At 37.1% G+C, this 61270-nt stretch overlaps 6 protein-coding genes, 2 long non-coding RNA genes, 1 other non-coding gene and 2 pseudogenes across 18 annotated transcripts; 6 read left to right on the forward strand and 5 right to left on the reverse strand.

Annotated features, from left to right (window-relative positions):
- Nucleotides 1-1312: 1312 nt before the first annotated feature.
- Nucleotides 1313-3687, reverse strand: LOC103447533 (uncharacterized). 7 transcript variants are annotated; one of them, XR_001791367.3, is made up of 4 exons: nucleotides 3499-3668; nucleotides 3055-3083; nucleotides 2143-2941; nucleotides 1313-2051 (listed from the first exon to the last, which is right to left on the reverse strand). It is a non-coding gene; the product is annotated as an uncharacterized lncRNA (long non-coding RNA). The 7 variants fall into 7 exon arrangements; XR_001791370.3 differs by having other exon boundaries at nucleotides 2143-2559; nucleotides 2637-2694; nucleotides 2878-3657; XR_003766681.2 differs by having other exon boundaries at nucleotides 2143-3083.
- Nucleotides 3688-10353: 6666 nt separating this feature from the next.
- LOC139189411 (uncharacterized) lies at nucleotides 10354-11836 on the forward strand. The gene is made up of 3 exons (XM_070808359.1): nucleotides 10354-10938; nucleotides 11071-11401; nucleotides 11727-11836. The coding sequence occupies exons 1-3, from the start codon at nucleotides 10354-10356 to the stop codon at nucleotides 11834-11836; spliced, it is 1026 nt and encodes a 341-aa protein (XP_070664460.1).
- Nucleotides 11837-18011: 6175 nt separating this feature from the next.
- Nucleotides 18012-23027, forward strand: LOC114819483 (patatin-like protein 2). Its single transcript, XM_029088363.2, has 7 exons — nucleotides 18012-18420; nucleotides 20200-20399; nucleotides 21210-21447; nucleotides 21599-21745; nucleotides 21883-22188; nucleotides 22294-22472; nucleotides 22557-23027. The coding sequence occupies exons 1-7, from the start codon at nucleotides 18085-18087 to the stop codon at nucleotides 22603-22605; spliced, it is 1455 nt and encodes a 484-aa protein (XP_028944196.2). The 5' UTR covers nucleotides 18012-18084; the 3' UTR covers nucleotides 22606-23027.
- A 2201-nt stretch (nucleotides 23028-25228) lies between these two features.
- Nucleotides 25229-27493, forward strand: LOC103422729 (uncharacterized). The gene is made up of 4 exons (XM_029088364.2): nucleotides 25229-25675; nucleotides 25975-26078; nucleotides 26917-27046; nucleotides 27168-27493. Exons 1-4 carry the CDS (start codon nucleotides 25547-25549, stop codon nucleotides 27204-27206), a joined length of 402 nt encoding a protein of 133 aa, XP_028944197.1. The 5' UTR covers nucleotides 25229-25546; the 3' UTR covers nucleotides 27207-27493.
- Nucleotides 27494-27589: 96 nt separating this feature from the next.
- On the reverse strand, nucleotides 27590-30629 carry LOC103422730 (PGR5-like protein 1B, chloroplastic). The gene is made up of 7 exons (XM_008360793.4): nucleotides 30260-30629; nucleotides 30082-30144; nucleotides 29859-29945; nucleotides 28987-29215; nucleotides 28737-28810; nucleotides 28540-28638; nucleotides 27590-27956 (listed from the first exon to the last, which is right to left on the reverse strand). The coding sequence occupies exons 1-7, from the start codon at nucleotides 30479-30481 to the stop codon at nucleotides 27864-27866; spliced, it is 867 nt and encodes a 288-aa protein (XP_008359015.1). The 5' UTR covers nucleotides 30482-30629; the 3' UTR covers nucleotides 27590-27863.
- An 80-nt stretch (nucleotides 30630-30709) lies between these two features.
- TRNAG-UCC (transfer RNA glycine (anticodon UCC)) lies at nucleotides 30710-30781 on the reverse strand. Its single transcript has one exon. It is a non-coding gene; the product is annotated as a tRNA-Gly (tRNA).
- A 665-nt stretch (nucleotides 30782-31446) lies between these two features.
- Nucleotides 31447-33397, reverse strand: LOC103422823 (probable xyloglucan galactosyltransferase GT11; annotated as a pseudogene).
- A 7508-nt stretch (nucleotides 33398-40905) lies between these two features.
- Nucleotides 40906-55544, forward strand: LOC103422732 (RHOMBOID-like protein 1). 2 transcript variants are annotated; one of them, XM_070807493.1, is made up of 8 exons: nucleotides 40906-41094; nucleotides 42059-42562; nucleotides 43576-43739; nucleotides 44393-44556; nucleotides 44649-44908; nucleotides 45326-45452; nucleotides 45725-45855; nucleotides 55422-55544. In XM_070807493.1, the coding sequence occupies exons 2-7, from the start codon at nucleotides 42240-42242 to the stop codon at nucleotides 45845-45847; spliced, it is 1161 nt and encodes a 386-aa protein (XP_070663594.1). In that variant the 5' UTR covers nucleotides 40906-41094; nucleotides 42059-42239; the 3' UTR covers nucleotides 45848-45855; nucleotides 55422-55544. The 2 variants fall into 2 exon arrangements, with proteins under 2 accessions (XP_070663594.1, XP_028944198.1); XM_029088365.2 differs by lacking the exon at nucleotides 55422-55544 and having other exon boundaries at nucleotides 45725-46086.
- On the reverse strand, nucleotides 47726-49614 carry LOC103424109 (uncharacterized). Of its 3 annotated transcripts, none has more exons than XR_011573343.1 (4): nucleotides 49294-49598; nucleotides 48899-48974; nucleotides 48100-48813; nucleotides 47726-47982 (listed from the first exon to the last, which is right to left on the reverse strand). It is a non-coding gene; the product is annotated as an uncharacterized lncRNA (long non-coding RNA). The 3 variants fall into 3 exon arrangements; XR_011573342.1 differs by lacking the exon at nucleotides 47726-47982 and having other exon boundaries at nucleotides 48020-48491; nucleotides 48742-48813; nucleotides 49294-49614; XR_003766682.2 differs by lacking the exon at nucleotides 47726-47982 and having other exon boundaries at nucleotides 48020-48813; nucleotides 49294-49607.
- LOC114819484 (RHOMBOID-like protein 1) lies at nucleotides 53010-57506 on the forward strand (annotated as a pseudogene).
- Nucleotides 57292-60325, forward strand: LOC103447690 (LRR receptor-like serine/threonine-protein kinase EFR). Its single transcript, XM_029089311.2, has 2 exons — nucleotides 57292-59842; nucleotides 59958-60325. The coding sequence occupies exons 1-2, from the start codon at nucleotides 57292-57294 to the stop codon at nucleotides 60323-60325; spliced, it is 2919 nt and encodes a 972-aa protein (XP_028945144.2).
- The last annotated feature ends 945 nt before the right edge of the window (nucleotides 60326-61270 follow it).

Here is a 61270-nt window from a genome sequence, read left to right on the forward strand (position 1 = left end):
AGTTAGGGCTTCCACTTTCCAAATCAGGAAGAAACAATAGAAAAAACACTACCTCACAAGTGAACTTGTATCGTAATTGAAGAGCTGATACAAAGGCCATATTGTCTCTTAAAACAAACTTAATTGTGGGACCATGATGTGGATGCGAATTTCTTCCTCCTTGATATTGGACAAAATTGCACCTACAAAATAAATAACACATTTGGTTATGGCCATAAGCCTCACGCGCCCACGATGAATGGGGGGGGCTTTGGCCGAAGAACTTCCGATGCCAAAGTTAGAATTTAGAGAGAAAGAGTGTTTAGAGAATTTTGGGATTTTTGCAAGAGTGTTGGAATAGCTTTTCGGTGAGAATGGGTGCTTATTTATAGGGTTAGGCTTTGCCCAATTTTCCCAAGGTGTGGCTGGCCACTAATTGGTTTTGGTGGTTATAGTTTTGGCTTAATTAGCCAATTTATTGGCCAATTAAGTATAAAAGAAACAAATAGGAGGTTACAAAATTGAATAGTTGTGTAAATAGGGTAATAAAATGGAGAAAAGTATGAAAAGCTAGGGAGCAAGGGGGTGGCCGGTCAATCACTAGTTTTGGGATTGAGTGAGATATATGTTGTGGGTATTTGGATGTTTTAATTGATGTTTAATGGATTAATTGGGTAATTAATCTATTAATTAACCAATTAATATAATTTTGGAATAAATATTTTGGAGGTTACGGGATTTGATGAGATGAATATTGAATTGTTACCTTTTTGGAGCATTTTTGAGCTGCTCGCGTGTAGAAATCCTGGTGTGTCTCAAGGGTAGTTTGGTCATCTTTTACTAAAAAATCCACGTGTCGCCTTGTGATTATTTTTGGCTCCACACATGGTTTTTCAAAACCGAACTAAGGCTGATCCGGGTACTATTACCTCAGAAGTCTGGTCATGAACTTAACAGCTTTGCCAGGAGCTGGATCAGACAGAGTAGCAGTGCCACCGTCACCTTGTTCTGGGGCAATAGACAGAGTCCAAACAACTCCATTGGATGACCAAACTTGTTCCAGAAGACACGAGATCTAATCCGGATATAGACACAATTAGATTCCTAAGTCTTGGAGTTCCTACAATCTAGATATCCTCTAGGATTCTCTCGGCTTATAACGATCTAGGGTTCGTCTCTGGTAACCTACGATGCATGGACACGGACAGGGATACGGAGATACGACACGGGAACACATCAAATTTCTAAAAACGAAGACACAATACGTTAGGAATACAGCAATTAAAAATATAAATAAATAAATATATCTAAAACATTAAAAATAAGCATTAAATTTATTACTCAATTTCAAATTTATTTCAATAAACTCCAAACAGTTAGAAAGATAGTAGATCCAACAAGCAATTAGTCTTCAAACTTGAAAAATTAAAAAAAAAAAAACATCCAAACGAAAATTAAAAAAAAAAAAGTTTCATTCAACTTCCACATTCACGATGTCTCCTACAGTAACCAAAGAAGCCTCCAATGACGGCTCATCAAGTGAAAGGTTAGCAATTTCAAGCATTCCGACACTTTCTTCACCCAAGTTTTCAAAGCCATCTCCTCCAACATCCCCCAATTGAGTAATACTTTCTTTGTAGGTTGAGCTATTCCTTAATAGAAGACGAAAATTATTATGTACAAATACCAAATCCTTGGCTCTTTGTGGTGTAATCTTGTTCCTTCTTAGAGAGTGAACAAAACTATAAGTGCTCCAATTTCTTTCACAACAAGAGGAGGAACAAGGTTGTCCAAGTAGCTTCAATGCTATGGATTCGAGACTAGGTGTAGAAGCTCCATGGACAATCCACAACATCACTGGTTCCAAATGAAACCTATCATTCATAGAATCAATAGCTCCAAAGTCATTTAAGCACATAGAGAAAGCGTCATACTCCACATTGATATTTCTTCTAATTTCTTCATTGGAAAAGTATCTCTCAAAACACTTTTTCCTTTCAGTTGTAAGCTCAACATCTCAGTGTGGAGCAAGATGACTAAGGTCTTCTTGGAGCCATTCTGAAATATAATACCTAAAATAAAAGAAATAGCACTTTAAAAATATACTCATAAAGCTAAAGATTGGTCTAGAAGAATTAATAAGGAAATTAGCAAAATCATTACCTTGGATTTAATGAATGCTCCAAACAATGAAGTGATGTGCTACTTTTAGTCCATCACTCCAATAAAATGCGATACACTGCATCAAAAAAGCTGTTTTTTTCATGTAATGCCTTGCGCTCATTCCTGTAGATAGTCCTTTTCAATTATAGCATCCCACCACTCATTCACCAAGTGAAGATAAGGTTTATCTATGTCAGCCATTCTAATAACCTCATATATTGGAGCAGTAAAGAAAAGAATATAATCAATCTTCTCTCAAAAATATTCATCCAATATATTTTGCTTCACCATCATTGCTTTAACCAAATCTTCTTCTTCGTACAAAGCCCAATTAGTGCTAATCACCGTTTGTTGTAAACCTTCCTTTACTTCCTTAAATATTCTAAGCATCACAGATTCACAAGTATGGAAGCAAATCTGAAAAATTTAAAAATTTGGACAGCTCATAATTGAATAAGAAAAAAAAGAAAGGAAAAAAAGTGGAGAAAACAAACCTTGTTTCGGCAATGGAGAGCAACTTTAGTTTGCAACTAGAAATTATGCCCCGCGTTGCTGTGGGATTAAAAATTGTATAGATATTATGTTTATAAAGATTCCAAAGCATTAAATCACATTCTATTTAATAAACCAAATACAATATACAAACAAAGCTATTCAATTTAGATTGATTTACATTATAAAAATTTCATTCAAAAAACTAAAAGGGCACAAATAAAAAAAAATTGAAAAACCAACGCTTTTCAAACACCATCCACCTCCTCTTCTAACGTCCGATTAGATTAACAGGAACCAAAATAATCTGAAATTATAACGAACCTCATTAACTAAATCAACCCAGGAAAAAAAACATATTCACACTCCCACATGTATAACGCAATACACACATTTATAATATATTCTTAAATGACAAACCTTCATGCCTTTGTGGATCTGCAACCGAGCTTGGAAAAGAACAGCACAAAAAACCGATTTTAATGATGAGGAAATGTCAGGATACGAATGAGAGTTGAAATCAGAAAAACTAAATTTCAATTTATGTACAAATCTCAAATCACAAAAGTCACAAATTTGAAGAAAATAAAACCACCCAGATATACAACCCAAAAAACTAAGCAGAAAAACCTAACTTTTGTGTGTACGAAATACCCAGATGTACAACCCAAAAAACTAACCAGAAAACCCTAACTTTTTTGTGTAAGAAATTCCTTTAAATCAAACCAAAAAATTGAACATGATTATCCTTTAGAAACCGGCACATTCGGCGATATATCGGAATTTTGAGGCGTTGGCTCTAGCGCCGATATATCGGTCGCCAAAAGAGAGTTAAATTTCGGAAATTCTGGAAAAAAAATTCACCTAGGGTCGGAATGAGTCTGGGTTGCAGAGCCACCACAGAGCCTCGCGAAGAACGACGTGAAAATTGAAACCCTCCTGTTGTGTTTACTCCCTCGGCTCCTTTTTGTTTCTGCCTTTTTTAACGAATCGGGAGATTCATGAATGCTTTATTTTCCTTGTCTTTTGACACGTGGCATAATTTACACCCTCAATAAGAGATTCAGAAGACGTGAAAATCACCTCCCTAAACAGAACCAAGCTATTAATACGATCACTCTTTGGTATATCTAAAAATTATTAACCAAGGATATATGTGCATGGGTATTTTAGTCATATTTTGTATAAGTTAGCTAGGCGGTTAAGGTGTTTAGATGTCTTAGTTATTAAGTTTTGACAGCTGTAAGTTTGTTTGGTTAGCTTCTTTAAATAGGTATATATATTACTGAAAATGTAAGCAATTGTATTCATTCAGTAAATACAACATTTGCAATACATCGCTTTCTCTCTCTACTCTCATATTCATTGTTCTTTGTTCTTGCTCTTCGATGGAGATTTTATGGCTTAATCTGCCATAATTATCATGGTATCAAGAGCCGAGGTTCAGTAAACCGGTGAAGAGGATCCTGGTTAGCTCATCAGGCTTACGGTTTTTCAGAGGCGTATCTTGATCTGTTCAGATTGGGATCTTTGATCGTTGTTGCGATATCAGGGCACGAAGCTGAGTTCTAGGGCACGAAGCCTATAATTGTTTGAGTTTATCAATTTGCAAAGTATTGATTGTTTCTTGAGCACGAAGCTCCTTGATTACTGGTGATTGATTTGAGCACGAAGCTCCTTGTTGTTTCTTGATTGTTGCTGATTTCTAGGGCACGAAGCCTATAATTGTTTGATTTTATCAATTTGCACAGCATTGGTTGTTTCTTGAGCACGCAGCTCCTTGATTACTGATTTGAGCACGAGATTTGAGCACGAAGCTCTTTGTTGCTTCTTGATTGTTGCGGTTGATTTTGTAGTTGAAATTACTGTGTTCTTCCAGTTTTGGAGTAATGGCGATGAATATGGTGAAGGTTGAAAGTCTACTTGGAATGTTAACCATTAGACTTCAGGAGGATAATTTTGTGAAGTGGTCCTTTCAGTTTAGATCTGTTCTTGAAGGAAATGATTTGTTTGATCATTTTGATGGTACCTCTGTCTGTCCACCAAAGTTTGTCTTTACTGAAGACGGTGGTATCACTACTGAAGTTACAGCAGCTTATAAAGAGTGGATTAAAAGAGATAGGGCTCTTGTGAGTCTATTGCTTGCTACTTTGGGAGATGAAGCAGTTGAATATGTTGTTGGTTGTAGAACTGCACATGAAGCTTGGATGAATTTGCAAGATCGGTATGCTACTGTTTCGAGAGCAAGAGTGAATCATCTCAAGACTGAGTTACTGACAATTAAGAAAGGTTCGGATAGTGTTGAGAAATACATGTTGCGAATCAAGGTTCTTAAGGATCAACTTCTTGCTGCTGGAGAAGTTGTTTCTGAAAATGATCTTATTGTTGCTGCTTTGGCTGGATTGCCAGCAGAATTTAACATGATCCGTACTGTGATTGTGGCTCGTGAAACTCCTATTTCTCTTAAAGAGTTTCGAGCTCAATTATTGGCCGCTGAGAGGACTGCTGAAGATTCACAATCTACACTGAATTTTCCTATGTCAGGCATGTATTGCCATGGTGAATCTTCAAATGCTAATTCATCACAGAGTCAAAGATTGGCTCAACAATTTTCTGGTGGTTATGGTTTTGTCAGTGGTGCTAATGCTAATTCTCAGAATAATACTCAAAGGTCAACTGGGGCACTTGTGTCTCAGGCGTATCTTCCTCAGTTTCATCAACAAAATAATGCAAATTCTCATAATAACAGGAGCTATCAGAATTATGGAGGTACCAATGGAAGGTTTAACAACAGGCCTAGGTATAATGGGAACAATAATGGCAGGTTCTCAGGGAATTCAAATTTCTTTCCTGGGAGCACAAATAATAATGGAAGCGCTAATTTTGGATCTAAAGGTGGTTCAACTTGGCAGAATTGGAATGGCAATACTGGTTCCAAAACAACACTGATTCCTGAATGTCAGATTTGTAATAAACGAGGCCATACTGCTCCTAATTGTTACTCAAGGTATGATGCAAGTTCCAGTTCCGCTCCTCCAGTTATGGCATGTCAAATTTGTGGAAAGAAAGGCCATACTGCTCTCAACTGCTATCACAGAGGCAATTATGCATACCAAGGTGATCAACCATCTCCTTCTTTGGCTGCACTTACTGCCCAAGCTCAGCAGAATTTCGTGTCTTCTTCACAGCCAAATTGGGTGTTAGATACAGGAGCTACTCACCATATGACTGTTGACCTTGATAATTTGACACTTGTGACACCTTTTGAGGGCAATGACAAGATTACAGTTGGCAATGGAGAGGGACTTCCCGTTGCTAACACTGGTTTGGGTTCTCTTTTAACCTCTTCTAAATCTTTAACTCTTCAAATGGTGTTACATGTTCCACAGTTAGCAGCTAGTTTATTATCAGTTTATAGACTATGCAAGGATAATCATTGTTATGTTATACTTGATGAATTTGGTTTTTGGGTGCAGGACAAGGCAACCAAGAAAATCCTCATGAAAGGAAGGAGTAGTAGTAGTGGCTTGTATTACATTCCTCAGCAGCATTTCTACAAATATTCTCAGCTAATGAATAATACACCTCAAGCTTTGTTGGGGCAACTTGTTAAGACATCTATCTGGCATCATAGACTTGGGCATCCCACCAATGAGGTTCAACTAAAAATGCTTCAAGACTCTCAGATTTCTGTTTCTTTAGATAAATGTCCTCAGTTGTGCTCAGCTTGTATTAGGGGTAAGATGTCTAGACAACCATTTCCTTCAAAGTGTAATAAGTCAAGTATTCCTTTTGAAAAAGTGCATACTGATGTCTGGGGACCTTCACCTACTGTTTCAGTGGAAGGTTACCGATATTATGTAATTTTTGTTGATGAATGCACAAGGTTTACTTGGATCTTCCCACTTGTTAATAAGTCTGATGTGTACACTGTATTTGTGAAATTTCATGCCTTTATTGTGAATCATTTCAATACAAATATTAAGGCTTTACAATCTGACGGAGGAGGAGAGTACATGAGTAAAGTGTTTAAGACCTTCTTGGATACCAATGGCATTTTGCATCTTGTTTCTTGTCCATATACACCTCAACAGAATGGTCTTGCTGAGAGGAAAAATAGACATATTGTTGAAACTACTGTGACATTACTGAGTGCAGCTTATTTACCTCAACAGTTCTGGTTTCATGCGTGTAGTCATGCAGTATTCTTGATAAATAGAATGCCTAGTCAGAATTTAGAAATGATATCACCCTATATGAAGTTGTTTGGACAATCACCTTCTTTAGGGTCATTAAAGGTCTTTGGTTCTGCAGTCTTTCCTTATTTGAGACCTTATAATGTCAATAAGCTACAAGCACGAAGTGATGAATGTGTATTTTTGGGATATTCAGTAGGTTACAAAGGAGTATTGTGTTTTCATATACCTACAAAAAGGTTATTGTTGTCTCGGCATGTCATTCATGATGAACATGTATTTCCTTTTAAGACATCTCAATCCATACATGTTCCTCAATCTGTGTCTACTTCCACTACACAAAGAGAGTTACCTAGAGTTGTTTCTGTTGCATTGTCACATGAATCTGAGCAACATGGGGTGAATGATGTGGTCAATAATCCAGACATGGAGCTGCATTCTGTTTCTTCTCAGTTTTCTGGTACAGCATCAGGTTCAGGATTGTTACCATTACAAGCTACTACTCTACATCCAACTCCTTCCTCTCCAAGGTTGCCTGTCCATATCCCTTCCCAAATTCAGGTAACTTCTAACTCTGAAGATCTATCTCCAAATGATTGTTCTACATCTGACAATATGGTTGATATTTCATCTGTTTCTCCTGATGTTGTGGCTGGTACATCTTCAGTTTCTCTTCATGATGTAAATGATCCTGTGATTCATACTGATGTAATTAATGTGCCTTCTGAGCATAATATGATTACAAGGTTAAAAAGTGGAGTTTTACAAAGAAAAGATTATTCTGGTTATTGTGCTTCTGTATCCATGCCTCCAGGTTCTTCTTTATCATCTGATGATGATATTGTGTTTAGTGGTTTTACTGCTATATTGGATATTCATGAGTCTTCAGAACCAACTCATTACAAGCAAGCTGTTACCTCTGTGCACTGGAGAAATGCAATGCAAGAAGAATTTGAAGCTTTGCAGAAACAAGGTACTTGGGAATTAGTACCAGTTCCACAAAATAGAAATGTTATAGGCAGCAAGTGGGTGTACAAGCTTAAGAAGGATCAAGATGGAAAGGTGTCTCGATACAAGGCAAGGCTTGTAGCTCAAGGTTTTAGCCAAGAACATGGTCTGGACTATGACGAAACATTTAGTCCAGTGGTTAGACACACAACAGTAAGGCTAGTATTGTCACTTGCAGCAATGAACAAATGGGATTTAAGGCAATTAGATGTGAAGAATGCATTTCTTCATGGAGAATTACAAGAAGAGGTGTTTATGAAACAACCTCAAGGTTTTCAAGATTCTCTATATCCTACTCATGTCTGCAAGTTACTTAAGTCTCTATATGGACTTAAACAGGCTCCCTGAGCATGGAATGCCAAGTTTACAAGCTATTTACCTACTTTGGGGTTTCAATCTTCTCATTCTGATCCTAGTTTGTTTGTGAAGATCAGTGGTTCTCATGTAGTGATCTTGCTATTGTATGTTGATGATATTATCATCACAGGGTCTTCTTCCAAGTTAATACAGCAAGTCATTGATGATTTAGCCAGTGTATTTGATATGAAAGACATGGGGAGATTAACCTATTTTTTGGGTTTGCAGATTGCCTACCGAGACAATGGCGACATTTTCATTAATCAGTCTAAATATGTTACTGATCTTCTCAATAAGGCTGGAATGATGCATTGTAGACCCTGTTCAACTCCGAGCAAGCCACACACTCAGTTATTGAAGGATGAAGGACAACCAATGGCTGATCCAACAGTGTACCGAAGTATGGTTGGTGCATTATAGTATCTGACCTTCACTAGGCCTGATATTGCCTATGCAGTCAATTATGCATGCCAATTTATGACAACTCCAACTGAAGAACATTTTTGTTTGATTAAAAGAATTCTTCGATATCTTAAAGGTACATTGCAGTGTGGATTGACTTATTCTGCTCAGGGAAAAATGGAATTGCTTGCTTATAGTGATGCCGACTGGGCTGCTGATATAAATACCAGAAGGTCCACCACAGGATACATTGTCTTTATTGGTTCCAATCCTGTATCATGGCAGTCCAAGAAACAAGGAAGTGTGTCTCGCAGCTCTACTGAGGCAGAGTATAAGGCATTAGCTAATGCTGCTGCAGATGTAGCTTGGGTTAGATCAGTTCTCAAAGATCTTCATGTTTTTCTTCCATCTGCACCGTTGTTACATTGTGATAATCTTTCAACGTTAGCCTTATGTTCTAATCCAGTTTTTCATACTCGGATTAAACACTTGGATACTGATTTTCATTTTGTTCGTGAAAGGGTCCAAAAGGGAGATCTAGAGGTTCAATATATTCCTACAGAAGCTCAGGTTGCAGATGTCTTGACCAAAGGTTTACACAGTCCTTTGTTTGTTCATCATTGTACCAATCTCAGACTGGGATATCCCAGTTAAGATTGAGGGGGAGTATTAACCAAGGATATATGTGCATGGGTATTTTAGTCATATTTTGTATAAGTTAGCTAGGCGGTTAAGGTGTTTAGATGTCTTAGTTATTAAGTTTTGACAGCTGTAGCTGTCTTAGTTATTAAGTTTTGACAGCTGTAAGTTTGTTTGGTTAGCTTCTTTAAATAGGTATATATATTACTGAAAATGTAAGCAATTGTATTCATTCAGTAAATACAACATTTGCAATACATCGCTTTCTCTCTCTACTCTCATATTCATTGTTCTTTGTTCTTGCTCTTCGATGGAGATTTTATGGCTTAATCTGCCATAATTATCAAAAATTTCATTACAATTTTATTCCAAGTCATAGACTACCTCTTTGGTAACTAGTGGAGTGCTATCCAAGGCACCCTTACCCTTGTCTTGCAAGTAATAAGCATTTCTTTGTTCGAATAATTTAAATTAAGAGATCTATATAACAACTGTTTAGCCTTAAATTAAATGTCCAAACTTTTAAATAAATCTAAATTGGTAGGACAATGATGATTGTAAATAACTACACACGCGAACACAAACGCACACACAAACTGTTTCGCCAGCTTATTAAAACACTACCTCAAGTTAACTTGTACAGTAATTCAAGAGCTGATACAAAGACCACATTGTCTCTTTAAACTAAGCTAATCATTGTTAAAAGTGCTCAAATTGACAGAACAACCTGGACAGAAGGAATGTTATCATGGATAAAACATTCCTTGACAGCTAGGTTAGCATGTGAAGCTGTATCATTGTTCTGGACAGCAAGGACACATGCATCGTGGACAGCAAGGTCACTGCATGTGTATTCTGACTGCTGCATCGTGGACAGCAAGAACACCACTTCCAGTGCCTTTGTTTATTGCATGTGTGTGTAATAAATGTATATAAACTTTGCTGCAATTGTAGCAGAACATCAATTCAAAAACATATATTGGATCCAAGTTTAATATGGTATCGGAGCGGTTCTAATCCTTGCTCTGCTCTGCCTTCATTCTTCCGCTGCCATAACCATCGTAGCCCCCCTTCATAACCACTACATATATCTCCCACAAACACCACTGTCAACACCATGACAGAATCAACCCAACATACCAAACCTGATGAGGAATTCTCAGACCCATACACCATACACCACTCAAATCATACGGGGCTTATCTTGGTTTCCAAAACACTTGACGGAAACCACTGGGGGCAATGGAGCCGTGCCATGTGCATGGGTCTCAGCGCAAAGAACAAGATTGGGTTCATTGATGGAACCATCAAAACTCCACCACTCTTGGACACAAAGTATACAGCTTGGAAAAGATGCAACGACATGGTCACACTGTGGCTTGTGAACTCAGTTCACTCGGACATAGCCAGCAGCATCATGTACACCGAAACTGCTGCTGCAGTTTGGAACGATATCAAGGACAGGTTCTCACAAAGCAGTGACTCAAGGATCTACCAAATTCGACAAGAAATTGTCAAGAATCGTCAAGAGCAACTTTCAATTTCTGCCTATTACACCAAGATGAAGGCCTTGTGGGACGAGTTAGTGTCCTACCATGATCCACTCGTTTGCACTTGTGCAGGTTTGAAGGGGCTTGCTGAACGGGAAGAGAAAGAAAGAGTCATGCAATTTCTGATGGGACTGAACGACTCTTACTCAACTGTACGAGGCTCGGTTCTGTTGATGAGCCCACTTCCTGACACACGCCGAGTTCATGGTCTTATTCTCTAACATGAATGACAAATAGATGTGGTCAATCGACGCGATATGGGAACAAACTCCCATGCAATGTAGGTTCAACAAGCTTCAGCGTCGCAATTGACTAACAACAAGCACTTCAACACATCTTCACGTAAGTCACTTAAATGCACTTACTGTGATGGAGATGGACACTTAATGGACCGCTGCTACTACATCATTGGGTTCTCAGTAGGCCACAAATGGCATGGCAGGAACATGAAACCCAAAAACAAAAGGACAGTAGCCAACAATGCCGAGATCATCACCTCCGCATTCACCAACAACTCGGCCGAATCTGTCGGTCCCATGTTCACTGCCGAGGAGTACAATCAGATTATTGTCATGCTCTGCAATGGTAATAGACAACCATTTGCAAATGCAACAGGTATTTTTTTTCACCTAAATGCAACATAGCACAAACAGATCCACACTCGACTATATATTGGATTGTTGATAGCGGAGCAACCAACCATATATCGCATTCACCACCAACACACAGCATCATTGATGCTCATCATGAGTACGTTGGCTTACCAAATGGGGAGCAAGCAGAAATCAAACATATTGGTTCCATGAGATTGTCACATGATCTCTCTCTTGATAAAGTTCTTCACGTACCAAAGTTCCGCGTCAATTTATTATCTGTTAGTAAATTGACAAGAGCTTTGCATTGTAAAGTGACATTCTATTCCAATTTTTGTGTTGTGCAGGACATGGACACGAAGAGGGTGATTGGCCTGGGCAAGCATGTGGATGGGCTTTACTATCTTACACCAAGACAAAACCCCCATCTCGCCAACCACATTCATCATACCAATAGCTTCTGGCATAGGCGACTTGGACACCCATCATCCGCACCTTCCCTTTCGTTAGCCAAAAATAATGTTGAAATAATGTTTGATTCCACACACATTTGTGAAATTTGCCTTTTAGGCAAGCAAACTCGTCTACCATTTCATAATAGTGAAATCAAATCTTCTGCATCTTTCGACTTAATTCATTGTGACATTTGGGAACCTCACAAAGATCAAACACACACTGGAGCACGATATTTTCTTACTATTGTGGATGATTTCACTCGTTTCACCTGGGTACACCTTATGAATTTCAAATCTGACACACAAACGATATTGAAATCATTTTTCTCTTAGGTCAAAACACAATTCCAATGTGCCATTAAAGCTCTTCGTGCAGATAATGGTGGAGAATTCCTTTCCCTACGTCCTTACCTAGACTCATGTGGCACCTCATTCCAACATTCTTGCCCTTACACACCACAACAAAACGGAGTGGTCAAACGTAAACATAGGCACCTTCTGAATGTTGGTCGTGCTCTTAGGTTTCAAGCTAACTTACCTTTACAATTTTGGGGAGAAAGTATTCAAACCGCCTGTTATCTAATCAATGGTTTACCTACACCCTTACTTTCCCATAAATCTCCATATGAATTTTTGCATAACACACCACCAACTTACACCCACTTACGAATTTTTGGATGCCTAAGCTATGCCACCAATCTCACACCCACCAACAAGTTTGACATCCGTGCTCGTTGTTGTGTTTTCTTTGGTTATCCTCTTGGCCAAAAGGGTTATAAGGTATATGATCTAGCCACACGTAGATTTTTCATCTCATGTGATGTCGTCTTTCATGAGCACATTTTTCCTTACAAATCCTCACCCACCATGGACCAAACTGACGAACATATTACTCCCATTATTCATCCCACACACGACACCACCTCATCATTAATCCCAAATCCCATGGTACTTAGCAGTGAAGTTGAGTCGTCTTTACCGACCAACCTTGAGCCTTCTCCACCCAACTCAAGCCTTCCCATATCACCTGCCACCACCGACACACCACATGAACTTGCCACTTACCACTTGCCGCAACATCATTCCCTCATTCCTCCACCATCTGCACCAACACCCCCTGACCCACCCCCATTACGTCACTCCACTCGTCCCACCAACCCACCTACTCACTTCAAAGATTATGTGGCTCATCATTCCACCTTGCTCACGCCATCGGAGGGCCTCTCTCTATCCATGTCCAGCACGCGATATCCACTGCATCGGTATGTTTCCTATTCCTCTTTATCTCTTGGACATCAGCGTTTTGTTTTTCATATTTCACGCTTGGTGGAGCCTACTACCTATGAGCAGGCTTGTCAAAACCCTTATTGGGTTGCAGCGATGAAGGCTGAACTCACCGCTCTACAGGAAAATTAAACCTGGAGTTTTGTCCCTCTTCCACCAGGACAACGACCCATTGGCTGCAAATGGGTTTACAAACTCAAGTACCAATCTGATGGCACCCTTGAATGTTACAAGGCACGTCTCGTTGCCAAAGGTTTCACTTAACGTGAAGGTATCGACTACAAAGAGACCTTCGCACCGGTAGCCAAACTCATTACTGTGCGTTGCCTCTTGACTGTGGTTGTTGTCCGCAATTGGCCCTTATATCAAATGGACGTTCAAAACGCCTTCCTTCATGGCGAACTTCAAGAGGCCGTCTACATGTTGCCTCCTCCGGGTTGTCATCGACAGGGGGAGAATGTCGTTTGTCGACTCCACAAATCTCTTTATGGTCTTAAACAGGCGTCCAGAAGTTGGTTTCGAGCATTCTCGAAAGCAATATGCATCATCGGTTTCTGCCAATCCAAGGTAGATTATTCTCTGTTCACTGAAGTCAAGGGTACTTCACTCACCATTATATTATTATATGTTGATGACATGGTGATTATAGGTAACAATGAGGCAGAAATCAAGAACCTAAAGGCCTTCCTCAGTAGCCAATTTCGAATTAAAGATCTTGGACCTTTGAAATATTTCCTTGGAGTTGAGGTTGCACGATCAAAATCTGGAGTCACAGTCTGCCAACGAAAATATACATTGGACATATTGGAGGAGGCTGGCCTTCTTAGAGCCAAACCCATGAAAGTCCCAATGGAGGCCGATTTGGTCCTAACCCTTAAGGTAGCACTTCACTACAGGAACCTGCGAGGTATAGGCGCTTGGTTGGAAAATTAATTTATTTGACCATCACAAGACCAGAAATAGCATACACTGTCAACACATTGAGTCAGTTCATGCAAGATCCACAACGATACCATCTCGATGCAGCGTATCGACTTCTTCGATACCTCAAAGGAGCACCTGGACAAGGCTTAATGTTTTCTTCCCAAAGTGAATTGCATTTAATCGGTTACTGTGATGCAGATTGGGCATGTTGCCTCATTACTCGTCGATCAGTTACTGGTTATTGTATCTTCCTTGGAAAGTCACTGGTGTCCTAGAAAAGCAAGAAACAAGTTACAATAGCTCGTTCCTCTGCTGAAGCGGAGTATCGATCTATAGCTGCAGCTACTTGTGAATTAAGTTGGCTGCGATATTTATTGGAAGATTTACGTGTTGAGCATTCCCAACTGGCAAGGTTATTTTGTGACAACCAAGTGGCTTTACACATAGCTGCAAATCATGTGTATCATGAACACACAAAGCATATTGAGATCGATTGCCACACTGTTCGTGAGAGGATTGAAAGGGGAGAAATTAAAACTTCCTATGTCAGAACAGGAGAACAAGTCGCAGACTTGTTTACTAAGCCACTTCGTGCGCCTATTTTTCAAACACATCTAGGCAAGTTGGGCGTCATTGACATTCACGCTCCGACTTGAGGGGAAGTGTTAAAAGTGCTCAAACTGACAGAACAACCTAGACAGAAGGAATGTTATCATGGATAAAACATTCCTTGACAGCTAGGTTAGCATGTGAAAATGTATCATTGTTCTGGACAGCAAGGACACATGCATCGTGGATAGCAAGGTCACTGCATGTGTATTTTGACTGCTGCATCATGGACAGCAAGAACACCACTTCCAGTGCCTTTGTTTATTGCATGTGTGTGTAATAAAATGTATATAAACTCTGCTACAATTTGCAGAACATCAATTCAAAAACATATATTGGATCCAAGTTTAATAATCATCCTAAAACCCTTCAAACTCACAATTACAAATCAAACCACGAAAATCGAAAACAGAACTCTCCATTCAGCAATTCACTCACAAAGTTGCATATCGATAACCCATAAAACCAAATACGTCACAGTCTTCGCATGCAAGATCAAAATGTCCCAGCTCAATCCAATCACGGAACCCAAATCAAAAAGTGATTAAGAGTATATCTACAGATTAAGCAAACAATCAGGATTTGACGACGCCACCGCCGCCATGATTCACCTCTAAAGGAAGATACTTTCAGGGGGAATATTGAATTACGAGGAAGAAAGGAAGGAAAAAAAAAAAAAAAAAAAAAAGCTATCCCGCCGACGGATCGGTGCATGGCGTTGCCGAACATGGAGAGGACAGAACTCATGGCTACGAAGAAGCCCTTGTTCTGATCCTTCTTTGGGCTACCCATCTCTCTCTCTAGATTCTGTGCGAATCGTTCAAACCCTAATTCGAAAATTGGAAGGATGAAGGAAAAAGAAGGGTACGAAAATCGTACGGAAATTTAAGAAACGAAGAACCCAGAAATTGGAGAGAGAGCGGGGGAAGATGGGGGTAGAATTGTAATTCCAGATTACAGCGAGGACCTGACGTATTTTCGGTTTAGTTGTTGCGCTCCGTTTTAGGAACGCGTGTGTTCTTCTCCTTAATGAGGTCATCCCATGAGTTGGAATGTTTGTTTTGGGAAATTGAGATTAGTAGCCTATTTCACGGATTGAGATACACTCCGAATTTTTTTGTCTGGAATTGAAAGTTGAGGGATTCAGATCATTTAATTTCAATTTTACGATCTTCATTAATCAATTAATCTTATTGGTCCGCTTCACAAAAATACAAAACTTGAACGGTTAACATCTTTTTTTCTTTCTTAACGATCTGAATCTCTCAATCTACAAACTCTAACCACAAAGATATAGATTAAAACTCATTCCTTTTCTTTACAAACACACCAATCCAAGTTAGCCACGTATTTTTTAATTGTTACAAAATACTCTTAGCTTATAGTCTATATGAATTCATATATTTTGCTTTAATTTATAATGAACTCCATATTATATTGATACTTATCAATGTACTGTTCTTACTGTCTTAAAAATATTATTAGTATTGTATCAATTTGTTGTCGTTATTGTATTAATATGTTGTCATTATCGTATCAATGAAGTTAGCGGTATTTGAGCAAAAAGGGTAGTGTAGATTAGTGTTTTAAACAGGGGTGCAAGGCAGTTTTTGGTTGGTAAGTTTGAGAGGGCTACTAATTTTCCAATGTTCTTTGTCATTTTTGTTTATGTTCATGGTTGGATTTCTATAAAGTATATTTCATCCATCAATTCACTACACGTCTGATAAAAGCAAACTTCTTAAAGAGATATATACTTCACTTCATCCATCCATCCACTACACGTATGGTAAAGGAAAGTTTCTTAAAGAGATGTATATTTTCCTTCATCCATCAACTACACGTCGAGATGTATACTTCGCTTCATCCATCAACTACACGTCTGATAAAGGAAAGCTTCATTCATCAACTACACGTCTGGTAAAGGAAAGCTTCTCAAAGAGATATATACTTCGCTTCATTCATCAACTACACGTCTGGTAAAGGAAAGCTTCTCAAAGAGATATATACTTCGCTTCACTAATTAAGTATAAAATTTAAGCTTTTAGATTGTAAGATTTCATAGTTAAGGATTGTATTAGAAAAGTGATCAAATGGAAGCTTAAACGTACAATTGGAGATAAACCCAATATAATCCTATAAGTGAATTATTACCATTTTTCATACATGAATCGTTAAGAAGCATTTCTTCAGACTGATGATTTGTGCCGTCATTTTTTCAGAGTGATGATTCTTCCTTCTTGCATTCGTCTTTCTGATTATTGCTATTTGACTGTGATGGCAACATTTTCTTGATGTGTGCTCTATTCATATTACACGAAAGATGGTGCAGTAGTAGGAGCATGACTGTATTGATATACGTGTTCATGATTCATTTTCTTTTTATTATGGGAGTTTTAAATAAACATTTCCGGTACTGTTCATTTTAATGAAAAATCACATTTTTACTTTAAAAAGTCAATTATGATATTATTCACTTACAACACATTTTTTGTCATTTTCGTTAGAATTCAAAGTTTTCAATTCATTTTCGTTAGTTTTCCTTTTTATTATATGCTATGTGCAGTTGGGGTAATTTGTATTCCTCAAAGGGACTCTATATCTATTGGGCATTGCAGCCATTCGTCTTTCTGATTATTGCTTTTGGACTTCGGTATATTTTTTAATATGACGGTCTTGTGGAGACTGAAGGATAAAGACATTAACGCTTTAAGCCAAGACAGAAGAAACATTCACCGAGTAAGTATTCATCCTTTAAAGATTGAAGATAACACTCAGTCACATACATCACCATGAATAATTATCATGGCAGAGATCGAACATGGCATCAGACGTAGCATTTGCGAATGTGTCCCTTGCAAATATAGCAATCTTGATCCATTTACCACGCTCACGTTGGACAAGAAGTGATTTATTTCATCACACAGACCTCTCTGAGTCCATACACAAATTTAGAAAAGGAAAAAAAAAACAATTTGGATCCATGGACTTGTAGGAACTAGTCCGTTTCAAACACGCTGGATTAGGTCCGGATCTAATTTTAATTTTCTATTACATGATCCGGTCTGTCCCGCTTTATTTTCAAATGGATCCGGTCCAATCCCTCCAATTGTATAGGCTCTGCCCGCTCCTAGTTATTAATGCTTTAACATGAAAAGAGAGATGCTTTCCTATTCGTTAATCATTGCATAATTAATGCCTTAATTGACACGTAAAGAGAGAGCCTATTCGTCAATCATTGCACAAATGCCTAAACGGATGATTGGAAATTTTCTCAAAGAGATTAAGGCTTAAATCATATAAAGGTTATTTTTAAAGGAAAGCTTCTCAAAGAGATGTACATACTTCGCTTCATCCATCCATCTACTACACATTTGATAATGTAAAGTTTTTCAAAGAGATATATATTTCGCTTCATCTCTCTATTCACTACATGTTTGATAAAAGAAAGTTTCTCAAAGAGATAAATACTTCACTTCATCCATCCATCCACCACATGTCTGATAATGGAAAGCTTCTCAAAGAGGTATATACTTTGCTTCATCTATCCACTACACGTCTGATTAGGGTTCTATTAAATGTTTTCTCCTTTCGTTCTCCTTATTATAAGGGTCATCATATACCATTGCTCCCAACTACATTAGTTTCTCAGACAACAATGGCAGCATTTAATCGTGGAAAATATACCACAATTCTCAGCATTGACGGAGGAGGAGTGAGAGGCATCATCCCGGCCACCATACTTGACTGTCTTGAATCCGAACTCCAGGTTATATATATTGTCTCTGTTCCCGCCTTTTATTCTTAGTTCTTCCTAACTTGAATATGTTCTTTAATTATGTACCAAATTGTTACCATTCTAAAATCTCCGTCTAGCATTGCCTAAGTGCTAGATGGTTGGGTATCTCCCCGATTAATTCCTAGGCATTTGAAACTGATAGACTTGATTAGGCGTTCGCCTAGCAGGCCTAGGCACCTGCCTAGGTCGCGACTCTCACTTACATAGAAAATTGATAACTTTTATTTTGCAATTTATTTTTTCAATAAATGTAAAAGACTTGTTGAATACTGGAATAAACGATCATTATATGCTTGCTTCTCATGTTCTCAATATATTTGAATACTTTATAATTTATATATCATTTATTTTGCAATTTATGTATCTTAATATAATTATGTGTCCCATTAAGTATAAATAGGCACTTATTTATAATATATAATAGGGTTAAACTCTGTTTACTACCTGAAGTTTTGTGGTTTTCTACATTTAGTACATCAAGTTTTTTTCGTCCCAGAGTCATACCTAAAATGTAAATTTTGGGACAGTCTCATACATCCGTTAATCAAACTGTTAAGTCTCCTGTTAACTGTGACGTGGCGTCCATGTGGACAATGACTGGGCGCCACGTGGAATTTTTTTTAGAGAAGGGATTTTAGTGAAAAAAAAATTCCCTGGCCAAATTTTTTTTTTCCCACAACCATGTACTTACAATTTGTTTCCCGCCAAAATTTTTTGAAATTTTTTTTCCTTCTTCTTCCTCAAGGGGACGAACTAGTTCCCCTTTTTTTTTTCTTTTTTTTTTTCCTTCTTCCTTCTTCTTCTTCTTCTTCTTCTTCTTCTTCTTCTTCTTCTGGGTTGCAGGGGATTGGGTTTTTGCACCGGGGGGGGGACAAACTAGGTTCGGTTTTTTTTTTTTTTTTTTTTCCTTCTTCTGGGTTGCAGGGGGTTGGGTTTTGGAGGGTGGACGAACTGGGTTCGGTTTTTTTTTGTTTTTTCTTCTTCTTCTTCTTCTTGTTGCAGGGGGTTGGGTTTTAGGGGGGGGGGTGGACGAACTGGATTCGGTTTTCTTTTTTTTCTTCTTACTCCTTCTCCTCCTCCTCCTCCTTCTTCTTCTTCTTCCTCGGGGGGACGAACTAGGTTCTTTTTTTTTTCTTCTTCTTTTTCTTCCGGGTTTTTTTTTTGTTTTTTTGGTTTTTTTTTCCTTCTTCTTCTTCTTCTGGGTTTTTTTTTGTTTTTTGTTTTGTACTTCCTTTTTCTTCTTCTTCCTGAGCGTGGAGTCGAAGATGGTGATGGGAGGGTGGGATTTGTTGAAGATGAAGAGGTGGGTGATGGGAGGGTGGGCACGAGTGGGATTTGGGGAAGGTGAAGGTTTTTTTTTTTTTTTTAAATATATATATATATTTTTTTATTATTTTTTTTTAATTTCCACGTGGATGACACGTGGCACCCAAGCATTGTTCACATGGGCGCCACGTCACAGTTAACGGGAGACTTAACAGTTTGACTAACGGATGTATGAGACTGTCCCAAAATTTACACTTTAGGTACAACTTTGAGACGAAAAAAACTTGATGCACTAAATGTTGAAAACCACGAAACATGAGGGTAGTAAACAGTCTTTTGCCCTATATAATCTATTTGCTTAAATCTGCTAACCGCCTGGATGCTAGGCCCCACCTTGCTGCCTGATTAGCGCCTAACATTTTTTAGAACCTTGATTGTTACTGATATTGTTCCTCGCATCTGTGTGCATGAAAATTTCAAAAGAAACTGGATGGTGAAGATGCAAGGATTGCAGACTACTTCGACTTCATTGCCGGAACCAGCACGGGAGGCCTTATCACAGCCATGCTCACCAAACCAGATGAAAAAAACAAACCTCTTTTTGCAGCAAATAAAATCGTTGAATTTTTTGTTGAAGAGGCTCCAAAATTCTTCCCTCCACCAAATCCTGTGGAGGAGCCAAGGTACGTATATATTGTTGGAGTAATAATAGAAAATGTGGAAATAGTACAAGAATTCCAATGATAATAATATAAAGAGAATGACAACATTGATTGTGTACAAGATTAATATAAACAATTAGGGAGAAAGTAAGAAAAACAGACGAACATGGAGATTGAAGCTTGCATAAATGCAATGTTTTAAAGACATAATTTCGCCTCTACTCTTGTGCTTGTAGTTCGTTAGACATCCGTCTCTCAGGATTCAACAATCTATAATATGAAATCGAATCACCGTAATCTTCAGCTCGCCTAGACATGGTCGAGGTGCGCCTTAGGGCGTTTTGAGGCGACTGAAAACCTTGCTTGAAATATTATGGGGGCCCTCAAAGTCGAAGGCTTGGGCCTCTGAGGCTCTGCCTTCTTTTTTTTTTTTCTTTTTTTGTTCAGTTGCAACGGCGGCATCTTCATGAAGAAGATGATCGCAAAGTAGAAGACGAATGATTTTTCTTTAAGACTTGGGTAGAACAACATCATTTTGTCCAAATCTAATATTTATTTATTTATTTTTTAAATAACCCACAGTAGTCCCTAATTATTTAGGTCTCATAAGGCTTTGCCTCATGGCTCAAGGCTTTCGCCTAGGCGATGCTATCCATAAAACGCCACTGCTATGCTTTGCCTTTTACAACATTGCTCTTAAGACACGACTCAAAATTGAACAACAAAAAATAAGAGAAACAGAGCGGGAAACCCCTATTTCTCAAGAGGGTTTTCTCGTGGTAAATCTAGTACTTACTATTTATTTATTTTTTCCAAAATTAAACAACAAAGAATGAGAGAAACAGACGGCATATTCTTGAAGAATTTTAGAAAGTTGAAGAGGCTGGCAGGAAACTACTTGCAGGAGGGTTTTCTACGGCTTACGGGACCAAAGTTCGATGGTGTTTATCTGCGAAACAAGATCGTGCAGACCGTTGGAGAAACAAAGATTCGAGATACCTTAACCAACATTATCATTCCCAGTTGTGATATGAAGTACCTCCATCCGGTCGTCTTCTCCACTTTGAAGGTTCGATTAGTAATGGGTTTCGAAGCATTTTTGTATAACTAATATTCGAGTTTCTTTTATGGATAATATAGTCTACACTAGCCTAAGTCTACTATAATATGAGTTTATTTCTCTAGTATTAGTACTCGTTAACATATAAATCGTCATGCAGGCAAAACGAGACCACTCAAAGGATGTTCTGCTAAGAGATGTCTGCATTGCTACATCTGCAGCACCGTTCTATCTCCCTCCTCACAAATTTGAGCAGGGCACAATAAAATATGACCTAGTCGATGGTGGTGTTGCAGCCAACAATCCCGTACGTACTGCTGTACAATTTTAATACTTAATTTTGATGATCTTAATGATGGTGTATGCCATATATAAATTATAACAAATTGCATGAAGATTGCATTATATTCAACAAACATCTTACACTGTCACCAACGTTTCCAGACTTTGCTTGCAATCATTGAAAGTGCCAAGGAGAAGTCTGATAATAAAAGTGGGGCAGAGCGCCTGCATATTGATAGTAGTAAGCTTCTGGTTCTGTCCCTGGGAACTGGATCTGCAAAGAAGGGTGCGATGCTGGAAGTCGGAAATCGCGGCGAGTGGGGAATCTTGAAATGGTTGGTGAATCCAAAAAGCAGCAGTATCCCTTTAATTGATGTTCTTACGACTCCAAGTGTCAACATGGTTGAAGTATACCTGTCTGCTTTCTTCAATGTCTCCGGCTCTGATGACAATTATCTCCGGATCCAGGTTTATTTTTCGATTGTTTAACCATGTCCATGCATGCTTTACTTCAATGTCGTCTCCGGATCTGCAGGCACACACCTTCTTACTTGCTGGTTATCCGTGCTGCAGGAGGATGGCTTGAAACCTGATGAAATTGATATGACTGATTCAAGTCCTGAAAATCTCAAAAAACTTGTGAAGGCTGGGACTGACCTCCTTGAAAAAACTGTCAGTGCAATGAACCTCGACACTGGCTGGTATGATAAACCAACTGACATGACATGCAAATACAAAGACGCAATTGCAGGGTGAGTGCCCACAAGAATCATTATGATCCCTTTCATAACAAAAAAATGTGGGTGATATGTCTGTTTGTTTTATAATTTGTGCAGATTTGCCCAAAAACTGTCACGTGAAAAAAAGAGGCGAGCAAATACATGAAAATCGAACGTTCTGTTTTCGATAACCCTCTTAATTTGTGGTTTTATATCATAGTACTTGAAGATGACAGCAACGGAGTCTTGATGCTCGTCTCTTACCAAGAAAGAGAGAAAATTTCATCTTGGAACAAAAAATAAATTAAAACGTATGCCTACTAGTAAATAAATTCAGCCATTTAAGGACTCGCTGAACAAATTTGGTGTAAGTTTCTCTTAAATGTTTGTAATGTGTTGTTAATTCTCTTGTCTAGAAGAAAGTAATTGTTATTAGTACTCCAAAAATCTTATTCTACACTCTAAACTTTCTATATTAGGAAAGAAAAATACAATTATCACGAGTGTAGAGTGAGATTTTTGAAAAGTCAATAACATTTCCTTATATATGTCTCTACTAATTAATAAAACACTAATTGCCAACCAAAACCCTATGAAATTACCAGTTTAACCCTCTAATTAAAACAGAACATGAATAAGAAATATAGGGCAGAAATGTAATTTCACACCACCAAATTTTGCTTTTGTTTTTTTTTCAAAGTCTCACCTATATGTGATCATAACATATCTCTAATCATATAAAAAAAATTAAAAAAAATAACTTCCGACTCTCACATTCTCTATCACTCCCTTCCTCTCTCCTTCTATTTCAAAAAAAGTAAATTGTAGTTATGGTCCCTTAACTTTAACTCAATTGGAGCAATGGTCCCTTAACTAAAAATTCATTACTATTGGTCCCTCAACTCATCAAAATGTGCAGCTATTGTCCCTCAACTAAAAATCCATTATTATTGGTCTCTCAACTCATCAAAACGTGTAGCTATGGTCCCTCAACTAAAAATTCATTACCATTGGTCCCTCAACTTTAATTCAACTGGAGAAATGGTCCCTTAACTTTAACATAATTGTACCAATGGTCCTTCCAACATAACTCGTTTTGATAAAAAAAATTACGTAGTTGACGAAAATGACCATAATTACACACTTTAATGAGTTGAGGGACCCTAATTATATAAATGGTTATTCCAACATAACTTATTTTGACAAAATTTTGACGAAATTGATGAAAAAGACTATAACTGCACATTTTGATAAGTTGAGAGACCAATGGTAATGAATTTTTAGTTGAGGGATCATTACTCCAATTTGATTAAATTTGATGGACCATTGCTACAATTTACTAGGAATAAAATGAGCTTGTTTCTTCTCGTTCTTGACAAGTGCGATTCGTGACAGACATCACTGGTGGTTCTCGATCGGGTATCGAGTCTCGCTTGCTATGAATATATATATATATAATCCTTTATGTTAATTAGATCTAGTGATTGACATCAGAGTACGCGACGAACAAGATTACAAAATAATAAAAATATTATTAAATAACAAAAATGTCGAAACGATTACAAAATCCAAAAAGACTACATTGCGACTGATTTGTTTATCATACTAAACTACAAACTCTATTTATAGATAATCAAAACCTAAGAAACCCACAAGGCCTAAATCATAAACTAAAAAACAAAATCCAAATATTAAAATAAACTTATATATTAATATTTTTAACACTCCCACCAAACTCATGAAGGTACATGACATGAATTTAACAACTGACAATGTGGATACTTAAGATACTCAAAGAAATTTTGTCCTCGAAATTTGGAAGATCTTACTCCTTGTATACTTAAGAAACTCAAAGAAGAAAAGTTCCGAGTAAGTATGTGCTCTTACAAAAGTTTCGAGTAAGTATATCAAAGTGTAATATCTTACTCCTTTATCTCATAATTTCAATATCCTTTTGGTATCTACTTAATCACTACTGGATCGAGACTAAGATAATACCAAAGACTACGAATTTCCATACCTATCTCTAGCATACTTCACCTAGATACCTACATAGGACTATTTGATCCCAAATCTTATTCATACCAAAGAGTAAGATAATACCAACTATATTGGTCATTATATTTCATCAAATTAATTTCAACCCACACTAGATATTATTGAATCCTCAAATTGAAGAAGGGATGTGATTTTGTAAAAATAACAATAAATTAAGGGTGTTTGTTATACCAGATTATTTCGAATTGGACTAGTTTCAAGGACTAAAGTACCAGATTATTTCGAATTGGACTAGTTTCAAGGACTAAAGTGGCTTAGAATAGATAAAATTAGATTGACTTAGTGAAACGTTTGGTGCAGTATCAAATTAAGCTTGACTAGCTATTGTAAATATTACATTTTTTCCAAGTTTCAATGAAACTTGAAAAGTTTGAACTTTGATAAAATAATAATAATAATAATAAATGTATAATCTGAAAAAGTCTTAAAAATGGAAAACAATCATTGTGGGATTCTTTCTCTGAGGATTCTAAAAATTTTGTGATCGTGACCGTTCATCATATATCATACGATCAGAAATCATTTTAAATTTTAAAATTTTAAAATAAATATAAATAATATCTAACAAAAACTAACTGCACGATATACAATAAACGATTACGATCACCGAATTCCTAAGATCTCAAAAAGAATTCTGGCCGAATCCTTTTCCGAGAGGCGTCTGATTCTAGATTTTTCAAATTTTTTTATTTCAAATATACAACAATTTATATAATGACAACGGGTGTAAAAAGCCGTCTTCACTGAAAATTTTATAATGATTTGAAAGAAATCTGATGTCACGTGCAGTCCATAGCCCACACCCAAAAGTCCCAATCGCAATCTACAGCGAAGCTATTCCATTTTTCTATTCAATTATTCAATTTTATTTGCTTTTCAAATTTATTCACTTTCCTCTCTCTCTCTCTCTCTCTGTTCTCCGGCCAAATCCAAAAACCCTAACGAGCTCCGATCATCCCTCTGCAAGTTCGGCAGAAGGCCACTGAATTTTGTGAAGATTTTGGGTCGATTGTTATTGTTTTGGATAAAAATTTGTGATTTTTCGAAGCATGAAAGAAGGGAAATCAGTAAAATTGAACGGTCAACAGCAGCAGCCGCAGCCGCCGCAGCACCAGAACGGTCACTTGTCCCGGTTCAAATTCGCCAAGTTGTTGGATCCGGAAGCTTCCTGGGACAAGGTACTTCAACTTCCCGAGATAGTACGATATGTTTGGTTCCCGAGAAAGTATGATATGTTTGGTTGCCGAGAAAGTTTGATAGAAAACGAACTAGAAAACAGAAGTTTGAATCTTGGGTATCTATTGAAGCATCGGAATTTACAATGTGTTTCTGAAATTTTGGAATTGAAGGCCTATATTGAAACGGTCAAATTTATTGAGTGCAGAAAATTAATATAATTCTGCATTGGTTAATATTTCTCATGGCTAACTTGAATGATTTACTTTCTGTATGTGTGTGTGTGTGTGTGTGTGTGCAGGATCAATTGGGAGATGTCTTGCATTGGATTCGACAAGCAATGGCCCTCGCATGTGGGCTACTGTGGGGTGCAATACCATTGGTCGGAGGCATATGGTTCGTCATGTAAGTTGATGGTTGGACACCTTCTTAATTGCTGGTCATAGTTACCGTTTACGCTTAATCATCATATGTTTGTGTTGCTAATCAGTGATCAGCTCATTTAACTTGAGGATCATTAGGAACCCATCAAAGCAAATCTTGGCAAGGAATTTGCCCAAATATAACATTGTTTGCTTAGTGCTAAGAAATCAGTAGTAATGGGACTTAAAACTCGTTTGGGACTGCCCAATATTTGGATCATAAAACATATGAGTAAGTATGCTGAAACTTAGATTCTCTAGGTTGTCGGTGTTACTTTCAAGACTTCAGGAATCCTATTTGATCTTAGGGGTGTAGAACTTCAGCTTCTCGTCATTGCCTAGAATCTTAATGGCCTATATGAACGCTAGAGCATTATAATTTTAGAAAGTTTCTTTCCAAATCGACATATTAAATGAAGAGTTACCTTAGTGAGTTCAACTGTAAAGCTGGAGCATTCATCAAGTTGTTTCTGCAATATTGTAGTTCTCGGAAAGAGAGAATTACCTCAACTTTAGGGGGGACTTAGTGCAGACAGTTTTCAATTTACCGTACCAACTTGATAGGTTTACACAGGCATGTAATACTATTTAGATTCACACAGACAACTTATCTCTTAGTTTCAGGCCAAGGGAGAAGAACATATGCCTGAGTTGGATGTCCTTGCTTCCCACCTACGTGTTTGAGAAATATGATTTGATGGTTTTGAGTTTTCTCTTATGTATCATATGCTTCCACCATCTTAAGATAACAATTTTCTTTTTCTCCAAACTAGTGTCGTATATTTTCTTAATCTTTATGTGGTGGACTTTTTTTTTCACAGTTTTTTGGTAATATCAACTGGAATTATATATGGCTACTACGCAATGGTACTAAAGGTTGACGAAGAAGACTTCGGTGGCCATGGAGCTCTCCTCCAAGAGGGGCTTTTCGCTTCCATAACTCTTTTTCTGGTAGTTTTCAAACTTTTATCGCTTCTTTCCCCTTGAGACTACCTTCTCAAATAAATTGAGATCAATGCGTTTCTTTTAGTCTCTTACCTTTTTCTCATTTCCGTTTCTTTCTGTTTTACAGCTTGCCTGGATTCTAGTATACAGCTTGGGACACTTCTGATCGGCTATCTATTCAATATCGCCGTCATTTCCTCCCCGGTGGTGTTCAGTTATAGGACTTTGGTTACATGAAGAATGATAACCTTGGATACGATGAGAAGGTTTCATTAGTAGTCATTAAGTCAGTACTGTTTTCTCGTTTCTTTATGTTAAGCAACATTATGAGTTGGTGATTTGATGTTCCGGTCAATGTTCCTTCAAAAACGTCCACGCAATGTAGCAACGATGGCCTGCAGAACTGATGATCAAAATTGTTTTAGTAGCCTCTAATAAAATTACCTTCAAGCATTATTCTTGTGGATTTTGCTGACAATAATATGTGGTTGAGTAATTTTTAAGCATGACACCGCACAAAGTACCGACATTAGCGATGCAGATTGACAATTTGACAACATAACATGTCAGATTGTATTCGAATTAAACTTTTCCATAAAGTGACAATCATACAAGAATGCAATCGACGAAGCTCAACTGTCCAATGACCAACGACAATAACTTGTGGGAAATACATTTCCTTGACATGGTGGGATAGGACGACTCTATTCAGGTAAAATTGAGGTTTATTACATTATAATTTGGAAAAAGGAGGGCTTGAAAGAATTGTCCTACTGTATAGAAAGCTTCCAATATGCATTTGTTCTTGGGATTTCGAAGACATTTATTGCCGTCTTTGGAGTTCGCTTCTGCCTCCTCGCGAAACAAGATAGATACGGCCGTATACCCATCTTCTACCGAGTGGTGAAACAGATTTCTGCACAAAAATAACCTCCACTGTGAGCAAAAAAACATACTGAGTCATTTGATTCCATAAAATGGCATTGGAACATGTATATTTCCGAACTCCTATATCCATTCAGTGTTCAGAGAGCCTATAAACATTTCAAAAAGATAAAAAAGAGGAAGCATTAACTGAGCCAATGACTTGACCCGGGCAGTTTTAGCACCGTGAGGAAAGGGGAAGGGGGCACTTTGCCAAGTGAGCTAGTGAGGCCATTTGCTAAAAAACCTCACAACACCTACGATCCACGATGTGGCAAGAGTGATGCTATATATATCACGTTTCTGACATATTTTACATAAGCAGGACCCACTTGTATAGGCCAGTCTCAGGAGGGTTTCACTTCCGTGAGGGAGATGATTAGCAATATGATAAGTAAATGTAGTTTTATTGATGTAATAAATTGTCAAGAATGTTAAGTCCGAGGATACTTTCTAATCCTGATTGGTTACCTTTTACAGAACCCCATTTACAGTAATAGGTTCTCGTATCTTCGTTAAGATCCAGAATCCCTAAAATAAAATTTATGGAGTGAGAGAGAAGAAAACTAGGTTACCTCAACCTTAGTACGGAACTCTAACAAGCATTCACATACATGACAATTTGCTCTATGCGGGGAGTTATTAGACTGATCGGATTTCACAAATGCAAACACCTGCAGAAAGATGATATAGAAATCAGAAGAAGAAAATGGATGCCGCAAAAAATTATAAATTAAGAGTTGTTAGAAGTTCTCAGACTGAACCAACTGACCTCATCGCCGCAATTTGGGCATGCCCCTTTTAGTGCCACCAAGTCATTTCTCCACAGGCCTTTAAGTACTTTAACTGTGAGAAAGGAAACTTTAGTATATGCTGACACTTAAACAAGTATAATAACATTGAAAGTTATACAAATTCATAATCAATATCCAATTTCCTCGATTTAACAGAGAGCGCCCGCATTACATAGCACAAGAATTTGACATCATAAATGCTTTAGAAATGGATACAGGTTAACTTACCAGAAGCTGATGCAATTGGGTAACCGATGACAGAACCCAGCGTCACGAAGAGAACGGAATTAAGCATCGAAAGAGCAGGCGCTTGGTTTATATACGAAAATACTGGATTGAAAGCATCTTGATAAGCTAGGCCAACAGTGTAAAAAACAGGCACAAGACACACTGAACTGCCAAAAGCAAGAAAGAGGATCCATATGCTCGCTAATGCAAAAACCTGTGAGAAATCTTCCTGCCCTACATCCATGTCACTCAATATTCAAGCAGAGAAAGAACGATAGAATCCACTTTTCCATTTCACCAAATAACAAAGCATAACAGATGGTGCATTAACAACTACATTTTGGTTGACAAACTAACATTGCAGTTAAATAACTGAGACTACTGTTAACCATCGATGTATTCTGCAGTGAGTCTAAAGTACATAAATTAACGATGACAAGCGTCCAAACAATTGAGCTAACATAAAGTTTGCTCATTAACAAAATGAGACGAATGTTAACTATTGATGTATGCGAGTTCTGCAGTGAGTCTCATGCACATACACCACTGAAGACAATCCTCCAAACATGTGAATTAACATAAAGGTTGCTCATTAGGGAGACGATTGTTAACCATTCCTGTATGAGGGTTCTGCAGTGAGTCTCAAGCACATATATTAACGATGACAATCATCCGAACACGTGAGTAACATATAGTTTGCTCATTAACAAAATGAATGACAAATTATCAAACCCAATTACCCCAACCCAATATCGATTCGAGCATAACCATACTTTGATTTCCTCTTATCTTCCCATGTTTTTAAGCAATATTCATGAATTAATGCAAAACTTAGAAACAACACTTCAAAAAACTCAATAAAAACCAATTACCTCAGCATCTGCATAAGTTGATTGTCTCCTAAGACTACAACGTGGGTATTTCACGACGCATTTCGATCCGTACCATCTTAGCTTCATCTGTTCTTCCAATTAGTTGCAAAATTTGTCAACAACAAAAAACAAAACTTTGAAACCAAAAAATAAAAAAAAACATCGGCCTATCAAAAACCTATGAACTCATAAGTCACACATACATACATACATATATACATACCTCGACTCTGTCAAACATGTCATCGACAATCAAAGGGTCGCCACTGTAATACGCATCACTTGCCTACCACGTGCACCACCAACTAATCAGATTTCAAAATTTTATAAAAAAAAACAGAAATTAAAATTTAAAAAAAGAAAAAAAAAAAAAAAGGGAAAAGGGAAGAAGGGGGATTTACCTGACGGTGGAGGGCTTCGAGGGTTTCTTTGCTGGCGGTTTCGATCGGGCCGACGTAGATGCAGTAGGGGCCCTCGGAGAGCTTATCGCGGGTCGTCGGGTAGTTACTGCCTGAGGAGATTCGGACGGAGAACGGAGCTCCGGTGGTTCTAGGGTTTCTGGAAAGTTCGGGGACTGTGGACCCCACCAAGTGTGGAGTGAAGGAGGCGCTCGTGGCCGCCATGAAATTGGAGTGTGGAAGGTCACGCTCTGAAGTAAGCGGTTGGGAGAGGGGCGGGAGGGGGGGGGGCGAGAGAGAGTTTGGGCCACGGAAATGGTTTTGGCGGGTAAATATCTGGTCGGTTTGATTGGCTGTGGTTCGATGGTTTTGAGGTCCGAAAGTGGGAGAGGATACTTCTCTACGTGACGTCGTTTTCACAAAAGAAAAAAAAAATTAAAAATAAAAAACAATTGCGTTTGCCGGGAGTCGAACCCGGGTCTATTGCTTGGAAGGCAATTATCCTAACCGTTGGACTACAAACGCTTGGTTGTTAAATACGTTTATGTAACTGTTTAATTACGTTTAAAATACATGCAAGTTAAGCACTTCGCACAAAGGAGTTTTTCTATGCACAAATATCTAGAATTCCTTACCCACCGGGGATGGTTTTTAGTAAACTGCAAGCATCGGGTGCTGCAGCTAAAGAAACAATTAAAATGATTAATAGTGTAAAATTATTTTTTAATTGAGATTATGCAAAAGCTAGAAAGTATAGAAGATAGAATCGTTTCCTTGGAAAAATATGTAGCGCATAAAGTGGTAGATAAAAATGTAATTCCTTATCAAGACCGGTTACGAAATGATACAACAGATGTTAGATAGTGTTAAAAGAAGTAATCATAGTAAAAAAGACAGTAAGTATACATAAAGGAAAATTATATTAATGCAGTGCTTTGAAAGAGCAGAAGTGTGGTTTAAGAAGCTTGACGTATAAAATGTTATATGGATCATTGATGATGTGATCAAGATAAATAAGATTGCACTCTTTATTTGGCAAAGGAAGATGGAGGACTTTGCGACATGATTTCAATAAGGGAATTGTTATTTCACTCTAAACAAGTCTTTTCAAACTCTTTCTCTGTAAAAATACGAGCATTATAAGAAGTGCATGATAACTATTCTGAAGATCCGTTTTGTCATGTCTCAAAATATATTTAAGTTATATTGATCTTGTCAAAGTACCAATGATGAAAGAATTCCAAAGTTGAAGCTCAGTGATTCCAAACACCAATAAATTGTACGTGTGAGAGAAAAAGAACAAACTAGTTTACCGTTTCTTTGATTTGATTAAACTAGAGACTCTCATCTGCCTAGCTAAGGCAAGATTTAAAAATGTTGTCTCTCAAAGAAAGGATCCCACTCATGTTCCTCCACAGTCCCAAACAAATTGTACTTCCAACTCACTTTCTCTACGTAATCGAAGCTTGTGTTCTTCCCTTCTCTCATGTCCTTCCTAATTGTTTCCACTCTCTCAAGAACCCCTTTAACCGCAATGTCGAATGCATCCTCCAGCGTCTCCAATCTAGAGCCTGGATCGGCGTATATCACTCTCGGAATTAGCTTCACAACCTCCTCTCTCATGTCGTAAACTTTCTGCCTCAGAATGTTATTGAGTGTCCTCTCAATGCTCACCTTCCCTTTCTTTATGTCGAATGCCGGTATGAGGACTTAGTATTTGGTGTAGTCCTTGGGGAGATGCCATAGGTATTGAACGTACGCGGACCCTGGGTGGAAGAACACAGGAATGCAGCCTGCGAGGATTGAATCGAAGATTGATCTTCGGGTTAGAGAGTCCCCGGGAGGCTGCAGGCAGAAGACGGAGCCTTGGAACATTTTCATGACAAAAATCGGCTTGTGGCACTTGTCCGGACCGGATGTGCATTCTAGGAGCTTGCATTTTCTCCTTGCTGCCCTGCATTGGTCTATGATTTCGTTGCGGATTGAGTTTTGGAGATTAGGTCTAGGGCCTCCAGCGAAGGAGAACAATATGGGCCGCTTCTGCTTCCTCATTCGGTTCTGCCATTGGAACACCTCAATGTCTTTTGAAGGGTGGAAGTACGTTGGATATGGTATGGCAAAGTCATTGCTGTTCCAAGGGCTGGATTCCATTGCCAACATTGTCATGTTTTTCGATTCGGGCAAGAGCATAAGCTTCGTTCCCCACTCCGAATCCTTGTCAGTCCATCTCCGAAAATCCCAAGTAATTCTTCCTGCCACCATAAAATGATCTCTCCCCCACATTTTCTTCCACTCTGGTTTTTCCCTCAGCCATTTCGCAATCTCAAGCGAGCCAGAATCTCTCATGGAAATGCTCGGTCCCCAAAGGTAGCGTGCGACGTCTAGGCCAGCGTAATAAGGTACGAAAATGGCTGAAGCTAGGGATGAGTTTTTTGTCAAACAATTTGTAGCAAACCAACCAGTGTTTGAGTAAACTTTTTCAAAATTCGAAAGATGGGGACCAAGACCAAAGTTTGATGCGAGCTCACACATGTCAGTCCAATTGCTAAGCGAACCACATTTCTTCAACAAGTCCTTGTTAAGCTTGCTAGGGATGTCATGAACATAAATGTATTTACCTAATCATGATTCAGAAACGGATTCCGAATCCGATTCAACCCTTTTAACCACATGTTCTTCTGGCTCAACGGCATCATCCCCTTTCTCGGATTGAGCTTTATTTTCGCACAGATCGCGTGCTTGATCATTTCTGTCACGAGGCTCTGATTCCTTCTTAGAAAGGTGCCCAAATTTTTCAAAGCCATGTTCTGTGATTCCGAAAACATCTTTCGTTCTCAGATTAAAATCCCCACCACTTCGGTCATTGAAAACAATGTTCATATGAGCATCATCTCTAGATTTTCTGCTACTACTTTCATTGATTTCTTCGGGCAGAGAAACCGAGTCAACGAGATTATCAGACTCACTAGCAACATCGAAAGAAATGTTGATATTGTGATTACCTAACAATGCAATCAGGCTCTTTCCTACCATGAACTGCGAGTGGTATACACAAAGCAATAGAAACCAGATAAGGAATGAGGCACATACAAACCAGTATTGATTGCGGCACGCTGAAAACGTCACGAAATGCCTTCCCATGGTGTCACGAAAGGCCCTCGTTCGTAACCTTCTCCGATAAGCCGTCGTAATTGTCTACCTTGTGTAAATCTTGGATCAATGAGGATTAAGAAAACTCTATGGAACAGTGTGACAGGTGCAAGAAACGGAACCAACCCATGTGAGAAAAAAAGAGGAATATCAGAAGATTAATGGTGTTTTTGATTAAAAGATGAATATTTAGTGTGGAATTAGATGCATTTAGAAGCAAGAAAATGAAATGCATGGGGTTTGAAAAGGCTTGTATGTGTTTCTGCAGAAAAAATTGATGTCCGGATTGTTTGGAAAGTGGATCGGAAGAGAGAAATATTGAGATCTAATTGGGGACGTTGCTAAGCAATTATACATGACTCGATCACTTTCAGTAGCAATGCCTTTTCCTTTTGTCACATGCTACCACTGGCCGTTGGATCAAAACCTTGAACTTGATGGGTTATTTCTAAAATGATTATTAGTTTTTGCTACTAACAATTCAGAAAATGTCATTATGTACTCTTTTAAATTAGTGCTGATAGGGGTGGGCATTGAGTTGGTTCGTTGGGTTAGACTTCAACCCTAGGGATGGGCGTTGGGTGGGTTGGTCATGTTAGACTTGAACCCTAGGAGGCGGGCATTGGGTGGGTTGGTCTGGTTAGACTTCAACCATTTGATCAACCCAATAGGCTTGAGTTGGTATTATTGGAACTAATTTCAACTCAAGAAAATGGGCAAACCAACCCAACCCAAACTATTCTAAGGCAGGTTGGATTGGGCGAGTTCCACAAGTTGGAATTATTTTCTTTCCTTCTTATTCCTAAAGTGAGTATGAATAACAAAAAGAGTCTAAAATACATGTCATATTAACTTTAAATCATGTGAATTTAGTGTTATAGAATCATTACTTGTTACTTGATATTTAAATTCATTACTGAAATAAAGTAGAAACAAACAAGTGTGGTTATATGTATATGTATATGTATATGTATATATGTTTAAGAATTGTTGATATTTTGGTGGGGCAGTTTCAACGGGTTAATAATACTTCAACCCAACCTACTTGGTGAACGGGTGGTCGGATTGTGTGGTCGGAATTTTACTCAAAAATAAATATATGAAGTTTACAACCTAGCCCAACTCAACCGAATAGCCCAACCCAACCAAATTCGGTTGAGTTGGTCGGTAAAGCCATTGAAGCGCCACCCTAAGATGCAATACTAATACATACTCTTAGGGCGTGTTTACGTATCCGTAATCGGAATGAGAATGTGGAATTGAATTCCGATTACGGAGTATTCTGGTGTTTACTAAATATGGAGGAATAAAAAAAGCAGTGGGGGCCACACAAATTTTAGAATTCAATTCCTTGTATTGGTGGAATTGGATTCCCTAGATATAGGTGGTAATCCAATTCCTCCTTGTTTGGGCAATGGGAATGATAGTTTTGTTCCCTTTATGCCCTCACTTACTTTTTTTATTTCCAAGACTATCATTTATAAACCTATTAAAGTACATAAAATATTTGATTTGGGACAAGGGCATTTTAGTAATCATACTGATTTATATTCCGATTCTGCTGAATTAATAAACAATTTTATGAAATTGTATTCCGATTCCAAAACATTTAAGTAAACAATTTCAACAGGAATCCGATTTTGACTTCTCCTTATTCCAACTCCTCCTCAATTCAATTCATCCTCAATTCAATTCCTCCTATTTTCATTATCGTTACGTAAACGCGTAATTATTGTGTTGAATTTTAGTGCACGTTGAAATTGTAATGCATATTGTTACTACTCAATAAAAAACACATTTTCTTGGAAACCATTATATTTTAGTGAAAATCACTTCAAACTTAATATTTTAGCAAAATTACTTGGTTCAACAATATGTTTAGCGTTTAGTTAGTTCATCATTGGGCCTCTGTAGATTCATCAATATGACCAATTTTTCGAGAAAATTTAGTGTGTGCGAAATTAAAAAGCATATGTGCTTATCATTATCCCCAAATAAATTATCATAAAATACACCAAACCGAATTAATTGGTCCTAGTTTTGGTTTGGTCGGTCTAAATTCAACACAACGTGAACGAGTTTGAATTTATAACGGGTCACATGTAAATTTGGTATAATTTTTTTTAGGGTAAAAGACTGTTTACCACCCTCATGTTTCGTAGTTTTCAACATTTAGTATATCAAGTTTTTTTCGTCTCAGAGTCATACCTAAAGTGTAAATTTTGGGACAGTCTCATACATCTGTTAGTCAAACTGTTAGTTCTCCCGTTAAGTGATGACGTGGCACCCTGATTGGACGCCACGTGTCATTAAAAAATAAAAAAAATATTTAAATAAAAATAATATTAAAAAATATTTAAATAATAAAATAATAAAAAAATATTTTCTTTTTCCGTCTTCTCTTCTTCTTCTTCTTCTTTTCTTCTTCTTCTTCTTCTTCTTCTTCTTCTGGGTTCGGTTCTCTCTCTTTTTTTTTTCTTTTTTTTTACTTCTTCCTCCTCCTTCTCCTTCTTCTTCCTTCTCCTTCCTCCTCCTTCTTCTTCTTCCTTCTCCTTCCTCCTCATTCTTCTTCTCCTTCTTCTTCCTTCTTAAGAAGGAAGGAGGAGAAGGAAAAAAACAGAAAAAAAAAAAAAAAAACCGAACCTAGAAAAGAAAAAGGAAGAAGAAGGAGAAGAAGAATGAGGAGGAAGGAGAAGGAAGAAGAAGAAGGAGAAGAAGAAGGAGGGGGAAGGAGAAGGAAGAAGAAGGAGGAGGAAGAAGGAAAAAAAAAAAAAAAAAAGGAGAAACCGAACCCAGAAGAAGAAGAAGGAGAAGAAGGAGGAAAGAGAAGGAAGAAGAAGGAGAAAGAGGAGGAAGAAGAAGAAGAAGAAAAAAAAAAAAGAGAGAAACCGAACCCAGAAGAAGAAGAAGAAGGAGAAGAAGAAGGAGAAGGAGGAGGAGGAAGAAGAAAAAAAAAAAAAAAAAAAAAAAAAAACTGAACCCAGAAGAAGAAGAGGAAAAAGAAAAAAAAAAGAAGAAGAAGAGAAGAAGAAAAAATTTTTTTTTTATTATTATTTTAATATTTTATTATTTAAATATTTTTTAATATTATTTTTATTTAAATAAATTTTTTATTTTTTTAATGACACGTGGCGTCCAATCAGAGCGCCACGTCATCACTTAACGGGAGAACTAACAGTTTGACTAACAGATGTATGAGACTGTCCCAAAATTTACACTTTAGGTATGACTCTGGGACGAAAAAAACTTGATGTACTAAATGTTGAAAACCACGAAACATGATGGTGGTAAACAGTCTTTTACCCTTTTTTTTAATACAACAATATATTTACACTAAGAAATGAAGAAGTATAACACTAAATTATATTACTAAGTAACAAATTTAATATGATTTTAGAATACTACAGGACACTTGCCCATCCATTTAGATCCGGCATTACCCAAATTTTTATGGCTCACCCCAACATTCCCCACTTGTATGACGGTTGCTAAGCAGTTTTTGGACATACACAAACCCCCCATAAGGTAATTTTAATGTGGCGATTTCCCCTCTTTTGCAATCAGTTTTGTTACAACACCTGCTGCTCTAGCTAATTGTCCACCCCTTCCAAGTGTGATTTCTATGTTATGTATGGCCATGCCTAAGAGCATATCTGTTGAAGTAGATTCTTATTTTTTGATCAATCAAAACCCCTTCCCAAACTGTACAAGCTTCTTCCGAAGCGTACGACTTTCTGAATGTAGATGATGATATCTATACAAATGGATCTTATATATATGTCGTATAATTCTTATATAGATATCATATAATAAAGTACCACATAAGCGGATATACAGGAATCAAAATATGTGATCGATTTCTAGGTTTCATCTGAAACCTAATTGGTTACTTCTAATTACATAAATCAATAGTTCAAACCACACTCAAAGATAGTCCAGGAGGATCTAGTTACAGGAGAACCAGGAACGGAGAACTTTCCTCCCTTTTCTACCTGACTCTTTAGCCTTAAGAATGTTGGTTTTAACTTTTAAGAATGAGTGATTGTTAGAAAATAATATCAAAATGGTTAATAACTGAATAGTCAATGTTTTTATATTTAAACTTTTACAATGACCAGCCAACATTTAATTTTAGGGAACTGTAACGAAAAATTCCCGGTACTGTTCACTTTAACGAAAAACCACATTTTTACACTAAAAAGTCAATCATGGTACTATTCACTTTACCCTTTATTTTATCATTATCGTTAAAACTCAAGCACAAGAAAAACTAGTTAATCAAAGAAGGTGACTGAAAAACCAGCATGCATCAACATTAATCCAAACAATTAAAACCACCACATATACTACAATATAAATCTAGCTACAACATGCCACTTGGACTACGGTCTAAGGTTCTAAAATACGCTAGGCGTTGATTGGGCGGCAAGCTAGAGCCTAGCGCCTAGGCGGCTAGGCGGACTAGGTGGATTTAAGTAAATCTATTATATTTTGTGTAAATAAGTGTTTGTTTATACTTTAAATATATATAATTTCATCATAACCTACAAAATAGAATGACATATATATTATGAAGTATTGGAACATAATGAAAACATGGGAATAAGGATACAATGTGTGTTCATTTAAGTATGCAACAAGTTTCTTACAATTTATGGAAAAAAATAAAATGCAAAATGAAAGTTATCTATTTTTTGTCTAAGTGAGTCACGACCTAGGCGTGTTTGGGCGGGCTAGGCGGGTGCCTAGGCGGACGCCTCAGCAGGTCTAGGCACCCTTTCTTAATTTTCAAACACCTAGGCATTAATCGGGGCCTAGGCGGAGCTAGGCAGGGATTTTTAGAACAATGCTACGATCTAGTGGTATTCATTTTCACTTGTAAGTGAGAGGTCTCAAGTCCGATTCTCGCCAAAGGAGAGTTTGAACCACATTATTGTTAGCCCATTGTAAGGTTAAGACCACCCCTTCTCATAGATAATATTGCTTGTTTAAAAAAAAAATCTAGCTAAAACCTATGCTGGCACTTCTGTTTTTTCTTCTTCCTTCAATTTGTTTTAACCTGCAATTCTGTGCTTTTTCTTCTTCTTTAACCTGCAGATGTTTAACCTAAGGTGGATATATGTCTTAATCTGCAGACAGAAACAAAGGATAAAATGATGGGAGTTTTAACAAAACACTTCCGGTACTGTTCACTTTTAACGAAAAACCACATTTATACATTTTCTTGGTACTATTCACTATACCTTTAAAAATGACTTTTCATTAAAAAGAAGTTTTTTTGGATTTTTCGTTAGTTTTTCTTAAAATTTATGCCAAACGAAGTCTTCAACTCCAAGTACTTGTTTGGCAACGTGGTTTTGATTATTCCTAAACTTTCCTCGTTTGGTAGGGCAAGTAATTGCGTGTAGGGCAAATAATAGCGTGATTGGAAGGTTTTGGACTTTGCTTTTACTAATGCGTTTTCTTAAAGTTTTCCATTTCCTTCTTTCTTCATAATTATTCAATTAATCAAAATTTTGTGAAAAATAATTATGTTGCTAATGATTTAGCTCATTTGGATTTATCATGCAGTTTGTGTTCAGTCTTTTTTAGCAAACTCCTTATTCTTGTCGTTGATTGCTAGTTGCAGACATAGCTGGAGTCTTGTGCCTCGTGATATTCTTACGTTTTTTTTTTTTGGAAGCTTATGCCTCGTTGTAAACCGGAACAAAAAATAAATTCAATTAATCAAAATTTTGTTCAAGTAGTAGAACCACCTTAAAACCAAGAATCAATTTCTATTTCCAAACAACTTTGGATAATTTTGGAATTTCTCAATCGACGAGTCATGAACTTATTACCGAATGAGAAGGTTTGCGTCATGTAATGAAATTAGTATGTAGGGTAAAAGACTGTGTTACCACCCTCATGTTTCGTGGTTTTCAACATTTAGTACATCAAGTTTTTTTCGTCCCAGAGTCATACATCTGTTAGTCAAATTGTTAGTTCTCCCGTTAAGTGATGACGTGGCGCCCTAATTGGACGCCACGTGTCATTAAAAAAATAAAAAATTTATTTAAATAAAAATAATATTAAATAATATTTAAATAATAAAATATTTTTTTTTCCTTCTTCTCTTCTTCTTCTTCTTCTTTTTCTTCTTCTTCTTCTTCTTCTTCTTCTTCTTCTTCTTCTGGGTTCGGTTCTCTCTTTTTTTTTTTCTTTTTTTTTTTTTTCTTCTTCCTCCTCCTTCTCCTTCTTCTTCCTTCTCCTTCCTCCTCCTTCTTCTTCTTCCTTCTCCTTCCTCCTCATTCTTCTTCTCCTTCTTCTTCCTTCTTAAGAAGGAAGGAGGAGAAGGAAAAAAACAGAAAAAAAAAAAAAAAAAACCGAACCCAGAAAAGAAGAGGAAGAAGAAGGAAGAAGAAGGAGAAGAAGAATGAGGAGGAAGGAGAAGGAAGAAGAAGAAGGAGAAGAAGAAGGAGGAGGAAGGAGAAGGAAGAAGAAGGAGAAGGAGGAGGAAGAAGGAAAAAAAAAAAAAAAAAAAGAGAAACCGAACCCAAAAGAAGAAGAAGAAGAAAAAAAAAAAAAAAGAGAAACCGAACCCAGAAGAAGAAGAAAAAGGAGAAGAAGGAGGAGGAAGGAGAAGGAAGAAAAAGAAGGAGGAGGAGGAAGAAGGAAAAAAAAAAAAAAGAAATCGAACCCAGAAGAAGAAGAAGATGAAAAAAAAAAAAAGAAGAAGAGAAGAAGAAATTTTTTTTTTTTATTATTTTAATATTTATTTAAATAATTTTTAATATTATTTTTATTTAAATACATTTTTTATTTTTTAATGACACGTGGCGTCCAATCAGGGCGCCACGTCATCACTTAACAGGAGAACTAACAGTTTGACTAACAGATGTATGAGACTGTCCCAAAATTTACACTTTAGGTATGACTCTGGGACGAAAAAAACTTGATGTACTAAATGTTGAAAACTACGAAACATGAGGGTGGTAAACAGTCTTTTACCCTAGTATGTAAATTAAATGGGAGGTGAGAAGTGTCTTTAATCTTTTCGTGTCATTCTTATTTCTATTTCAAATTAACTCGTACAATTGACAAACACTAATTAGCTAATATGCAAGACATTCGAACACTAATTGCAAGACATCTTCAACATAACCTTTTAACTAAAATTCTTGCTAGAAGAGACTCACGAATTCCCCTCCTTTTTTTTTTTGTACTAAGAGAACGAGAGAGTTTGAACCCAGAATGCATTAAGTTGAAAAAGAATATTGTATTCACAATAACAATCTACCACTCAAAATCACGAATACCCTCTTGGCGCATTATTGCTTGTGCCAAATGGGCTATTAAACAAATCTTAACAAATATAGAAATTGACGAAAAAATTTACACAGGTCTTAAATAGCAAAATGGCAACAACAATACTTGGTACCACATGACAATCTGCATAATTACAAAACTGGCGATGTAATTAACCTACTAATAAGAAAATCAAACAAGAACAAAAGAAGAAGGAAAACAAAGTAGACACAGATAACCAAGACTACGTACCCAAAAGAACAGTTTGTTCATAACTTGAAACCAAAGCAGATCCCACAAACACTTTCCAGAAAAATCTTAATCACAAAGCTAACACTACTCAACCATAAAGCTTTCACATTCCCCTCCAACCCAAGAAACATAAATTATTTTTTAAAGAGGTATTCATCAATTCCCCCCCTCAACTTGTGACTATTGGCCAATTTCCCCCCCTCAACTTTAATTTTGGCCAATTTCCCCCCTCAACTCTCATAATTAGTCAATTTCCCCCCTCAACTTTAATTTGGCCAATTTTCCCCATCAACTCTCATAATTAGTCAATTTGCACCCTACTATTAATTTTTTAATTTGATCATAATTAAACAAGTGTGTGTAAGAAACTAAATAAGATGTATGTTAATCATTTTCCTATATCTTTATCCTATTACAAATAGATTAAAATTTAGAATTTTATAATTTATCATAGATAGTATTATTAGTCATAATAAATCAATATAGAGTAATTTTATTTGATTTTTTACTATACAAAATTGATAACGAAAAGGATTGATGCGTACATTTTTGTATGTGAATACAATTCTCTTTATAAAAGTGAAAGCTAAGTTCAAGTAAATTGCAGAGAATCGAGCTTTAATGCAAAAATGGCGAGTCAATTCATAATTTTAGACTCCTTTATTACCTATTTTATTGAAATAGGTCTGATCCATGAGTTTAGGATTATTATGTCTTTTTGTTATTATTTCTTCTTCTACATGCTTTAAACCCGATTCATAACTTTTTCTTATAATCAACCCATATCACATACTAATTATATTATGCTTTTGTACATTTTACCCTATATTATGCATGTGAGTTTATGTTAATTTTAGTACTTTGTTGGAAATTATTAGAAAGATTGAAAAAAAAAGAATAGATGGAAAATTAAAAAAAAAATTAATAGTAGGGTGCAAATTGACTAATTATGAGAGTTGAGGGGGAAAATTGGCCAAATTAAAGTTGAGGGGGGAAATTGATTAATTATGAAAGTTGAGGGGAGAAATTGACCAAAATTAAAGTTAAGGGGGGAAATTGACCAATAGTCACAAGTTTAGGGGGGAAATTGATGAATTCCTCTTTTAAAAAAAGAACCCCAAAAAGTAGGAAAAAAGTAAAAAAAAAAAAGGAGGCAAAATTCAAAACTCATTTCATTCAATTTTGTCCCACATTTTGATTTCGATGAGATTCGAATCAAAACCCAAATGGGGTTTCTGGGTCTGAATCAAAATCCTTGATTGAAGACGATAAAACGAAAAAAGGGGAGATTTTTATGGAGAGAGGCCAATTTGCTGCGCCGAGCAGCTTAGAGATAAAGGTGGTGAGTCCACGGCGGAGCGACAACGTTGTGCACCCTGGGGGACAACCTCCGGAGACGACGACGCCTCGGCGGTCGTTCAGCGACTACAGCCCGTTGAAGAGGTGGGTGTCATGGCTGGTGCCGTCGATTGTGGTGGCCAACATTGTGGTTTTTGTGGTGACGATGTTTGTGAACGATTGCCCCAATAACTCCGACACTTGCATTGGTCGGTTCCTTGGCCGCCTCTCCTTTCAACCCTTCAAGGAAAACCCACTTCTTGGGCCGTCTTCAACCACGTAAACCTTCACTCTTTTATTAGTTTCTCTTTGTTTAAATTTGTTGGGGTTTGCAGTTTTGGATTGAAATTTGTGTTCTGGGATTTGTTGGATGCTTGCATGTGGAAATTTGAAAATTTTAGTTGTGGAATTTGGGGAACTGACGCAGTGGCGGTGAACACGTTTTGCTTTCGCTTGTGTATTTTTGGTGAAATTATGATGAGGAGCGTTGGATAGTTGGACTGGGGTTTATTTTTTATTTTTTTTTGTGAAATTAGAGTGGGATCAAGCAAGGTTGAGACATTTTGTGAAAGGTATGTTTTTACAATTTTTTTGGTAAATTTTGTGGCTTGGTGGATTTGGAATTTTGGTTATATTAGATATATTTGTAAAGAAAATATTTGAACTACATGAAGCTTGATGCAATTCTGCTTTTAATCAATGTTGGACTTGGGAAAGTGAATATAGAAGCAAATCTACGATTAGTTGAGAAAGAGGAGCTTGACGGGTAATGAGGGTTTTAGGTATTTTGTGACATTCAGGCAATGCTTGATGTTTATTTGATGTCGGCATAATGCTTGAGCAAAGAAGAAAGGTGCTCGAAGAGTGGCATGTAGTGAACTACTTGGTTTGATTAGATTGCTATGTTAATCAAAATGTACAGTGTAATGTGTTACATGATTAAAGTTTTACATCAGTGTTCTTTAGCGACTTAGTTTCAAAATTTTCGTTCGACTTTCCTTGCTCTGTGAGGCCAATGGTAGAATGATTATGGACAAATGAAATTGTTTTGTCTTAATATCTCTGGTAATAGCAGGTATGCATTCTTCAAGGACTTGTTTGTCATTCTATTGAGCTGTTTAATGTGCTCATTTCAGTATGCATCATCCAAAGTCTATAATTGCTAAAAGTAGCACTACAAGGGCGGGGGAGCTGTCATCTGTTTGGAAATAACAGCTATAGACATGCCCCTTAAGGGTCAATAGGTCTCAGTTGCATATCTAACTTGTTTCTCATGTGTTTTCATCCTGAAGATTGGAAAAGATGGGTGCTCTGGACGCGCAGAGAGTGGTTCATCAACACCAGGGATGGCGGCTGATCTCTTGTATGTGGTTACATGCTGGAGTTTTCCATGTGCTTGCCAATATGCTGAGTCTTGTATTCATTGGAATTCGGCTTGAGCAAGAATTTGGATTTGGTATGCATCGGGATTTTTAGTTTCATGTATGTTATCATGCATGTATAGCCACATCCATAAATGTTTGTAGTAAAAGATAAAGCACATGACATAAATTGTAGAATAATAAATTAGTTACCAAGAGCAAAACTTCTCTCATAATCTAGAAGAGAAACACTTTCCGGGTGGCTTTAGCTACCTTGTGATTAATCTACAGAGGATTTCTATGCATTTGTTTATTGAATTGTAATCCTAGAATAGTGGTCATGTGGTGCTGGTTGCATTATAACTTACACCAGTATGTTGCTAGGTTTTATGGAAACAAGAGGGCGTTTTATTCAGTGGTGAGCAAAGAGGAGTTTATACACCGAAGATGGGGTTCAAACTTTAGTTTTAGGCATAGTATTCCATTTTACAGAATAAAATTGCTTGAAATAGAAGCTGAGAGATTATTTTAGTTTTACATCACATCTGTGGGAACAAGGATTGTTTTGGATATCCTGTACATGTAGACATAGCGCCTCATTTTGAAATGTTTTGAGATGCTGCCTATTTGAAAAGATTGAAAAAAAAAAAGGTTTGATGCTGATCTACATCATGAACAGTTGTTTTGATGAACTGTTTTAACTATTTGGTTTGAAATTCTAATGTTTTTTTTATTTGTTCTTCTGCAGTTCGAATTGGTTTCCTATATCTCATGTCTGGTTTTGGTGGGAGTTTGCTTTCAGCTCTTTTTATTCAATATGGTATTTCTGTTGGTGCTTCTGGTGCACTTTTTGGTTTACTAGGAAGCATGCTTTCAGAGCTCATATCAAATTGGACAATGTATGTAAATAAGGTAAATAAAGTTTCTGTATACTCAATGATGCACCTCTTTTTATAGTATGTGCACGACCCTTTGATCTTACAGTTTCAGATTTCTATCTGCAGTTAGCAGCATTGCTTACTCTCCTTTTCATCATCATAATAAACTTAGCAGTGGGAATTCTACCACATGTGGACAACTTTGCTCATATTGGAGGATTTGTCTCCGGATTTCTTCTTGGATTTTTGTTTTTGATCCGCCCCCAGTTTAAATGGCTTACCCAACGTAATGCTCCCCCTGGACGTGTTAGTACTCCAGTTAAATCTAAACACAAGACGTATCAATATGTATTGTGGGTCCTCTCTTTGATACTATTGATTGTTGGGTAAGCTTCCCTCGATCTCTGAAATTTAATTGTTTGACTTCATGAACCTAATTGATTCCCTGCATGAGAATCTGGTAGCCATGGTTGACGTGTGCAATTTTTTTATTATCAAATCAGAGAACTGGACTTTGTGTAGATATGTAGATATCATGTGTCCTGTAATATGTCTTCATTATTGTCATTGCGAATAGTCTTTGTATATGCTTGTTTCTAATCAGAATGGTTTGGAGAAGGCATTGTGTTATCGCTATTCTCTCTGTAGTACTAATTGGTCACTTTTTTGATAGCGGCTTCTACTTTGTTGTTTTGGGTTGTATGTGTTGGCAGTACTTTGTTGTTTTGTTATTGGAAATAAAAGTTCATTTTCCTCGTATCTGCGTGGCAGGCATTTTCTAACAGTCGTCATGTTTTTGACAGGTATACTCTTGGCCTGGTTACTCTTTTTCGAGGGGTCAATCTAAACAATCACTGCTCCTGGTGTCATTATTTGAGCTGTGTCCCTACGTCAAAATGGAATTGCAAGTCACAAAATATTTATTGTTTGGTAATATGCTGTACTTCTTTTTTGTGCATATTAACTTCCGCCTTAATATTTGATGGATAGAAGTGCTTGCTTATTAATATGATCATGGTTGCATTCAGTCGTTCTAGTTTGGCATGCCGTTTAATCTAATGCCTTAAAGAAGTGTAATTTAAGAAATGACTCACGAAATTCCGAGTCAGGAAATTGCTTCTACAATGTACTTTGTTAGTACTATAATTTGATTTTGTACTGACATATTGTTCTTTATATGCATATATGCACCAATCTTGCAGTCGAGCCAGATAGGGAATCAGCTGAACTTAACGTGCGTAAGCAACGGTAGAAATGGAACATATTCGTTGTCGGATCCCAGCCCCTCCCGGACTCAGCAGCTATGTGCTGAGCTTTGCAGTTGACCATACATGTACAGATTTCAGAGTTGATAGAATGTTGATTGATATGCTTCATTCATATAGGAAGTATTCTTTCTCTTTTGTTTTTTGTTGGGTAAAAATAGTCTTGTGTATTCACCAAGCAATGGTTATCATTGTCATTATTCTTTTCATTCTTTTACTGCCCTTGTATCTCTTTTTCTACTATTCATGACAGTTGAAACTTGAAACTCATTCCGAAACTATGAAATTTATTCACCATATCCAACTACTTAAACGCGCAATTTACTCACCATACCCAAGTTTGTTGAATGTGGGATGTGACGGATCCTCTTGGTCGGATATTTGCTCTCTACCTTCTCGGCTCTCCCCCTAATTTTGCAATGTTGTAAGATGATAGGACATATGTGATATGTCTACTTTTTGGTTCATCAATCAACTTTAAAAAAACAATCAACTAAATAAAAATTCGTTTAACCATATAATTAACATTGTCAGTATTTTAGCATTTAACTGAATAACATTCATCAATTTATTGGATAACAATTGGATAACAAAACAAATATGGATTTCCGTTAATTTCTTATCTTTATTGAACAGTAAGCCTTTTACAATAGTTTGAGTGAGTGTAATATACATACATACATATATATATATATATATATATATATAAGAATCCGGTTGCCTGAGTTTAATACCTATAACACTAGTGCTACACTATCATGAGTTCACTAAAAGTGTGAGTCATACGTTTCTACAAAATGAGTTTGATATATTGAGCCGCTTTTAATAATTCTGTAAGAATTATATGCGGATTTGAAAAGGAAAGCCTTTGCCTGAGTGCCGTTGCCCGCTTTCGTTCAAATGGTGCTCGGAAGCAACTCGATCGACACTTTTCAATTTGATCTTAACTTAACATACATACTTTTCAATGCAATATTTGTTTGTTGTGGGAGCTCCACACATTTGCAACCTGGAACGAAGACGATGGGTTGGCACTGCTAGCCATCAAGGCCCAAATCAGCAAAGAACCTAATAATGTACTCAACTCCGGGAATGATTCCGTTCACTTTAGCCGGTGGCAGGGCGTTACATGCAGTCGACGGCATCAACCAAGGGTCACAAAATTGGAGCTAGGATCGAAAAGGGTTTCCATCCCCATGCATAGGAAATCTAAGAGTCTGTTTGGTATTCTATTAAAAAAAATCCATCATTTCGCAAAACATTTCTTAAAAACATTTATTGAAAACAATTTTCTTTAGACTTATTATATTTACACCCCACATCTTGTTGAATAAACATCACATCCTTAATACACCCCACATTGTTTTTTCAACTAAAAATTTTCTTAACAAACACCACATACTTTCCCATAATAACCTCATACCCCACATTCTCAACATACACCTTACATTTTCTACATAAACCCCACATTTTTTAAATCTTATTATATTAAAATTCTGTTAGTTGATGCATCTGTTATATAAAAACAAAAAAAATTGATCTGAGCTTATATTCTTGCATTTGTGGTTTTCGTTATTCTCCATGGAATGATCTTTCGTTTTCTTCTTTTGGTGTTTGTTCAACGTATAGGTTTGCTACTTCATCTTTCTCCTTTGCTTCCATTTAACATGCTGAACTACCTCCTCTCGGTGACACCTATTAACATAGGGAACCATGTGCTGGCATCTTGGTTGGAGATTATAGTATTCACTCGCTTTGTTTAAATACTGATTTAGCCATGAAGATCATTTTTTACTAGAGGATTTAATCGACAATTTAGGAGTCCAACCAGTGATAGAAGGCGATGTTGCACTTTTCCTCACTTTTTCTTTTTGTGTTTGTATAGATTCCTTCAACAAAGATAATGCAGTAAAGACAGTGGCCCCAACAATATCGACATGCGAATTTTTTTTTTAATTTCATAGGGGAGTGATACCCTAGTTCCCTCTAGTGGTAGGGTTAGACCGTTAAAGTCAAAACACCATTCGGAGTGTGTACAAAATTAAAAAGATACATGCAAGCCCGTGCATAACACATAAAAACAAAATATGAAAGAATGATGATAGTCACAAAACCAGTAAAGTTATTCTTCTTCCCTCTTAATTTGCCTTTTTTTTCTTCTCTCAATTCTCTCTTCTTAATTTGTGAGACATCAACTGTATCAAGAGTATTATGTGTTTAAGGACAGAAGACTAATAAGTTGATTGTATATAATTAATTATCACAAAGATAAAAGTTCTTGAAGCCCTTGACAGTGAAAGTTTGACAATTACCTGGTACGTTATCTTGTACAATCTAGCAGCTGATGCATGAGATAACATGATATTATGAGCTGCCATGTACGGCTTGGTTGAGGAGTTACCTCTAGAACAGTTGACACCAAATGGAGCTGAACATCACTGTGGCGAAAGAAATCCAATATCTTAACCTCCAAGTATAAAAACATTAGGCTCATTCATTGTAGTCCAATGCAAAACTCTATCCTCAAAAATTTTTAAGCGTGTATCTACAGATGCAGTGAAGTCTTTTCTACATCCACAAAAATGTTTCATCATGATCATCGCAAATCCCATTTTCTGCATGTCCCATTTAAAACTCACCCATAAATGTTAGGAACTAACATATTTTTTCGACTAACCCATCCCCCACACTCATTGTCAAGTGCCTGTGGGAGATAACTGTAGTGTAAAGTAACATGTGGTTCGATTCTTGGTTGAAACAAACAACTTAATTAATTATTAACATAAAGAATTGTAGATCACTATAGCTACTAAATTATTAATAATAAGTAATATAGCTACTAAATTCTTAATAATAAGTAATATAGTTACTAAATTATTAACACTAAGTGATATTTTCTTTCTTTAATAGTATAAGCAGGGAACCGTAGAAACATAATTTAGATAGACTGTAACCTGGGCTGATCAGTTCATCAATAAGATTGTTGTAATATCTTACATCGTTTGGATCGACAGGTCCTCTTCCGTCTGAGAGAAACAAACCGATTATTGTTTAAGTGTGAAAGCTACTTGTTTTGTTTAATCTGAGTTATAATTTGGTGAACATGCATACTTGGGATAAGTCTTGACCATGAGATGGAAAATTTATATGCCTTCAAACCAGTATCCACCATTCGTTGAACATCTTCCTGCAATGGTATATATAATATATATGATGCGTGCGTATCAAATAGCATCAGTATGTTTCTAATTAGTATGATATGGATTTCTACAATATTAAAAAACGCTTAGTCCCGAATCGTCTTAACAAATAAATGAAAGGATTTTCTCTATTTGCTGATAAAGAATTAGAGCAAACAAAGAGGGAATTAGCACCAGCATGTTTATTCTAATTTAATTCAATAAATTCCCCTAAATTCCCCAAGAACCCCATTTTACAAACCCCAATCAAAGGCAAAAAGGAGAGAGAAAACCCAAATAAAGGGAAATTTGAGGAATTCAACATACTGTAATCAGAGGGAGGATGCTTTTTCGATGGCTGAATTCGTCGACGACGGCGGCGGTTGTCAACCGTCGCTGTACCTCCAGTACGCATCCGCCATGTTTGAAGCTTGTCGACCGTCACTACTTGGTTTGTAGGCTCCACGGAGAGAGATATGGGGAGCGGAGAGAAAGGAAAAGCAGAGGAAGATGAAAAATTATGGATTTTCCAGTAGAGAAGGAGAGAGAGAGAGAGAGAGAGCGAAGAGGGGGCTCCCCTTCTGAGATCGGTGAATAGAAGTAACTGGACAAAGCTTAGCTTCTCCTTCCCTCTTCACGATGACCAACACGCGTCCCTTCGAATTTTTTTTATTTTTTTTACACCGATGGCATGGCCGTAAATAAACTGAAATTCCTCACAAACACTGTTCATGCAATTTCCTCCCCTTCTTTAGACTTAAGTAATTCACATCCTCTCCACAATATCCCTTTTTTTTGTTGTTGTTAATTTTGCATAATTCAACTATTTTGTTCTCAATTTGCTAATAATATTTTATGATGTTTGAATGGCAAAATATGGTATGGGAGATGTTAATAATTGGATACGTCTATAGTTTTGAAATTCTCTTGCTAGATAGATACTTGAGCCTTCATGAAGTTTAAAAATTAAGAAAATTTGATCTCACCAGTAATAGTTACAATTTTTAAATAGCAAGACTAATGAAACGAGCTTCAAATCTTTATATTTTAATAAAAAATTACCTACTAACTTTATATAATAATAACGACAAAAGCATAAAAAATAAAAATGAAAAATGAAAAACCAACTTGCAATGGGCGTCCCACTCCCACTCCCACTCCCAACCCCCCCCCCCTTTTCACACTTCACTTTTTTCTTGCAGCTACATTAATACATTTTTATTTTTTTTATTTTTTTATTTTTGCTTAGAATAATAAAAAGACTTCAAATTGAATTATATTCCCCAGTTTTAATTTTGTGGTGTTATTTCCTAATAGTAGTCATGATGATGAGAGATTTTTCAATATGTTCGAAACACGGGATGTTGCACCAAGTGTCTCTATACAAGATGTGAGATTCTTGTGTTAAAAAATTAATAACATAAACATAAAATTTCTCACTACTTACATAATAACATATGGTATATCATTTGTGTTACGGGCGCAAGAAAAAATTTCTCTAAGATGACACCCAAGCTTAAGAAATTGGATGGAGAGCTACTTTTATTATTGTAGGTATGTAAAAAATGTGAGAAAATTTTAATTTGGTAATTGAAAATAGCTTTTTAAATAGGGAACTTTAACGAAAAGCACCCGGTACTGTTCACTTTAACGAAAAACCACATTTTTACACTAAAAAGTCAATCCTAGTACTATTTACTTTACCCTTTATTTTGTCCTTATCATTAAAACTCAAAGTTCTCAAACCCTTCAAGGTTTTGATCTAAAGGGTCACTTATGGGTTCATCCTTTTTGGCGCAATGAGTGTTTTTGCGGAACAAAAAAGGGTCTAAGCTTCAAAACTTATGAAACTGAACCAAGAATTAAATACTATTTATAAAACTTGACCAATAAGTAGACACTATTCATGAAACTAGACTAATAAGTAGACATTATTTATAAAACTTGACCAATAAGTAGACACTATTCATGAAACTAGACTAATAAGTAGACATTATTTTTGAAACTTGACCAATAAGTAGACTTTATTTATGAACGAAAACAAGAATTAGGCATTATTTCAAAAACTAAATCAATAAGTGGAAACTATTTATGAACTGGACTATATACTATTTATGAAACTGGAGTAAGAACTAGACAATGTTTATGAACCATGACCAAGAACTAGACATTATTTATGAAAGTTGATCAATAACTAGGCACTATTTATGAAAGTGGATCAATAACTAGGCATTATTTATGAAACTGGACCAAGAAAGAGACACTATGTGAAATCTCGTCCCCGGAATTTCACTATTCATTATGTATCTCGTAATTTAAATTCGTATTTCACGTTTACGTTATTTTTATTACTTAATTTTAATTCCGTAAATTTTGGGAATTAAATCGAATAGTTATCGGGTTTGAATTTTCGTAATTAATCTTTAAGATTCATTGACCTTTCGAGGTCACAAGTAATGTTTTCAAATAGATCTCGAAACCACGAGCACATAGGCGCAAGCTATTTGGGAGTCCGGGTTTTAACGGTATAGTTACGGACATTTAAAGTTGTTACTAAATTATAGATTTTAAATTTATTTTAAAACTCCCACCTTGTGGGAAAGGGACCAAGGAGATAAGAGAGTGAGGGACCAATCAGAATGGGGAAAAAAAAAGAAAAAAAAAAAGAAGGCCATCAGCCAATGAGGAAAGGGAATTCCCACTCCATTTTGTCGACCCGTGCACCACGATCAAGCTGGTTTAATTCTGGAGAATTTTGCCATTTTTTTCGTTGAATCACCACCATCCAACACCTGCAAAACACTCAGTGATTTCCCATCTTTCATCTCCACCCAAATTTGAGGATATTTAAGTCCAAAACCATGTAAACCCGTGCGGGTGACCCATGGAGATTTGACGGCGATTCGGCCATTCCGGCTAGTTTCACCACCCACCAGCATCCTGAATCAACTCCCCTTGGACCCAAGAACAAGACCCAATCAATTGTAGGGGCGTTGGAGCATCGAGGAAATATAATCGAAGAATACCCATCTTAGGGTTTCCGGCGGGTTTGAGTGAATTTGAGGCTTTTCCCAGCCAAATTGGATTTGGCCACAGATATGAAACTTACTTTACTCATTGAGATCTACATTTTTGTGAAATTTAGTAATTTTTGGAGTTAGTCGAAAAATTGGGTTTCAATTCGCTGAAACCGCCACTCTCGGAGGTGCGTATGGTGGCGGGTGGCCAGTGGGCCAACAATGTCTTTCTAAGATCAATTAGATGTCCTGATTTTGTATTTAATATTCATATGACGTGATTTGATCGTTTGAACCTAATTTTCACTATGAGACATTACTTGATCAAAATATGAATTGACGATCAGACCGTTGGATCGTCACCAAACTTTAATACATTATCATACGTAATATTTGAGGATGTTAGGAACTGACGGAACAGGAATCTGATGTACGTATCTTAAGAATAATCAGAAATCCACCAACTTTAAATATTAAGAATAATCAGAAATCCACTAACTTTAAAGATATTTGACCCTCCCCACAACATAGAATTGATGGTTTACACACACAGTATCAAATAGAAAATAGTATTGCATTGCATATGAACATGATTTGAAAACTTAGGCCACCAAAAAGTAACAAACTTTGACACACTGTAACCGTTTCTTCTTCTCCTTCCGATTCAGAGTGTATTATGCGCTTGCCCAGTTGTATTATGTTGAAAAGTTGGACTGGGCATTCGTGTGGCTTCCCTTTCTCAGGCCAAAACCAAACAACAGTTTGCTCATCCTCTGCAACTAAAATACAAAAAAAAAAAAATCAAAATAATAAGTTAAAATTTAAAATTTAAAATCTCATTTGGTACGTTGGGTTCTATATTTTGGACTTGGATTGTCTGCCCTCTTAGTTATGGTGCCCTTCCATGCCCTCCTATTTTGTGCGGTCACGGTTAAACCACGTCAATATTTTATATTAATTTTTTAATAAGATAATAAGATAAAAAATAATAAAAATATAAAATATTGACGTGGCTTAACCGTGACCGCACAAAATAGGAGAGCATGGAAGGGCACCACAACTAGGAGGGCAGACAATCCAAGTCCCTATATTTTACCAATTGTTGTTTTTGAGTTGTGCACCCGGCGGGACAGCCTCCGGAGACGACGACGCCGCGGCGGTCGTTCAGCGACTACAGCCCGTTGAAGAGGTGGGTGTCATGGCTGGTGCCGTCGATTGTGGTGGCCAACATTGTGGTTTTTGTGGTGACCATGGTCGTGAACGATTGCCCCAAGAACTCCGACACTTGCATTGGTCGATTCCTCGGCCGCCTCTCCTTTCAGCCCTTCAAGGAAAACCATGTAAAGCTTTCACTCTTTTATGCGTTGGGATTTGGAGTTTTCGATTGAATTTGTGTTTTGGGATTTATTGGGTATTTACGTGTGGAAATTTGGAAAATTTTAGTTGTGGATTGTGGGGAACTGCCGGAGTGGCCGCGAACCCGTTTCATGTAAGTTGATCTCGTTTGTATGTTTTTGGTGAAACTATGATGAGGAGGGTTGGATAGTTGGATTGGTTTTGTTGTGAAATTAGAGTGGGATCAATCAAGGTTGAGACTTTTTTAGGTAAGAGTAATTGTGAAAGTTATGTTTTTACCGTTTTTTCGGTAAATTTTATGATGGATTTAGAATTTTGGTTATATTACATATGTTTGTAAAGAAAATAGTTGAACTGCATGAAGCTTGATGTAATTCTGCTTTTAATCAATGTTGGACTTGGGAACCCTAGTGAATATAGAAGCGAATCTACGACTAGTTGAGAAACTTAAAGGAGGTTGACGGGTAATGAGGGTTTATGTATTTAGTGACATTCAGGCAATGCTTGATGTGTATTTGATGTCGGCATATCGAAAATGCTTGAACAAAGAAGAAGGGTGCTTGAAGAGTTGCAAGTAGCGAACTACTTGGCTTGACTAGATTGATACGTTAACCAAAATGTCCCCTGTAATATGTTACAGGGTTAAAGTTTTACAGTAGTGTTCCTTTAGAGATTTAGTTTCAAAATTTTCGTTCGACTTTCCTTGGTCTGTGAGGTCAATGGTAGAATGATTATGGAAAAATGAAATTGTTTGTCCTAATATCTCTGGTAAGAGCGGGTATGCGTTCTTCAAGGACTTGTTTGTCATTCTTTAAAGCTGTTTAATGTGCTCATTTCAGTATGTATCATCCAAAGTCTATAACTGCTAAAAGTAGCACTACAAGGGCGAGGGAGCTATCATCTGTTTGGAAATAAGAGCTATAGACATGCCCCGTAAGGGTCAATAGGTCTCAGCTGCACATCTAAGTATCTAACTTGTTTCTCATGTGTTTTCATCCTGAAGGTTAGAAAAGATGGGTGCTCTAGACGTGCAGAGAGTGGTTCATCGACACCAGGGATGGCAGCTGATCTCATTTATGTGGTTACATGCTGGAGTTTTCCACATGCTTGCCAATATGCTGAGTCTTGTATTCATTGGAATTCGGCTTGAGCAAGAATTTGGTTTTGGTATGCATCTGGATTTTTAGCTTCATGTATGTTATCATGCATGTATAGCCACATCCATAAATGTTTGTAGTAAAAGATGAAGCACACGACATAAATTGTAGAATAATAAATTAGTTACCAAGTGCAAAACTTCTTTCATAAATCTAGAAGAGAAACACTTTCCGGATGGTTTCAGCTACCTTGTGATTAATCTACAGAGGATTTCTATGCATTTGTTTATTGAATTGTAATCCTAGAGTAGTGGTCATGTAGTGCTGGTTGCATTATAACTTTCACCAGTATGTTGCTAGGTTTGATGGAAACAAGAGGACGTTTTATTCAGCGGTGAGCAAAGAAAAGAGTTTATACACCGAAGATGGGGTTCAAACTTTAGTTTTAGACATAGTATTTCATTTTATAGAATAAAATTGCTTGAAACAGAAGCTGAGAGATTATTTCAGTTTTCCATCACATTTGTGGGAACAAGGATTGTTTTGGATATCCTGTACATTTAGACATAGCGCCTCATTTTGAAATGTTTTGAGATGCCGTCTATTTGAAAAGATTGAAAAAATAATAGTTTGATGCTGATCTACATCTGTACATCATGTACAATTTTGATGAACTGTTTTAACTAATTGGTTTGAAATTCTAATGTTTTTCTGATTTGTTCTTCTGCAGTTCGAATTGGTTTCCTATATCTCATGTCTGGTTTTGGTGGGAGTTTGCTTTCAGCTCTTATTATTCAATATGGTATTTCTGTTGGTGCTTCTGGTGCACTTTTTGGTTTACTCGGAAGCATGCTTTCAGAGCTCATATCAAATTGGACAATGTATGTAAATAAGGTAAATAAAGTTTCTGTATACTCAACGATGCACCTCTTTATAGTATGTGCACGACCCGTTTGATCTTACAGTTTCAGATTTCTATCCACAGTTAGCAGCATTGCTTACTCTCCTTTTCATCATCATAATAAACTTAGCAGTGGGAATTCTACCACACGTGGACAACTTTGCTCATATTGGAGGATTTGTCTCCGGATTTCTTCTTGGATTTTTGTTTTTGATCCGCCCCCAGTTTAACCCAACGAAATGCTCCCCCTGGACGTGTTAGTACTCCAGTTAAATCTAAACACAATACGTATCAATATGTATTGTGGGTCCTTTCCTTGATACTATTGATTGTTGGGTAAGCTCCTCCTCGATCTCTGATTTAATTTTTTGACCTCATGAACCTAATCGATTCCCTGCATGAGAATCTGGTAGCCACAGTTGGCGCGTGCACAATTTTTTTTTTATCAAATCAGAGAACTGGATTTTGTGTAGATATGTAGATATCATGTGTCCTGTAATATGTCTTCATTATTGTCATTGTGAATAGTCTCTGTACCTGCTTGTTTCTGATCAGAATGGTTTGGAGAAGGCATTGTGTTATTGCTGTTCTCTGTGTAGTACTAATTGGTCACTTTGTTGATAACGGCTTCTACTTTGTTGTTTTGGGTTGTATGTGTTGGCAGGTTGTTGTTTTGTTATTGGAAATAAAAGTTCATTTTCCTCGTATCTACGTAGTATTAGAATATGCAGGCATTTTCTAACAGTCGTCATGTTTTTGACAGGTATACTCTTGGCCTGGTTACTCTTTTTCGAGGGGTCAATCTAAACAATCACTGTTCCTGGTGTCATTATTTGAGCTGTGTCCCTATGTCAAAATGGAATTGCAAGTCACAAAATATTTATTGTGTGGTAAATTAACTTCCGCCTTAATATTTGATAGATAGAAGTGCTTGCTTATTAATACGATCATGGTTGCATTCAGTCGCTCTAGTTTGGCATGCCGTTTAATCTAATGCCTTCAAGAAACGTAATTTAAGAAATGACTCACGAAATTCTGAGTCAGGAAATTGTTTCTACAATGTACTTTGCTAGTACTATAAATTGGTTTTGTACTGACATATTGTTCTTTAATGGGGACTTAAACCTTCATGTTACAATTTTCAATCAATGCTCGAGTCTCGAGCCCCCATGAAGTTTAAAAATTAAGAAAGCTTGATCTCACTAGTAACTGTTACAATTTTTAGAAAGGTTGCATCCACACCAAGCTTTCTTGCAATGGTACTTTAGGGGAACTGTGAGAAAATCAGCAATGTCACAGTCCAGCCCCTCAAAAAATGTAGACACTTCAAAATTTCCGTTCATAGCTAGGGTCGCCTAGCAAGGTAACTTTCATATTGACACCAGCGTGACGTCTGATGTAACCAAACTATAGGATTCCATGTATTTGTTTTTTTCATTTTGGATGGTTGCCAAATGTTTCCAGTCAGCTTCTGGAGTCAAGGTGCTCTAATGGTCTTGGTCCTTGGCGTACCGAAAGTGCCAGACAATAGGTCCCAGTAGTGGAAGTAGGCTAGTGAAGTCGTCTAAAAAAACAAGCCGAAGTTGTTATCATTTACTTGGACTTATTCCTTTTCATATTTGAATTTCAAGAACCAGAAACTGTCGTGTAAGTTCCTCCTATGATCCTATCCTCTATAAAGTTCCTTGTCAAGCAACAAATGGAACTCACCAAATTCACAACTCAACAACCATCTCTCTATTTCTTTCTGCTTCTCTCTCTACTTATATAGTTAACCAGATCAGGAATGGGGGTTTTGGTTTTGAAATTAATCTTAATATACTTGCTTTTCAGTGCAGTGTTTATTTGCTGTTGTAGCTCCCTGCAATTGGGACTCGGAGGGAATGCGACGGATAGGTTGGCGCTGCTTGCCATCAAAGCTCAAATAAAGCAAGATCTCAATACTTACAACGTGATGAGCTCCTGGAATGAATCCACGCACTTTTGCATGTGGCATGGTGTGACGTGCAGCCGACGACATCGCCAAAGGGTCACTAAGCTGGACCTGCAATCTCAAAATCTGGTAGGGAAACTATCCCCAAACATAGGAAATCTAAGTTTTTTAAGGCAGCTGGGGCTGATAAACAACAGCTTCAGTCATGAAATTCCTCCACAAATTGGGAATTTGCGTAGATTGCAGGTATTGCGATTAGACGATAACTCGTTTAGTGGCAGTATTCCACACAGTATATCATATTGCTTCAACCTTATCAATGTGGATTTCAGTCGCAACATGTTGGTAGGTAAAATTCCTTCAGAAATTGGATTGTTGTCGAAACTGCAAATCTTTGTATTGGAAGAAAATAATGTAACGGGACAGGTCCCTCCTTCCTTAGGGAACCTTTCGTCTCTCCGGGCACTAAGTCTTTTTAGTAATAACTTGATGGGAAACATCCCCAGTTCTCTAGGCCAATTGAAAAAATTAACCTTCTTGGGATTGGGGTTAAATCAGTTGTCTGGTAGCATCCCTTCCTCCATTTATAACCTCTCTTCTCTTGATACATTTTCCATGCAAATTAACCAAATTCGAGGGAGTATTCCATCAGATATTGGCAAAACTCTTCCTCATCTCGAAGTCTTCAACGTCAACTCAAACCAACTCACTGGGTCCATACCTCCCTCAATATTCAACGTCACAAGTGTTGGGACATTTGACGTTGGGAGTAACAACCTAATCGGACCGGTACCGAATCTCCAAAAGCTTCACAACCTCTGGCATTTCAACGTTCAAGTAAATAATATTGGAAGCGGTAAAGATGATGACTTAAGTTTTCTCTCGGACTTGACCAATGCCACGCAGTTAAAAAATTTGATTATTAACAACAACAATTTTGGAGGGACATTGCCCATGTCAATATCCAATCTCTCAACCAAACTTGAAATGTTTTGGGTTCAAAATAACCAAATATATGGAAGCATCCCATCTGGGATTGGGAATCTGGTGAGCTTGGAAATGTTGGTTTGGGGGAATAATAGCTTCACAGGTAACATCCCCTCTGACATGGGTAAGCTTTCAAACCTTGGAGTATTAGAAATTTTCAAGAACAAATTATCAGGAAATATTCCGTCATCCTTAAGAAATTTAACCAAGTTATTCCATCTTATGTTGGATGAAAATTATCTTGAGGGCAGCATTCCTTTAGGTCTGGGGGAATGCCATGGGTTGCAATTGTTGAATCTTTCTTATAACCTTCTTAATGGCACAATACCCAAACAAGTTTTTAGACTCTCCTCCCTATCGATTTCTTTGGACTTGTCTAATAACCTCTTCACAGGTTCCCTTCCCCTGGAGGTTGGGAATGTCCATAGTCTAAGTGAACTGTATCTTTCTGATAACATGTTATCTGGAGAACTCCCTAGTAGCCTTGGTGGTTGTGAGAGTTTAGAAGTCCTGCATTTGCAAGGAAACTTCTTCAACGGGTCCATTCCTTTGTCTATGAGTTCAGTGAGAGGGATTCAAGATCTAGACTTTTCTCGCAATAATTTTTCAGGTGAAATTCCACATTTCTTAGAAGGCTTTAGAATCCTGAATAATCTGAACTTATCATTCAATCAATTTTGGGGAGTGGTACCAACTGGAGGTATTTTCAAAAATGCGAGTGCTATTTCAGTTGTTGGCAACACTAATCTGTGCAGCCTTGTTGCTAATTTAAAGCTTCCCAAGTGCAAGTCTAAAGAGACCAAGAAAAGAAGATTGTCTTGTAGCTTGAAACTAATACTCCCTTTAGTATTTGGACTTGCTCTTCTAGGAATAGCCATGGTGTTCTCCTATTTCTTTCTTTGTTCATCAAGGAAGAAAAGGAAAGAAATTTCATTGAGCACTTTGGGGAACACTATTTTGCAAGTGTCATATGCTACTCTGCTCAAAGCTACTGACGGGTTCTCAGAGGCTAATTTAATTGGTGTTGGTAGTTTTGGGTCTGTGTATAAGGGAGTTCTTGATGATGATGATAAAGCTCAACTTGTTGCTGTGAAGGTGTTTAACTTGTTACGCCATGGAGCTTCGAGGAGTTTCATAGCCGAATGTGAAGCTTTGAGAAATATTAGGCACCGAAATCTCGTCAAGATTATAACTGTGTGCTCAAGTGTTGATTTTCATGGTAATGATTTCAAGGCTCTAGTTTATGAGTTCATGGACAACGGGAGCTTAGAGGAGTGGCTACATCCACCTACTGGAACTGAAAAGTTAAGAGATCATGTACCCAAAAAGTTAAGTCTTCTTCAGAGGCTAGAAATTGCCATTGGTGTTGCTTGTGCACTTGATTATTTTCATAATCATTGTGAAATGCCAGTAGTTCATTGTGATCTCAAGCCAAGCAACGTTCTCTTGGACAACGAATTGACTGGCCATGTTTCTGACTTTGGATTAGCAAGGTTTCTCTCACAAGTAAGGAGTAATGTTGCAACAATTCAGAGTCAGACAAGTTCTGTTGGAATAAGAGGAACAGTTGGTTATACAGCTCCAGGTATATATATATGTTAGATATACACTTCATTATATTTCCTTTTTTATTTTGGAGTATTGAATTTAAAAAATTTAAACTGAACCATTTATACACAAATGTGATGTTTGAATTGTAGAGTATGGCATGGGGAGTGAGGTGTCAATGAGTGGTGATGTCTACAGCTTTGGCATTCTCTTGTTGGAGATGTTTACAGGGAAGAGACCCACTGACAACATGTTTGGTAATAGCTTGAACCTTCATAATTTTGTCAAGATGGCTCTCCCCGAGCGAGTTACTGAGATTGCAGACACACCACTTCTTCAAGGAGGCACGAACGAGAATCCCAATCAATGTAGTGCGAGAATTCATAAAGTTGAGGTGTGCTTGAGTTCAATATTTAGAATTGGAATTGCTTGTTCTGCTGAATCCGCAACAGATCGACTAAAGAATATCAATGATGCTGCATCTGAACTTCATTCCATTAGGAATACTTTTCTTGGATAGAAACTCTTTTTTATGCGCTTTTGTGATCAGAGAAATTTCATGTTTTGCCTGAGAAGTCTAGCTTTTTCGTTACCATAGTAGGTGTGGAAGTTTGCAATGTAAATAATCACCAATGAGGTTCATTGTGTGAATAGTGTTTACTACTTCTTGTACTTGGTATTTTTGTGTAATATGCACATCGATTATAGTCTAGTTCATGCCATGAAATTGTTGAATATACACATTGACAGATACCAAATTTTCGAAAGATTCATAACCTCAAGACCCTCAAGATTCAATAAAATCTTGGAAGCGGTAAAGATGGTGATTTGAGTTTCCTATCATACTTGACCACTATCAGTGTAAGGTGTTTTCGAAAATCAAAGTGCTATTTCCTAATCTCAATTGCAAGTCTAAAGAGTTCCAAGAAAAGAAGATTAGCTGACGAAAGGGGCATTTGATGTTTGGACAGACATAGTGATGGTGCTAGCTACCTGCTTCTTGGTGTTTTTTCAAAGAAAATAAAAAAAAAACGAGAAAAGGCTTATTTGCACCCTTTGGATATTATGATGCCAATTTGCTTGGTTGAGAAACTTGTGGCTTTTCTAATGGAGATTGCGTAAAGATGCAAACAATTTGTTAATGGTTGCGCAAAATAGGTTTCTTACTAGAAAAAATGTCCGCGCTCCGCCAAGGGTTTTGAAATCGTAACCCACAATTTAACATACCCATTTCTAAATTATTCAGAAATCAATCAGAGAAAACTTCAAGTAGAAGAAAAATGAGTTCTCAATCAGAGAAAACTTCAATTTCATGCAAGTTTTTTTGTTCTAATTTCAGGGCTTAACAATGCAAGATTGGAATTTGCATTTGGTTCAAAGAAGTAAGATAAAATTGATAAGCAAAATGAACTAAAAAAAATAGAATCTATTCCAATTTGATTATCCGTTCAAGTTCAAAAAGACA

Source organism: Malus domestica, chromosome 11, assembly GCF_042453785.1.
Source record: "Malus domestica chromosome 11, GDT2T_hap1".
Lineage (NCBI taxonomy): Eukaryota > Viridiplantae > Streptophyta > Magnoliopsida > Rosales > Rosaceae > Malus > Malus domestica.

Coding starts and splice junctions, on each gene's coding strand:
- LOC139189411 (XM_070808359.1), top strand. CDS start 10,354: ATGACAGAATCAACCCAACATACCAAACCTGATGAGGAATTCTCAGAC. Junction 10,939..11,070: donor TGAACGACTCTTACTCAACT/GTACGAGGCTCG, acceptor CATGCAATGTAG/GTTCAACAAGCTTCAGCGTC. Junction 11,402..11,726: donor ACCATTTGCAAATGCAACAG/GTATTTTTTTTC, acceptor TGTGTTGTGCAG/GACATGGACACGAAGAGGGT.
- LOC114819483 (XM_029088363.2), top strand. CDS start 18,085: ATGTTTGATAAAAGAAAGTTTCTCAAAGAGATAAATACTTCACTTCAT. Junction 20,400..21,209: donor AATCCTGTGGAGGAGCCAAG/GTACGTATATAT, acceptor TAAACAACAAAG/AATGAGAGAAACAGACGGCA. Junction 21,448..21,598: donor TCGTCTTCTCCACTTTGAAG/GTTCGATTAGTA, acceptor ATCGTCATGCAG/GCAAAACGAGACCACTCAAA.
- LOC103422729 (XM_029088364.2), top strand. CDS start 25,547: ATGAAAGAAGGGAAATCAGTAAAATTGAACGGTCAACAGCAGCAGCCG. Junction 26,079..26,916: donor GGAGGCATATGGTTCGTCAT/GTAAGTTGATGG, acceptor TTTTTTTCACAG/TTTTTTGGTAATATCAACTG. Junction 27,047..27,167: donor CTTCCATAACTCTTTTTCTG/GTAGTTTTCAAA, acceptor TCTGTTTTACAG/CTTGCCTGGATTCTAGTATA.
- LOC103422730 (XM_008360793.4), bottom strand. CDS start 30,481: ATGGCGGCCACGAGCGCCTCCTTCACTCCACACTTGGTGGGGTCCACA. Junction 29,946..30,081: donor ACATGTTTGACAGAGTCGAG/GTATGTATATAT, acceptor TTGGAAGAACAG/ATGAAGCTAAGATGGTACGG. Junction 28,639..28,736: donor GCCCAAATTGCGGCGATGAG/GTCAGTTGGTTC, acceptor ATCTTTCTGCAG/GTGTTTGCATTTGTGAAATC.
- LOC103422732 (XM_070807493.1), top strand. CDS start 42,240: ATGGAGAGAGGCCAATTTGCTGCGCCGAGCAGCTTAGAGATAAAGGTG. Junction 43,740..44,392: donor TGAGCAAGAATTTGGATTTG/GTATGCATCGGG, acceptor GTTCTTCTGCAG/TTCGAATTGGTTTCCTATAT. Junction 45,453..45,724: donor CACAAAATATTTATTGTTTG/GTAATATGCTGT, acceptor CCAATCTTGCAG/TCGAGCCAGATAGGGAATCA.
- LOC103447690 (XM_029089311.2), top strand. CDS start 57,292: ATGAGCTCCTGGAATGAATCCACGCACTTTTGCATGTGGCATGGTGTG. Junction 59,843..59,957: donor AGTTGGTTATACAGCTCCAG/GTATATATATAT, acceptor TTTGAATTGTAG/AGTATGGCATGGGGAGTGAG.